Source organism: Nicotiana sylvestris, chromosome 1 (genome assembly GCF_000393655.2).
Source record: "Nicotiana sylvestris chromosome 1, ASM39365v2, whole genome shotgun sequence".
In the NCBI taxonomy this organism is placed as follows: Eukaryota; Viridiplantae; Streptophyta; class Magnoliopsida; order Solanales; family Solanaceae; genus Nicotiana; species Nicotiana sylvestris.
This window is the reverse complement of record NC_091057.1, coordinates 181360973-181433061: the sequence shown is the minus strand read 5'-3', so window position 1 is coordinate 181433061 and position 72089 is coordinate 181360973. Positions and strand designations below refer to the sequence as shown.

The window sequence follows — 72089 nt, the reverse complement described above, 5'->3', positions numbered from 1 at the left end:
GCCTTTTCTTTAGGTTTTGGATTATGGTTTTGTCGGTCGATTCGGCTTGTCCATTCCCACTAGGGTGATAAGGTGTGGACAAGATCCCTTTGATTTTATGATCTTCGAGAAAATTGGTCACTTTGCTGCCGATAAATTGTTTCCCATTATCATATACGATTTCAGATGGCATCCCGAACCGACATATGATGTGGTCCCAAATGAAGTCGATGACTTCCTTCTCGCTGGCCTTCTCGTACGCCTAGGCTTCAACCCACTTAGAAAAATAGTCAATCATAAATAAGATAAATTGAGCCTTACCTGGTGCACATGGAAGAGGTCCAACAATGTCCATTCACCACTTCACGAATGGCCATTGTGACAAGACCGAATGTAGCAGTTCTCTGAGTTGATGAATCATTAGTGAATGCTTTGGCATTTATCACATTTTTGTACAAACTCCTTTGCATCTTTTTCCATATCAACCCAGTAATAGGCGGCTCTAATTAACTTTTGAACTAATGATTCGGCGCTTGAGTGGTTCCCGTAGGTGCCTTCGTAGACTTCCCTCAGAACGTACTTAGTATCTTTCGGTCCCAGACATATTGCTAGTGAGCCGTCGAACATTCTTCTGAACAAGGTTCCGTCCTCGAACAAGCTAAATCGAGCTACCTTTGTGCGCAGGGCCTTCGACTCTTTAGGATCTGAGGGTACTTTGCCAGTCTTCAAATATTCTATGTATTTATTCCTCCAATCCCAAGTTAGGCTTGTAGAGTTTATTTTGGTGTGACCCTCCTCTACTACCAATCACATGAGATGTACAACCTCCCCTGATTTGAGCTCATCGTCCTCGACCGAAGAGACTAAGTCTGCAAGTGCATCAGCCTCACTATTCTGATCTCGAGGTATGTGCCGCAAATTCCACTCTTTGAATCGATGTAATGTTACTTATAGCTTATCCAGGTACCTTTACGTCCATTCTTATCTGATTTCGAACGTTTCGTTAACTTGATTTACCACAAGGATGGAGTCGTATTTAGCTTCGATCACCTCCGCCCTAAGCTCTTTGCCAGTTCGAGACCTACAATTATGGCCTCATATTTGCCCTCGTTGTTAGTCAATTTTATAGTTCTAATGGATTTCCTGACTATTTTGCATATGGGTGGCTTCAGCACAATACCAAGACCGGACCATTTTACGTTTGAATGCACCGTCCATAAAAAGGGTCTAGATTCCCGAAGACGACCCTGAGTTTATCAATAACTCTTTTTCGACTTCGGGTATTAGGGCCGGTGTGAAGTCGGCTACAAAATTTGCTAGAATTTGAGATTTAATGGTCGTCCGGGGCGATACTCAATATCGTACCCGCTGATTTCTATGGACCATTTGGCTAATCGTCCTAAGAGTTTGGGCTTATGCATTATATTTCGCAATGTGTAAGTTGTCACAACACATATATGGTGGCACTGAAAGTATGGTTTTAGTTTCCTAGAGGCGCTTAGCAAAGTGAGCGCCAGTTTTTCAAAGTGAAGATATCTAGTTTCGGCCTCACCAAAGGTCCGGCTAACATAATAAATCGAAAATTGCGTACCTTGCTCTTCTCTAACTAGGACTCCACTTATCGTTATATCCGATACTACCAAATACAAGTATAGTTGTTCGTCCACTTTCGGTGTATGAAGCAGAGGCGGGCTCGATAGGTATCGCTTAAGTTCTTCTAAGACCCATTGGCATTCCGGAGTCCATGTGAAGTTGTTTTTCTTCTTCAGCAACGAGAAAAATCGATGACTCTTGTTGGAAGACCTTGAGATGAACTGCCCTAGAGCAGCTATACGCCCGGTTAGCCTTTGTACAACCTTCACGTTGTCCACTACCGTGATATCCTCGATGGCTTTGATCTTGTTAGGGTTGATCTCGATTCCCCGATTGAATACAATGAACCCAAGAAATTTGCCCGATCCAACTCTGAACGCGCATTCTCCGAATTTAGTTTCATGTTATAATTCTTCATTATACTAAAGGTTTCCTGCAAATATTTTAAATGGTCCTCTACTCGCATGGGACTTAACTAACATATCATCAATGCAAACTTCCATAGATTTTCCTATTTATTCTTCGAAAATTCGATTTACTAGGCGTTGGTTGGTGGCAACAACATTTTTTAACCCAAATGGCATTACATTATAACAGTATGTGCCGTACCTAGTGATAAAAGAGGTCTTTTCTTGATCATCTGGGTTCATTCGTATTTGGTTGTACCCTAAATAGGAATCGAGAAAACTGAGGATTTCGTGGCCGGCCGTGGCATCGATCATGCGATCGATGTTAGGCAAAGGGAAAGAGTCTTTGGGGCATGCTTTGTTTAAATCCTTGTAATCCACACACATTCTCAGTTTGTTCCTTTTTTAGGGACTATTACTACGTTTTCTAGACATTCCGGGCATTTGACTTTCCGAATGGAACCTATTTTATGGAGTTTAGTTACCTCGTCCTTGATGAAAGCATGCTTGATCTCAAACTGTGGTCTGCTTTTCTGCTTCACCGGGTGGAATTTTGGATCTAGGCTCAGTTTATGAGTGGTGATCTCCAGTGAGATCCCTGTCATGTTGAGGTGGGACCACGAAAAACAATCCATGCTAGTTATAAAAAATTGAATAAGTTTTTTCCTGAGCTCGGGGGTTAACCCCGTGCCCAGGTATGCCTTTTTATCGGGCTGATGCTCGATCAATGTGACTTGCTCCAGCTCCTCGATTGTCGATTTGGTAGCATCGGAATCATCAGGGACTGTGAAGTATCGAGGAGCCCCGTAATCATCGTCTTCGTTGGTCCTTTGTATGTCCTACTGGGTCGAGGCCGGCATTGGTGATTGCTATTTGGATTCTCGTTTTGTTTTCCAATCTGGCTTTTTTATTGATGGGAGTGTCGATACAGGAATCATTTCATCGACGACAAACATTTACTTTGCGGCGGGATGCTCCCCGTAGATCGTTTTCCCTCTGGTATTGGGAATTTTAACACCTAGTGAAGGGTCGAGGCACAACTCTCATGTTGTGAATCCACGGTTTGCCGAACAAAGCATTATACCTCATGTCCCCCTCGATCACATAAAACTTGGTCTCTTGGATAGTTCCGGGCGCGTTCACCGACAATGTTATTTCTCCCTTAGTAGTTTCACAAGCCATGTTGAACCCATTTAGCACTCGAGCTGCAGGTACGATTTGGTCCTGTAGGCCGAGTTGTTATACTTTTCTCGATCAAATGATGTTGGCCGAGCTTCCTGGATCAATTAACACACATTTAACTCGAGTTTTATTCATGAGTATAGATATTACCAATGCATCATTATGGGGCTGCGTGATCCCTTCTGCATCTTCGTCGTTGAAAAATAAAGTTCCTTATGGCATGTAATCTCGAGTCTGTTTCTCCCTAGTGCTTGATACTTTGATGCACTTAAACATTGGACCTTGAGGAACATCGACCCCTCAGATGATCATATGAATAACGTGTTGAGGTTCCTCTTGCTCGTTTGTTTATTGAAATCCCTGCTTCTAAAATGATTCTTGGCTCGATCGCTCAGAAACTCCCAAAGATGCTCGTTGTCGAATAACCGGGCTACTTCTTCTCTTAATTGCCGACAATATTAGTTTTGTGGCCATGGGTGCCATGATATTCGCACATTTGGTTGGGATCTCTTCGGGCTAGATCGGTTCATAGAGGTCGAGGCCATCTGGTATCATTGATGCGTCCGATAGCTGATACGATGGCGGCTGCGTCGATATTAAAGTTGTATTATGATAACTGAGGTGCTTCTTTGGGTTTGATAGGTTTGTCGAAGCTGTTCTTGCATATGAGCCCTTGAGAGCTCTAACCTCGGTCACTTCTCATTTCATTTCGTATAGGATTTCGCTCAGGTCTACCGCTCCTTCGATCTCTACTGTATGACTGGTATCGATCTCTGTTCGACCTTGGTTCTCGGTCGATATCCCTCTTAATTCTGTCTTTGGGTCTGATAGGATAAACAGACCCGGAAGAAGCCCCGAGTTGGTCGTCTTCGACCTTGATCTTCGATTGATACCAATTATGCACATCGGCCCAAGTGACAACCGAGTATACTATCAAATTCTGCTTCAACTGCTGCGAAACCATCGAGCTTCGAATATTGAGTCCTTGGGTAAAAGCTTCAACTGCCCAATCGTCAGCGACTGGTGGCAGGTCCATCCATTCCATTTAGAATCGAGACACGAATTCTTTGAGCATTTCATTGTCCTTCTGTCTTACCTTGAAAAGGTTTAGTTTCCTGGTTTCAAACTTGATGGCTCTGGCGTGTGCCTTTACGAAATAATCTGCAAGCATAGCAAACGAGTCAATAGAATTAGGCGGTAAATTGTGGTACCATATCATAGCCCTCTTCAACAGGGTCTCTCCGAACTTCTTTAGCAAGGCCGATTCGATTTCGTCATCCTCTAGGTTGTTCCCTTTGATAGCACATGTGTAAGAGGTGACATGCTCGTTCGGATCGGTTGTTCCATTGTATTTAGGAATCTCAGGCATTCGGAACTTCCTGGGGATCGGTTTGGGAGCCGCGCTTAGGGGGAAAGGCATCTGCACGAACTTTTTGGAGTCCAGACCTTGCAATATTTTTGGTGCCCCTAGGATTTGATCGACCCTAGAGTTATAAGTTTCCACATTCTTATCGTTTGCCTCGATCATTTTTTCCCCTGAATCAAATCGTTTTGTCAGTTCTTCGAGCATCTTCATGATTGCGGGATTAGTTCCTGATTCTTTATCATTTGATTTCTTTGAAAGCGATTCGATCTTGTGGATAACTTCCTGTGACGGTTCGGGCTCGACCCTACTCGGTGGGTGATTCCGATTTTGGAGTTGGGCTATCGTTGTCTCTTGAGCCTGCAACATTTCGAAGATCACTCGTAGGTTGATCCCGCCATTTTCGCCGCCACGTGCACTATGAGCGGCTGATCGAACGTCCCCGCGGATGCTGCCCTCGGGATCGACTACCAAATTAGCATTGAGGGCTACATGTGAGCTGACGTCGATTGGATCTACAGCCGGAACTCCATCGAGGTCAACCGGGGGTACGTCGTTTCCTGGTGCTATGTTATCATTCTCGCCGTGGTGGCCGAAATCGTTGTCGATGTGAAGGGGTGCTGACTGAGAGTTCGGCATGTTGATCCTGGAATCAAAGATGCTTCAAAGAACAAGTGAAAAATAGCGTGTGTTATGAAAGTTCGCACCGAGTAACCACTATTATCCTTAGCCCCACGGTGGATGCCAAACTGTTTACCCTAAAATCGGATAACAATTGAAGTTATACGTGGTTTTAAAGATACGTGATATAACTTAGTACAAATTAAGAGAATAGATTAATATTGAGATTGACGATAAAGGAATAAATGCAAACCACACGAATCGGATTGCCTTGGCCCTCGAATTCGACCACCCTCGAACCAAAGATCTTCCAACTGAAGTATGGACAAAGTAATAGAGTAACAAGATAGTAAAAGCTAGAACAATGACAGTATATTGCTTTATGTTGCATAAAAATGATGTGTTTTATAAATGATCAAACCTCCTTTATATAGTAGGGGGTTCTACTCTTGATACAATTTTATATGAGGCAAGCAATCCCATGATTGGCTAATTAACCGGCCCGTCCTTGAATGTGCTTAGATTCCCGCCGCGATCTGCACCCGATCGCGGATATTTCGTCCTTCTGTTATTCGGCATGGTAAATTCCCTTGATCTCGTCTGATCTTGATCTTGCCCGGTCCCAGGGTTGTCGAACTTAACATATAGCCTCGCACCTTGGTTTGGTACAATTCGAGGTCGAACCTTAACCTATCATATTCGAGTCTCGATTAATCATATATGGGCGAGCCCGATTTTTACCGTATACAAATCTAAAATTCTTAAACTCATACAATTATGTGTGCCACTTGAAGTTTAGGCGGGTGTTTAGGGGGTATAGGGGCTGGGGCTAGGCGAGCCTGCTCCTTAGTCTTTCCGTTTTTCTCTAGTTTTTGGGATGTAGGAGTCCGTTGGTTTGGAAACAAGAGTCAAAATATTTACGACCAATAATACTTTACCGTTATCGTACACATGTATTTCTTTTAAACTTTAAAAATAATTGCATTTTGAAACTAATTAATGCTTTGTAATCAGTTGAATCATTATGGGAGTTGTTAGCTAGTATTCATCACCAAGGGAAATGAAAGCAGTAATGGACATAAAGAGCTTAAATGAAAGATCAAGGATATTGCTGCACTCTACGACGGAGTCATATGCGAGATAACTATTTCCTCCGTTTCAACTTCTTCAAAAAATAAGAAAATTTTGTGCCTTTCATAACTGCTAGGTGGAAGATAGTAAGTATATAATAAAATAGTTGAGGTGTATGCGAGCTGGCTCAAACACCATCGACACAAAAAAGAAGAACTTTTTGTGCCATATAAACCATTTGTGTAGAAGCCTTTCGCGTGTAGCAAATATGCTTTTCTAAAGTTGGAGAAGTATTTTTAGAAACTCGACAACATCGTCGGACAATAAAAGATGACAAATAAACATGAGTTAATAGCATTTCGGGGTTTCTACGCTTCATTTGGCAAAAATGGATTACGGTTCAACTAAACTTCTTCAATTGCTATTTAAAATGAAAGCCACGCCAATAGCCTACTTTCTGCCTTGCTATTTTATTAGGATAAAATAAAATAACACAAAATACCATTGTAATTGGCCGCAGAATACATTCTCTATATTTTAAAATCTAACATTCATTCCTCATATTTTAAAATCAAGCACTTACATAAAATATCATTTATATATGATTTAAATACAGATAGTTAAAAGATCCTTCTTTTTTACCTCGACAGCTTAATTCTATTTCCTTTCCTACCATCTTTTACTATTTTAATCCCAGCAAGCCTTCTTACCTTTCGTTGTCTGCCTTTGTTTGTATAAGTAATTGGATCCCTAGTAAAAAAGCCGGTAACCGTCTCTTTATTAGACATAATTCTCCTACCCTTTGAATTCTTATAACGCATTTTCCGGTCGAAATATCCGAATATATTCAGCATTTCACCAATAGTTTAATAATATTATTCTCAATAATTTTTATAATTTTAAAAATCCAAATTCATAAATTATGTTATCTAAAACTGACTTTTCGTTTCGATTGTGATACAGTAATATTTTCTTCCACTATAAAGCATATAAATAAAATCAATATTTTACATTATATTATGACTAAGACGCAAATGCAGCAATAACAACTATTACGCTTCAATCACAAGTAAGTTGGAGTTTATTATATGAATTTTTATTATTCATGATTCTTCGTTTTAGTCCATCTCAATTCAATATTATAAAAATTAAGTCTCTAACACTAGACATTGCCTACATTTTCTACTAACAAATAAAAGATTTGTAACAAGACTAAATGTCTCCTAACAAACGTTGAACTTAATTATAGTAAAAGTAGTAATACGATTAAAATGTGGTAGAGCGCGCCCCTGATAATTGTGTCATTGTGCTTGGGCTGTAAGGACTCTCAGCCACATGGATAGTTCAATGTGCTCATCGGCGCCTGATCCTGAGATGTGGATCATCCAAGGCACATTAGCATGGCGTCGGCAATAATGAGTCAAGCTAGTATTTGCGGTGAATCCCCCGTTAAGTAGTCATGCATTACGATCGGAACGTCCAATTCTCTAGTAAATACAGCTCTTTTGATCATTTCTTCGCATGTACTTGCAGTAGCATTCAAGTAATGCCCTTTGATTTCATCTGTTTCAGCCTGTGCTTTATAAATTGCTTCGGCACAAAATAAGAAACGATCTCTCCAAGCAACCGCAACTCGTTGTAGGTCCTCTCCAACCATTACAGTCGAGTAGCTTTCACTCCTTCACTTGAAATGTGCGGTTCCTAACGCATGGCTTCCCCAACGCCAATAGTCGCATGAGTTCTCCTAGGCCATAACCCATGCGTTGAAAGAAACCGCATGATGCGTTACGGAGTTGTCGTAGTTGCGTCTAATTCGTATTTGTATGTATATAGTTCTTCTTTTAACCCTATTTTACATTGGGTAATTTGCATGAATTTCACGAAATTATAAGTCTTTCGGAATTACTTAAAGTATATCTCTTCTTCTTTTACCATATTTAGTCACCATAATTTCACGCGTATGAATCGGGTATATGGAGGGGAAAGTAAGCGGAGACGTATTCGGGATTTAATATGAGTTCAATTTTCAAAATTTTTAATATTAAATCCATTATAATTTTAAAGTTATGAGTTTAAATCAATATTTATTTATTTTTAATAAATTTTATATATAAATTTATATTTCGCATCGAAAATTACAAATTTACTTTTAAAGTGCTAAATTCGCCTATGAAAGCAAGATATGACAAATTATCTCACGGTTTCACACCAAACGTCAAACAATGTAATATAAAAATTGACTAAGGGAGCTGTCTATAAAGTCTAGTAATCCACCTTACCAAGACCAAGACCTAAACGAAAACACACCGAAACTCTGTTCTGTACTAGTGTACTGTCCCCTGCACCCACGTTCATTCCCTCTAACCTCACTCCTTAAATCTACTTCACTTTCTCGATAAGTTTTATTTTGCGTTTCATACAACTTACACTATTTGTACGAGACTCCTTTTTATCTTATAAATTTGTGAACCCCAATTTTACATTTTCAAATCTACAAAAATCTGGATCCACATAATTGTGCGGACAAAAAAATTACCTCATACAATTAATGTAGTTGCATGAATATGAGCCACGAAATAAAATTTTCGCACTTTCGCTATACTGACAATTAATCTGACCCCCTATCGACGGACCCCACCCCACGAGGCCAAACTTTCTCATACTACTTTCAAATACCATAAATCTCACATTTTACCGTTAAAATTCCTTCTACTTCTAATAATTTCCTCTGCACTAAGCTTCAATGGCTACACAAAAGCTTTCGAGTTTCTTCCTTATTTTCCTTGTTTTATTGCAATCTCTTTCTTCCGCAGGTATGTTCTCTTTTTTTTTTAACAATTATTTCACTGATTAAGACGTGAATATCAGCTTTTAGTCTTCCAACTTTTCCTGAGAATATATACTTTTGTGCTTTCTGGAAAAAGGCTGGCTTCTTTTCAGCAACTTAGCTTCTTCTTCTTCGTTTTTCTCCTCTGTATACATCCTCAGTATAATTTTTCTTGAATTGTATATTTGATAAGAAGAAATTAATTAGTTCAATTGACTACGGTGTTATCACAGTTAGTTAACACTTGTTCACAAATTGTTCAAGTTTGACAGCACACACAGATAAAATTATAATTATATAAGTAATAAAAATTCATTGTCTTTATCTGAAAATGACGTGTATGTATGATAAAACAAGTTCCAATGCGATTTTGTTCTTTAATACTGAGTCGACTCAGTTCGAGTCAGCTAACTCAAGATTTATTCACTCATTTATAAATATTCCTTCTGAAATTCAGAGTCTCAAGCTTTTATCGGCGTTAACTACGGACAACTCGCCGATAACCTCCCGCCGGTGACGGAGACGGTGAAGCTCATTCAGTCGACGAGGATTGAGAAGGTGAGGTTGTATGGGGCGGATCCGGCGATTATAAAAGCGTTGGCGAATACCGGCATTGGAATTGTGATCGGCGCTGCTAATGGTGATATCCCAGCGCTTGCATCCGACCCGAATTACGCGGGCCAATGGGTTAATTCTAATGTGTTGGCTTATTATCCGGCGAGTAAGATTATTGTTGTTACTGTCGGTAATGAAGTCGTGACCTCAGGAGATCAGAACCTTATTCCTCAACTTTTGCCGGCCATGCAAAATGTCCAAAATGCCCTTAATGCTGGTAGGTAGTCGAATAATGTTTTTGAGATCTTGACTGCTGTTTCTTACGCGAAATTTAGAAGTCAAGTCATCTAATTTTTTATAATTCGACATAGAATGTTTAATTTTTAACAAAATGTACCAATCAAATGTTTTATGTCACACATTTATAATTCATACTCAATCTAGTCTACTTTACATGACTTCTTTCTTTTTTAGTTTGTTGAGATAGAATAACACATTTCTATATTAAATTTTTTTGTAACTTTAAACTTTTCAATGACACGCTCTTGTAATCATAAAAATGTCGTGGTACGTTCAATCACAAGTTTTACAGGTAATTTTGGTATGTCCTAAGGTCTAAGAGTCTTTTATTTCTTCAAAAAATTCAAAGAAAATTATAGTTAAAGAAAATGTCGTGGTACGTTCAATCACAAGTTTTACAGGTAATTTTGGTATGTCCTAAGGTCTAAGAGTCTTTTATTTCTTCAAAAAATTCAAAGAAAATTATAGTTAAAGAAACTATTTGATTTATTAAAAGTGGTGGGTTGATATGGATCTTTAGACAAATAGTCAGTCACATTCATTGTTTACTTTTTCTTGTCATATACATACATTATACATTAATTATACACATATAATACCTAAATTATGCATATATTATACTTTCACCGACTATTTTTAGTTTAAATGGTCGGATAGACGAATATTTGGGTTAATTCTTCAAAAGTGATCGTCATTCTCTTCGGGGCAAATGAATTAAACACATATAATACCTAAATTATGCATATATTATACTTTCACCGGCTAATTTTAGTTTAAATGGTCGGATAGACGACTATTTGGGTTAATTCTTCAAAAGTGATCCTGTCATTCTCTCTGGGGCAAAATGAATTAAACCTATATACAAATGAAAGGAGTAATTATATTGCAATGTGTGTAGTAGTAATTTTAATTGAGAAGGAGCTATTGTACTATGGTTAAATAATAGTAGTCCTGAAATATGTGCTAGTGGTAATTTTTTAACCAAAATAGTGCTGCAAACTTGAATTAACTACGTGAAACTTCAGCTTCCCTCGGTGGGAAAATCAAGGTATCAACAGTACACGCCATGTCCATTTTGTCTCAGTCCGACCCGCCTTCTTCCGGGTTATTCAGTCCAGTATTTGGAGACACGCTGAAAGCTCTGCTGCAATTTCACAAGGAAAATGGTTCACCTTTGATGATCAATCCATACCCATTCTTTGCATATCAGAGTGATCCAAGACCTGAAACCTTGGCATTCTGTCTCTTCCAACCAAATGCTGGCCGGGTCGACTCAGGATCCGGTATCAAATACATGAACATGTTTGATGCACAGGTCAGTTAATTTCTTTATAGTTGTAGTAGTAGTTTTAGTGTAGTTTCTAAATATATGAATTTTCTTATATAAAATTAGGAAGTTGTCGAAATTTTCACAATTTACAGAACTTAGATGTGTTAAGCCATGTACATTTGTTGTTAGCTATCCTTTTTACTGCAACTTGTTTGAACTGACACAATCTTTCAAGAGCATGTGCAGAGAAGGTAAGAACATTTTATATATATAATTAATAATCAGAGAAGGTAAGAACATTTTACTATGGGTTTCTTTTCTTTTTCCTGTAGTGGAAATAAATATGTGGTTGATAATAGGTAAGGCAATAATAATTGAATCAACGACCTCTATTCCCTTGGCCTTTTTGTGCAATTTGATGGGACTAAAGAGCATCTAGTGCCCTTGGATCTTGACTCTTGTGTGTTGATGACAGGCTGGATATGTTTTTAAAATAAATGGACAAGCTACTGATTCCCAAGTGTATTTAATGGGAAAGCTTGACTCTTGTTTCTACAAGGACTAGAAATAGTAAACAAAATCATTGTGCATTGTCTGAATCTGTTTGGACATATTTAGCTGTGAATTTAAAATGAAAACAGTTTTTGCGAGGGCAGGGTGTGAAGCTCCGTAAAATGCAGTTGTTTAACATTTAACATCACAATTATGTAAATTAAAGTAAACATAAAATAGCATATTATAATTTGCATATTTACTTTAGAATGTAGTGCACATGTTATGTTTTGACAAATCATAAATGGTAGTACCATATTGTTATGATATTTCCATGTTCTCCGAGTTAGAGGCAGATTAGGATTTAGACCTAATGAGTTTGGAGTGCAAACTTATTATTTGTTCATTTTTGTACACCCACATTTTTAACTTATTCTTTCTTCCACATGTATGTGTGTATTCGTATATCCATATGGTCCGAGAAGGAAACAGTTAGTTGAACCCACTGCGCCAATATCTTAGCCGCTTCTAGTACCAATATCAGGAAACAATCCAATAAATTAGCTGCTTTTGTTCCCAGTATCCGTGAATTGTGGTTTTGTTGCTCACTTTAATGTGGGGAGATTCTTGCACGCAGGTTGATGCTATACATTCTGCCCTGAATGCATGGGGATTCAAGGAAGTTCAAATTGTGGTTGCAGAGACAGGGTGGCCATACAAGGGAGACCCAAATGAAGTAGGCCCAAGTGTGGATAATGCAAAAGCTTATAACGGTAACTTGATAAACCACTTGAGGTCTATGGTTGGCACTCCATTGATGCCTGGCATATCTGTTGATACCTATATATTTGCCCTCTATGATGAGGATTTGAAGCCTGGGCCTGGCTCGGAACGCTCATTTGGACTTTTCAAACCTGATCTTTCTGTGACATATGACGTTGGCCTCTCAAAAAATGCGCAGGTGAGAACAATTATTTCCCATCCAACAAGTTTTGGGGACGTGTTTGTCCCCCCCTCCCCCCCCCCCCCCCAAAAAAAAAGTTCAAAGGACATAAAGAACGTAACTAATTTCTCTCAAATTATACCTAAATTTCAGGTTTTCAAGAGTGAAAATATGCTATTTTCTGAAAATCATAGAATTATATGACGAAAGTAGTACTCTCTCCGGTCCCAAATATAAGTTGTTTTGGCAAATTGAATCTGTTTCGAAATATATAACAATTTAAGAAAACAAAGAGCATTTATACTATTGTTTTCAATTTCATCCTTACTTGTCTATTTAACGGAATGTTAATTAAGTTAGATGTTTAAGAGAGATAAATGGTAGTTTAGACAAGCTTCTTGATTAAAGTTATTAAAGATTTTCCTTAAGGACCACGCAAAAATCTTAAAAAACTGGTAATATGGATAGAGTACATTGGGAATGAAGGACATTGACATTGTTACAAACATAAAATGATACGCATGTGCTATACGGGAAATTCAATTCATGCTGATGTTCCTTATTATTTTGTTGTTTTTGCATCTCTTATTAGACTCCTACAGCTCCAGTAACTCCAGTGAGCCCTGCACCAGCAACAACTCCCACGACACCAACAACTCCAGTAACTCCGGTTACACCAACACCAAAACCAACAGGAGCTGCTTGGTGCATGCCAAAGCCGGGAACTCCTGATGCTGAATTACAGGCGAATCTTGACTATGCCTGTAGCCAGGCTGGTATTGACTGTACCCCTATTCAAGCAGGCGGTGCCTGCTTTGAACCAAATACTGTTGCATCGCATGCTGCTTATGCTATGAATCTTCTTTACCAAACTGCTGGCAGGAATCCTTGGAACTGCGACTTCTCTCAAACCGCTGCCCTCACCTCAACAAATCCTAGTAAGTTTCTTCTCGTCTTGTACCAAAACTTCTCCACGGTACCATTTCAGTACTTGATCAAATATGTTACCTCTTGTTTGGTTACCGGGGTTATGAGCTTATGTTTGCTTGCATTTTAATTTTCTGTAAAGGTAATAATGGTATGAATTATACTTAAATCTTGGTACATTATTTGAAATCACAATTCAATGATTGACAAAATTCTTCTTCTGTCAAAGCCCTTTCCAGTATTCTCAAGGTCAAAAGTAGAAACAAAGGTGTATCCAAATTTATACAGTTTAAAACCAAACACATGTTTTGGATTAGTACAACGTTTATTGGTCCTTATTTTAATGCAATGAACCAAACAAATTATAAGTACGAAACACAATCCATGGAGTTTTAATTCCAATATTACAATCCATGTATTTTAATCCCAGCATAATTTTGTCCAACCATATCAAAATATTGAACAAATTGATAATTTCTCCAGTTTGCTTTGCAAGGGTGTACCTGCCATATTTGCTACTTTGATTAATTGGCCCTTTCTTTTTCGTCACTAACATTTTTTTCCTCTTATTCATAGGTTACGGTGGCTGTACTTATCCTGGTGGCAGCTTATGACGCAGAGAATCTACTTTAGTATTTAAATATATTTGATTATGATGGACTAGTTTATGGAACTATAAATTGGTCGATAAATAATCCCCTCCTCCCCTTTTTCCCTTTTGTTAAAATGATCTTCAACTATATAAACTTAAAGTGTATAGTTCCTTTAATACTATCATTATTCCTAAAGCGAAGCAGCAACAACAACAACAAGCCAGTATAATCCCACTTAGTGGGGTCTGGGGAGGGTAGTGTGTACGCAGACCTTACCCCTACCCTAAGGTAGAGAGACTGTTTCCAAATAGACCCCCAGCATCCTTCCTCCAAGAACTTTCCACCTTGTTCTTGGGGAGACTCGAACTTACAACCTCTTGGTTGGAAGTAGAGGTTGCTTACCAGTGCAAACAATTGCTGCTCTCGCATCTTCCATTTGGACACGAGTGCTACAATAATTTAATTACTAAGACTACGCGGCTGTTTACTGTAGGGTGTTCATCGGTTTGGTTTGCTACCGTTTTGCAAAATTTCAAGTTCCGTAAATTTATTTTCCAGTTAAAAATATTATACCAATACTATGCTAAAATAAATTTTGGCATGGTTTTTCATTTTTTGGTTTCGGTTTGTTTGATAACTCCAGTATTACTCTTTGACCAAATATAAAATCGACAACTAAAACTTGTAATGATTCATAAAAGTGATTATTTAACTTAAGTAAGAAAGAAAAAAAAATTAAAAGAGAATAAATTAAACTAAAACGTCTAAGGAATTAGACATAATATTATTAGAAGCCAAATGTAAAGAAAAGGAAACAAACACAATTATTAGAAGCAAAATGTCATGAACTACGAATTTTAAGGATTTTTTACTTAGGTATACTAAAATAGAAACCTATCTACTACCTTTATTTAGGTTTCTTATTAATTACTTTGTATATCTATATTTACAAGTTATGTACAAAAATATAAAAAATAAAAAAAAATCAAGATCTCTTAATTTTAGCATGTTAGTTACACGACACCCACCACCCATTTCCAATAACCCCTATATTTAAGATTCTATTTTTTTTTCAAAAGATATCAAAAATATTTCTCTCTTTCTTACTTTTCCCTTCTTTTTTCAAAGGTTTTCAAATCCAATTTCTCTCTTTCTTACTAATCACCCAAAATTTCTATTTCTTATTGATACAATGCAGACGAAATTTGGAATATTGATCTAGAACAATTATTTAAAGCTCAAAATTCGAATGATCTAAATTAGGAGTGTACAAAAAAAACCGATAAACCGTACCAAACCGAAAATTCGAGTCAAATCGGGAAAAAAAAATTTGATGTGGTTTGGTTTGATTTGGTTGAGTATTGAAAAAAAAAATCCGACCATAATTGGTTTGGGTTGATTTTAACTAAAAAAAGTTAAACCGAAACCAAACCAACCCGATAGTACTTTTATATAATTTTTAAAAATATTTATTGTAATGTAATTTATAAAAAAAATTTAAATTTTTTCACAATTTTATCTTTCAACATATTATTTCAAGTTCACACTTAATATTCTTGAATGATAAATAAATTTTATAGCATATAAATATAGTAACTGACGCAAAGTTCAAATCAACGCTAATGCTAACAAAAGAAATTCAATTCAACAGTAGGAATGACGATAGTGCTGAATATCTATTTTTAGTTTTACATTGGTTTATAATGAAAATGCATAATTAGTTTTATCTTTTTCTTTAGTGTTTAGTTATGTAATTAATGGAGTGGTACTTATTAGCTATACTTATTTTAGCATGACCTATATAATATTTTTAAATTATATTAATTACCATTATGGCTTATTAAATAGCAATATTTGCTTTATATAATTTTATTATCTTTGTTATTGAATATTTTAGTATAATGCTATGACTTATCTCATATTATTGTGTTATTTTCTTGAAAAATACATTATATAGTTGTACTAGGACTCAAGAAACATTTGGAGCACAAGTTACATATTTTATGCTACGAAGACTTTACCGGGGAAAAATTCGAAAACCCGAAAAATTTGAGAAAAATCGAGATTGAAAAATCCGATTTTGTTGGTTTGGTTTGGCTTATAAATTTTAAAACCCGTCATCATTGCTTTGATTTGGTAATTGAAAAATTCGAACCAATCCTAACTATGTACACCCATAATCTAAATGGATCGAGCAATTTTTTCACTTTAAAATATATTGGAATTTCTTTATGAAATTATTGTCATTCTATTTAATAGTGAAAAATTAAGATTATTACATGATGAGAATTAAGGAAAAAAATATGTGAGAAGTTATTCTTTACTTAAATATGTTTGAACTATTTAAAGTGAAATTATTTTTGACATTATACTTTGAACTAAAGATTATGTTTTTGTATGTTCAATGTATTACTAGACAAACACTGAAATACACACGACATACAAAATATATTCAAACAACATATAAAATATATACTAACATAATTGTATGTAAGTTGTATATGTTGTATGCTTTTGTCGGATTATATATATTTTATTAAAAAAAAACTCTTGCTACTTTTGAAAATTAGGTTTTATTGTTAAACCGAGTAATTAGGGGCCTAATTTGGTCTATATAGGTAAAAGTCACATAATTACCAAAGCCAACCAGCTTAAATGCCAAGCCTAGACAACACCAAACTCACTCCTTGACCAGCCCAATTCGGCCGAAATGGCCCATACGGACGTCAGGTGCAACATTCAACTATTGTGATAAGTAGCCAACGGATATTCATTTTTGAGATTTTTCCACTTCTATACGCTATTTGAAATTTTATTACTCTTAATGTCCATGTTTAGTTAATTACCCAGCATAAACAAATTTTGTTTACAAAATATATACAATCCATCTTAAAAGACTCCAAATCCATTATTTGTGTCTTCAATCAAGGGATGTAGTTACACTTTTTTCCTTGTTTCTCTCCTCTTCTCTTTTCTTATTTTTCTTCCACCTTAAAATACACTAATCAATTAAAGTTGGAGGAGTACGATTACTTGTTCAAGATGCAAATCCAACTTGCTTTCCAGATTCGTTTATATGCACATAACTGTCTTCGTTTATATTCAGTTGTTGGGTGTATGTGTAGTCTTGGGCGGTGCGGTAGCATTCTCGAGCAGTGCATTGCTCTCCTCGGATACTGAATACTCCCTATGGGGTGGGAAATTTGATGACTTGATATAAGCTGAAGGGGACAACTTTCATGGCGTGTATCCAAGGTCGACCTATGATGGCATTGTATGTCGTATCCTGGTCCATGATGTGGAAAGTAGTTTCCAAAGTGACGTCGCCGGCCAGGACGGGCAGCGTGATTTCTCCAGATGTCTGCTCAACTGCTTTGTTAAAACCCGTCAGTGTGATACAGTGTGGCACTATCCTATCCTCGAGCTTTATTTGGGTGAGAACTCGAGGGTGTGATGATGCACTTGCCACTCCCTCATAGACCATTATACATTTTGAATCAGTATCTAAGATGCACAAAGTAATGACAAGAGCGTCATAGTGAGGAAAGACCAAACCGTGTGTATCCGACTTATCGAAGATGATACTTTCTTCGAGTTCGTCATACCGTTCATGAGTGATTGATAGTTTGAGTTTGTGGGTGGTAGTGAACTTCACGTTGTTGATTGATGCGCCGTCGCCCCCTCCGATGATCATTTGAATGGTTCGAGCTGGGGAAGGTAGTTTGGGTGGTTCCTAGTGTTTTTTACGTCCTCGGGCAAAGATGGCTCTCCCCCGGTCGCTCATCAGCTCTTTCAAGTGCCCTTGGTGAAGCATGTTCACGACCTTCTTTCTTAGGGCAATACAGTCCTCGGTTTTGTGACCCCGCTCCTGGTGGAATTCGCAGAGGGCATTCGACTTTCTGGTGCTCTAATCGGATCTCATCTTCTGCGGCCATTTCACTTTAGGGCCGAGATTCTCCAGTGCGTAGACTATTTCTGAGGGGGAAATGCAGAAATTGTAAGCAAATAATAAAGGGGCATACCTTTCTCACTTCGGTGGGTTCCCGTTCGTGGCCTGGATGGGCCTTCGTCGTGGCATGAAGATGGTATGAGGGCACCTCTGACATAAGGCTGATGTCTTTCCCGGTTAGGTCGAGGTCCCACTAGATCCCTCATGTTGCAACTTCTCCGGTATTTCTTGGACTCCATTTGGACCAAGGTAGGTCTGTTAAGGTCATCCTCATCAGCTCTTACCTTGGTACAGTAGGCGTTGTGTATCTTGTTCCAAGTGGTTGTAGGGTATTTTATGAGTCGGCTTAATAATTTTCTTGTCGCCCTCGAACCACTCCTGTTTAGTCGGTTTTGGAAAGTGACTACCGCCATCCCCCCCTGAGACATTTAGAAGTGTCATTCTTTCACGGTTGAATCGGGCAAGGAAGTCCCTGAGTCCCTCGCCAGGTGATTGCTTAGTGGCGAATATGTCGTTCACACTCGCCTCTTCTTTCTTGGCCCCGACATGGGTGGTAACGAACTTGTCTGCCATCTCCTCGAATGTTTCTATGGAACGTGTAGGTAACTGCAAGGACCAAGTTAGCACTCCTCTAGTTAGGGTTTCACCAAACTTTTTAGCAATATGGATGATACTTGTTCTTTGGTGAGGTCATTGCCTTTCACTGCAGTCACATAGTGGGTCACATGATCCTCGGGGTCTGTCGTGCCGTCATATATTTCTAAGTACGGCGGCATTCTGAAGGTTTTAGGTATGGCGTGTGGTGCAGCCTCGTCACTATATGGCTGCTCGACGAACCGATTGGCGTCCCTTTTTGGCAGGAGTTTTGGGGCATTCAGTATTTTATCTAGACTTTCTTGGTGCTCCTTCATTTGGTTGCGGATCATTTTGTTCTCGTTCTCCATCTCCTTTATCTTCCTCAAAATGGATGTGAGGATGTCATTACCTACATCACTAACATTGTAAGTAATACCTGTTGCAGGGGGTGTGCTGCTCGTCAGCTGCTGATGCAATACCGACCCTTGCCTCTTCTCTGTTTGGCCTCTGAAAGGGCTTGTCGAGGAAGCCGGTTAGCGTGTTTGTCAACCATGCCTCGAGTATCTTTTTCACTACCGATGGGGCCTCTTCTGTTGCGGATGTAGAGGCCCCTTTACTGTGCGAGATCGTGATGCTACCGTGAGGTGGGGGCGAGCTGTTTCGTTTGGGAGAGGTGTCTGCATTATATCTTCGCCCTCCGTTTCATCCACTTCGTTGATGGTGTGGAGAGGTTGGTGGTGAGGTCAGCTATCGCCTTCCTCTTTTTTCTCTCTGTTGCATGCCATGTTAGATTTGTGCACACAAAGAGCTATAGGGTTTTTGCACAAAAAAAAATAGATCTAGAAGAAACTAATATTTTAACTAGAAAATTCCCACAGACGACGCTAAATTGTTTGACTAAAAAGTATGAAATCTTTTGTTAAACTAATTAAATAAGAAGATAATAGGTAAATCCTAGCTAAACATAATAAATTCTAGATCTGAAACTTATTTGCACAAATAACGTAAGATTGTGTTTGAACCGATTTAATACAATATGTATTAAATGATGTTGTTATGAACGAGTAGGGAATAATTATGAACAATAAATATGTTAAATGACAATAAATATAAATAGAGAGAATGATTCACCCAGTATTGAATGAGGTAGATGATTCTTCTTTCTGATAATGATGTAAGACAAATGAATATGAGAATATATGGGGATTTCTCGGATCTGATGCGTGAAATATGGAATAAACAATAAATCAAATCTCTTTTAAACGGTGGTGTTTGTATTACACTTGAGAGTCAACTTTTGAAGAGAGATCCTATCATATAGAATATTACATGCCCATTTTTCTTCTCTCTATCTTTCTATTTATATGGGACATACCTCTTGCCTAACCCAAAGTACAGATGCAGAGAATATTCGATAGAATATTCCCCTAAAGTATCTTAATACAAAACTAGCCATTTATTACTGGCCTGAGTTCCTGGCCTTGGCCCCGATTAATCAGCTCGCCCGTTGGTTTCTTCAATCTTGTGCACGACCCCGGCCTAATCGCCTTTTGGTAATCTAACCTCGTGCCAGATTTTCTCAATCAGATTTTGATCCATACAATGTTTTGTACATACTTTTTAAATCGTTTAAATTGTTAGTTATTATGACTTATAATAATTTTTATACCGTTTTTAAATATGTAAATTTTATTTTAAAAAAATTGAAAATCTTATGTTCGAATTCACACCAAAAATTAATCTTTTTGACCTTCATACTTAAAAAAAAAATCACATAAATTAAAACGGATGGAGTATATATAATTAACTAATCCTAAACATATTATAAGCAAGAATTGCTTTGTTTATGATTTGGTAGTTAACTAATCCTAATGGGTCAACGACTTAACGATGGGGGATTTGCATCTATACTTACTTTTTGGGTCACGTTTAATTTGTGCCCGTTTTGCAAAAAGAACTACAAGCGTACCCACTTTTTCGCGTAACTTCAGCATATGGGGCTGAAGTAGCAAAGGCAATCACACAAAACTTTAGCATTCTAGTAGACAGGCCTAAAGTAGCAAAGGTAATACGCTGAAGTTTTTTTGTCCTGGATAAGATGCTGAAGTTATTTAGTTTATTTGTAAAAACTGCAGCACTAAAATAGCTGATGTTTTTTTGTCCTGGATTCATTAGTTTTGTCATAAAGTTTTTTCAAAAACTTCAGCAGGAGATGCTGAAGTTATTTAGTTCATTTGTGAAAACATCAACCCTTAATAAGGTGAATTATTTTTTTTTGTCCTGGATAAGCTTTTTCAAAAACTTCAGCAGAAAATGCTGAAGTTATTTAATTCATTTGTAAAAACTTCACCACTGTATAAGCTGAAGTTTTTTTTACTGAATTTAGGTTCTCTCCCCTTTTACACTGACCTTCCAAGCACCAAAACCAGGAACTAAATACAGTGCAAATTGTTGCAAAACACAAAGCAGATGAACAATCTCATCCAAAAACCAGTAAACTACTACAACGTACGCTTGCTCCCAAATCTGAAACAGTTTCGTTGTTCATGAAAGATAGAGATCGAGTATTTAGATCAATGTCTTCCAAACTTTTTTCCACATTGTTAAGATTTATGTATATCCATACACGAAGAAGTCTTCACATTGTTTTTGTAAGCACGTGATTTTGCCCTATGAAAGAATTACTCCCAAAAAATTCAAAATAAAATAACTTTTCCTTGGTGTGCAATTTTTTGAATTTTTGTGGTATTTTTGTATATTTGTCTGTGCATGTTTATTTGTTAAATTAATAAAAAATACAAAAATATGTCGCATTTTGCATTAGGATTTAATTCTACAATTGTTAGTAATTAAGTTTGTTTTATAAAAATTCAAAATTACAAAAATAGGCATCTTTTGCATTTTTAGCATTTAATGTCCAATTGTACAATTTCATGCTTAATTATTACTTAATTGTGTGTTAATTGTTATTGGGAGTTAATTTGCACTTTTATAAATTAATTTAGTTCTATATGATAGTTTAAGGATTTTTAGAATTTAGTTTTAGAAAAATAAAAGAAGAAAAGAGAGCAAAAAATAAAGAAAAATCGGAATTTGGCCTCTTCTTCAAATTCAAGCGACAGGCCCAAATAATACCCAACCTTCCCCATGACCCGGTCCATCTCCACATGGGTCGACCCGGTCCATAACCCAAATACCCAACACCCCATATCTTACATTTGACAAAAAAAAAAAAAAAACAAAAAGACAACAAAAACCCTAAACCTAAAAACAAACAACATCCGCCACCCCCCTCATTTTCCTTCTTCTTCTTCTTCAAGCTCCAAATGACCTCCATCCATGGCTGCCCCGTCTTCAGCTTCTTCGTCCCAAGCTTCATCTTCATCGTCATACAACATCCGCCATTGACGAGCTCGTCAAGCTCTCATGGCTGCGCATCTTTTTCTCCTTCTTCTTCTTCTTCGTCGACCTGCTGCATTGCTGCTCCGTCTTCTACTTTACCTCCATTCGTACTGTTGTTTCTTCTTCGTTGCATCGTTGCTTCTTCTACTGCTGCTGCATCTGCCATGGTTAGCTCCCTCACGTCCATAAACGACCAGCCCTGTCGTTGTTGCTTCATCTTCTTCGTCGCACCATGAACACCCAGCTCCAAACGACCATCGTCGTCATGCTCCACCACTGCTGCTGCCGCTATTACTGTTCCGTCGCTGCTACTATTCCTTGTCGCTGCTACTGTTCCCATGGCTGCCGCTGCTACTGTTCCGTTGCTGCTACTTTTTTGTGTTGCTACTGTTTTGTGCTGCTACTGTTTCGTGTTCGTTTCTTTTGCCATGGCTGCCATCGCAGCTTGTCGCTTCGTCGTCTTCAAGTCTGTTTATATCAAAGTTTCGTTGGTTTCGTTTAAAGTTCGTTCGAGTTCGTCGTTGGTCATTTACGGTTAGTTGGTTTAAGTTTTATTTCGTCCGTAATTTGTTTGATATTTTCAGATTTGAAATTAGTATAAGTTTGTTTCATTTTTCTTATTTATTTTTAGATAAAAATTGATTAGTTTAATTATAATGTTGTTAAGATTTAAGTTGAAAATTCAATTAATTATTTTTCAGTTTGTTTTATTAATTTAAAAGGATTTAATGTTAATATAAAAGATTGTTAGTTTAAATCGCCTGAATCCGTTGTTTGTTGTAGATTAAATTCGTGTTCATTTTGTTTAAAGTTCGTTTTTTAATTCAGTGATTTAATGAGAAGTTATGTTTTGGTTTTTAATTTTTTGAATCATGTATCTTTGTTATAATTTTATTGGATTTAATTTAAAAAGATCAATTGATTATTTGAAGTTTAGTGATTTGAATATGTTTATTTGTTTTGTTTAAGCTTAATTCGAGTTTAATTCGAATTTGAATAAAACTTGCTTGTTATTGTTGTTGAATCTTTTCATTTATGTCCATACTTTGTTTGATTGTTCTTGAATCCGAAATTAGTATAAGTTTGATCTTCTTGTTTGTTGATTATCATTTTTGATTATTTCTTCAGTTTGTTTCATGATCTTGTTTAGTTTTAATATAGAAATTGTTGGTTGTAATGTTGTTAGATTTAATTTTAAGTTCAAATGATTATTGAATTTAGAAATCTGAATATACTTGTTTGTTGTTGTTGTTGTTGAATCTGAAAGTAGGTTTGTTTGTTGTTAAAAATATTGTTCAATCAAAATAATTTTAGTTGTTCTTTGTTGTTCATCATTTAGTTTGAATTTGTTGTTGAAAATTGTTTAGAAATTGGTCATATTTGCTGTATTTTGGTTGAAATTGATTAGGTGAATTGGTTATAGCTGACGGGGGTAGTTTGGTAATTTGCAGTTCGTTCAGGGGTAATATGGTTATTTCAGTAAGGTCGGATGAGTATTTTTGGAATTAAAAATCTGAACAAATGTTTATTTTGAGTGCTATGTCCATTAAAATTAAATAATTTGTTAATAATATTAAAATAATATAGGCATAGGGGACAAGACATAATGGGGGAGGGGGGATAATGTATTTGTTTAATGTAAGCATAGAGGACAAGACATAATGGTGGGGAATAATGTATTTGTTTAATCAAAAGTAGAGAACAAGACATAGTGGGATTGCGGGGCTCAAGAAAAGTTTGTTTAAATAAATAATAATTGTATTTTTTAACTAGTAGTGGGTTTGGTAAGGAGAAAGTGTTTTGTTTTATTAATTGAAAAGGGTTTGGGATGAGAAATAAATAGAGGAGACTTAAACATTTAGAAAGAGACTAAGACTTGAGAGAAAAAAAAACTTAGACTGAACTTGAAAGATTTTCGAGGATTATAGAGAGAGAGGAATACATTCTGAAAATCTCAAGAGTGTTAGAGAGTTTTTTTTTTTTTTTAAAAAGGGAGAAGCGAGTTTAGTTTCGGGTTTAATACACGCGTGGTTTGTTGCTGTTTAGTTTGCTTACAAACTTTTGGGTTTATTCTATTGAGTTGTTCGGTTTTTCCTCAAAGTTTTCTAGGCCTTGAATCTGATTCGAATTTGTTGCTGTTGGGTTGCTGTTGTTGCTGTGTATTTACACTACTGCTGCTTCTACTGATCTTCATCTTCTTTCCTTGCTTTCCCAAATACCAGGTACACAAACTGATACACTGGTTCATCTTGTAAGCCACTCGAGGCATGAATGCAAACAAATGAGAAAGATTTGAAGTTGTAATTTAATGTAGTCTTTTCCTTCTTTTACTGTCTGTATGTAGAATGTTCTATGCGTTGCCATGCAAACTCCTTAAACAACTCACTTTTGAAACTTAACCATAATAACTCGAAAGTATGTAAATAAAGTAGGACCTTATCTTCATTTATTTTAGAAAACAAAAAAATAGAAAATGTAGTCATGCTAAGATTATCCTTTTAAAAAATAATGAGACGAGCCTCGCCAAATAAAAATGCAAATTGCGGGGCCCTCAATAATTGATCATAATAAATACTTAGAATTTGGGATGGACTGTTTAGTGAATTTCACTGCCTTCCCCAAAGATAATAACGCGTTAGACTCTTTAGGCGCGACTTAATTAAATTACATTCTTAAATTCGGGTGCGCATTTATGTGACCCAAATTCAAATCTCAACGGAGTCGAAATGTGTTAACAACTACGGGTGCATTGATTGTGACGTGGTTCGAGATGCATTTTCACGACGTTGCAATTCTATAAAAATAAATGATAATAATAAAAGCGGTTTAAACTTAATAAAAGCACATAAGTCACAACATGTATTTAAATCAGATATTTAGCCATTATAACAATTTAAGCGACCGTGCTAGAACCACGAGATTCGAGGGTGCCTAACACCTTCCCTCGGGTCAACAGAATTCCTTACTTAGAATTTCTGGTTCGCAGACTTCATTTGGAAAGTTGAAAATTTTCTCGATTTGGCATTCAAGATAAATCGGTGACTTGGGACACCAAAAGTCAAACATTTCCTAAGTGACGACTCTGAATTAAATAAATAATCCCATTTCGAATATTATTACTTAAATTGGAAAAACTCCCTTGCGCATTTATCCTTTGGGGTAGGCGCGCAAAAAGGAAGTGTGACAGTTTTACGACAGAATCAAGATCTGGAAATCACTTAGAATCTGAAAAATCATAACTTGAAAAACGAAGAGAAAAAAGGAATTCGTAGACAGCAGAAAATGATTCAACCCATCTATAACTCAAGTTAAACCTTGGAGCAACGATATTTCCCCCATTTTCTTTTCAAACTTCAGCAAAAGAAAGAAAAAGAAAGAAAACGAACAAGGAAGAGCAAGGGGTTGAAGTTATTTAAAAATGATTACAAATTAAAAAAATTTAAATAAATAGGTATAAGTTAAAGGTGAGCGACCAAATAGGATACCGTCCAATTTTTAACTAACTTTTAACCAAGAGACATTTTATTGGGCCGGAAGCCCAAAGAGGACTTGGAGTCGCTGTCAACGAAGTCGTTGTGGACCCCATCAGAACAACAAACATGTCACGCCGCCACGTCATACAGCGTGGACCCGGCGGCTATCAGTCAAACAGCAATCTGTAAAAGGCTGAAACCCATCCCACCACCACGCGCCCACCACCAACTTCCCTGACTCGCCACTGACTCAGCCTGACTCGTTCTCTCCTCTCCTCTTCAGAAAAAACCCTAATTTAATCAACGATTGTTCCACAATATTGAGATTTTCAGAAGAATTATGTTTGAATTTCCTTGAAAATGTCAGTGACAGAGCTGAAAGAGCGGCATATGGCCGCTACACAGACTGTAAATGATCTCCGTGAAAAACTTAAGCAGAAGCGTCTCCAATTACTCGACACTGATGGTTATTTCTTGCTTCCAATTCCTCATTTATTGTTATTTTTTGGAGTTTTAAGTTACTGTTATTTAGAGATCTGAATTTTCTTCTTTTTGGCTGTTAAATTTTTGGCAGTTTCTGGATATGCAAGGTCGCAAGGTAAAACTCCGGTCACCTTTGGCCCAACAGATCTGGTTTGTTGTAGGATCCTGCAAGGACACACTGGAAAGGTAGATGCTTTCACCAATTTGTAAATTTTATTCCAAGTGTTGTCTGTATTTGCACTTTATTTTCCTTATTTTGTTCCAAAAGTTGTCTGTATTTGCACATTTGTTGCCTATCCCAAAAAGAATACAAATAAATTCATGCTTTAACAGCCAAAGGTTTTCTAACACTCTTTTCATCTGGTACATGCAAAGTTTTTGATCCATAAATTTGACAACTTAAATTGGAATTCATTTAACTTGACAAATTTGATTTTGATGTGATATATCTTATGAAACCAACTTTCTAACTATTACTTTAGTATTTTGTTCTCCTACCAATAATATGATAAATAAGCTAGATTGACATCTTGAGCTTCTCATTCTGTCGAACACAGTCGTATAAAAAAGGGAGAAAGGGAGTACTAGTTTGTACTATAATATTTAAGAATAGGATAAAAGATTTTAAGCTTTGGTGGATTTTACTCTTCTTGGCTAATGGTTGTTAGATTTTTTACGGTTAGTGGCGCATCAAAGCAAGTATTTTAAAAGCCTTACTGCAAGCTTACGCCCACAACATGTAGGAAGCTGGCAAATAATTTTTGAACTGTGCATGAGTTTAGTAAGTGCTGACCACAATGTTTAAACCACTTGATTCTCGGATGTTGTGTCTGCTGAATTTGGATTAATACTTGGTCAACTTGTTGGTTATCTTCCACCCGGGAACTTGGAGATTGAGCAAAGATGATTGTGAAATCAAGCTAATTAGCTGGAAGCTGTTAATGAAACCAGTTTGCTTTTCTAAGGGCGTCTATAGTAATAACTATTAGACCATGAACGTAAGATCAATTGGAGAATTCACCCATACAGAGGCCAAAGTAAATTTAAGAAACATCATACTCATCGTGAACTAACAAAACAAAATCACTTTTTGGTGCCAGTAATCATTAAATAAATTGAGAAAATTTTACATGATCATACTCGCTTCTGACTTTTGCTTCTTTAGGTGTGTATAATATCCTCTAAGAACTTTGTTGATGTATATGAATGATGTATTGGTGGAGAGGTTAAAGCAAGTAAATAAGGAAACGACATACTTAAGAGTATGTTATATGACCATAAGGAAACATCATAATCCACAACAACTTAGTTGATGTATGTTGGATATCATAATATAATTCGAGTATTGCTTACTAATTGAGAAGTTGTATGACCAAAATCTTAAAAACTATTCTGCAGGTATATTCACTGGATTGGACTCCAGAAAAGAATCGTATAGTCAGTGCATCCCAAGATGGCAGATTAATAGTGTGGAATGCTCTCACAAGCCAGAAAACCCATGCAATTAAGCTTCCGTGTGCTTGGGTTATGACCTGCGCCTTCTCTCCTAGTGGGCAGTCTGTTGCCTGCGGTGGCCTTGACAGTGTCTGCTCTATCTTCAACTTAAATTCACCAATCGATAAGGATGGGAACCATCCTGTATCAAGAATGCTTAGTGGGCATAAGGGTTATGTGTCTTCCTGTCAATATGTTCCAGATGAGGATACTCACCTAATAACTAGTTCTGGTGATCAAACATGTGTCCTTTGGGATATAACTACTGGTCTAAGAACTTCTGTCTTTGGAGGTGAGTTTCAATCCGGGCACACTGCAGATGTACAAAGGTGAGTTGGTGATCAATTGACTATGCAAATATTCTATCTCTGTCCTTTAACTATGTTAAACATATTTTCTGCATATAGTTTTGGAAGCAATCTTATTTCTTTTCCATTTATCCAGTGTCTCAATTAGTTCATCAAACCCCAGACTGTTTGTATCTGGGTCCTGTGACACAACTGCTCGACTGTGGGACACCCGAGTTGCTAGTCGAGCTCAACGAACATTTTATGGTCACGAGGGAGATGTTAATACTGTAAAGTTCTTCCCTGATGGTAATAGATTTGGAACTGGTTCAGAGGATGGAACCTGCAGATTATTTGACATTAGGACTGGACACCAGCTGCAAGTGTACTACCAGCCGCATGGTGATGGTGATATCCCTCATGTGACTTCCATGGCATTTTCTATCTCAGGCCGTCTTCTCTTTGTCGGATACTCAAATGGTGATTGTTATGTGTGGGACACCCTATTAGCAAAGGTACAAGAAAGTTGCATCTTGCTTTTAACTCATTTCTCCGAAGAAAAAAAAACCTCTATCATTCTGGAAATTATTTTCTGCAAACATTTTGAGATAATTCTTGGTCCAAGTATACTCATAGACATCTCTTCTTTTCAATAGAATTTCGTGCAACCTTCTCATAAGTAACATTCAAATTTGTTATCATTTTCCTTTTGGGATAGCATTTTCACTTCTTATTGTTTGATTGTTTGTGCATGTTTATGTTTATGATGTCTTTGTTCTTCTTATTTGGCATCAGCCTTATTCTTGCATTTACTCTTTGAATCAATAGGTGGTCCTAAACTTGGGAGGAGTTCAAAACTCTCATGAAGGGCGAATAAGTTGCCTGGGACTGTCAGCTGATGGAAGCGCCTTATGTACAGGAAGTTGGGATACAAACCTGAAGGTAAGCTTTAGAGTGATTTTCTTTTTCTAATGAACGAGAAACTACATTATATTTTTCAAGCATCAAGCAAAATTATAATGAACTGAAGAAATCTAATACTATATTAGAACCATTTAATTATAGAGTTATGTGCATGCGGGAAGAACTTATTAAATAATAACCCTGTTCTCACTTCTCAGTGAGAAACCAGTACCTTGAAATTTGGGGCCTCAGCTTTGCTCTTTGAACTAGACTTTATGATGGTTAGCCTTGAATATCAAGTAATTACCCAAAAGAAATGATTTACAATCAAATGATGCTCATCTCCTTTGTTTTCCCCGCAATAGATTCCTATGACTACATCACAGTTCAGTTTCCCAAGTATTCTACCGTTCTGATTGTTGTTAGATCTGTATGCGTTTGTAACAAGATCTTAAATTCCTTCTTCCTTTTGGCAGATTTGGGCTTTTGGAGGGCACAGAAGTGTGATCTGATTGATGAAACACCTCATTCTGTTATTTAATTCCTGTCCCTTTTCATTCTCATTTTCTTTCATAGCTAGCCTATTATTCGCGTTTCCTTTGGCATTGTCATAACCTGTAGATCTCTTGTATTCCAGTTAATATATCAGGCAGAGAAACCAAACTGTTCCATTTGCGATCATATGAATCTGACAAATATTACTGGATCAGCACCAGTTGTAAAGATAGCCTGTTTGTTTTCAAAATTGTCTGATGGTTTCAGCTGCTTCTGTAATTAAAATTCTATAATAGACGCTTGAAGAATGCAAACAAGCTTTTCTTTTTCCACTATTACAAAGCTGTTGAGATACTGAAATAGTCAGTTGATAGAACAGCCTAGGCATGAACATTTGCTCTCGGGTTAACAAGTCTTTAGTGAAAGTATTCATAGTTTTCTGGCTTTCTATCATATTTGAGAATATTCCCACTCAATTTATGTATGTGTGTGCATGTGCAAGTGTATATGTATATTATTAATTATTATATGCATGTGTATAGTTGGTAATATTGTTAGCTTGCTTCTAATTGCATAAGGGCAAAATTGTTGCAATGCCCCAGAATGCGATTAGAACCCACGATTTTTACTTTTTGGTGATTAGATGGTACAAGGTCGAGGAGAATTCCGTGGAAGAATAATAAAACATAGATTAATTAGTTGAAAGAAACTTTATTAAAACTCTTCTTTCCTTTTAGTACTAGATATTACAGGTGAAATTTATCTTTACTCTCTATTTTAGCGAATAAATAAAAAAAAGAAACATATTTGTTACTCCCTATGTCATTTTCTCCAAAATAGTTGTTCCTTTCCTTTTCAGAAGTTAAAATAAGTGGATATTTTAGCAATATGTTAAAATGCATAATTTCACCATTTTAATAATTAAAAAACTGGTAAGTACTACTCGTAGTGAAAACAATTTGGGAGGGAATACGCATAACCACATGACAAATAGACAATGTAGATAAATGTGGCTAAAGAACCAAAGACAAGGAAAAGAAGCTATGTTTCTTTGCTCTTCTATCCCAACTAAAAAAATCTGCTCCTTCATTTCTGCCACAAATATCCCTTTTTCTTCATCTCCAAACCCTCCTTTCCTCCTAAGATTTCGCACTTCTCATCGTGAAAATCTCCGTTATCTAAAATCCCTCGGCATTATCAAGCCAGGAAACAAAACCTACAAAAGCCCATCAGCTGAATCCCTTTCACATATCTTATCCATTGTGAACCTCCTAAATTCCCAAGGATTTTCCGAAGCTGATATATCAAGAATAGCTCTTGTTTGCGACCAAGTATTTTCACCTGAATTTAGTCCTGCCCATGTTGAATCTGTATTTGAATTCTTCAAATTTGATTTGGCTGCAACCCCAGAAGAAACTCGAGGTTTAATTCTTAGATGTCCTCAAATTCTTGAATCCAATGTCCCCTTCTGTCTGAGACCGACACTGATTTATCTTAAAGAACTAGACATTGGAAATTTGAACTTGTCAACAACCTTAAATGCTCATCTTCTGAATACCCGAGTGGATAAATTGGAAGAAAAGATTAGATTTTTGCAAGGTATTGGGTTTTCCTATGAAGAATCAGCTAAGTTTTGTGCTAGATTTCCTGCTATATTTGGTTATAGCATTGAACACAACTTGTGGCCAAAATATGTGTATTTGGTTGAGGAGATGAGGAGGGATATCCAGGAACTGAAAATGTTCCCTCAGTACTTTGCTTTCAGCCTTAGAAACAGGATTGTGCCTAGACATTTGCATCTCAAAGAAAGAAATGTTACCATGCCTTTGAAAAGAATGTTGCTGTGGAGTGATCAAAGATTTTATGCTAAATGGAAATGAAATTTTCTACTTTGTTAATTCATGATTTTCTGTACAGCACCCTATTTGCATTTCTTTTCAGTAAAGCGAATGTTAAGTGCCTAAGTGGTGAAAGATTAGTTTCATGTATATATATAATATATTTCGAGTGACATTGCCCCTAATATAATGGCCGTCTTTACAGCAATAGGTGATCTCATTTAGTAATTTATTCGCTTGCGATCATTAAGCACCGAATTAGTGCAAGTCTTATAGCATGTTTGCCCATCTAACTTATTTTGAGAAGTATTTTTTTTTTTTTGAAAAGTACTTTTAAAAAGAAATAATTTGTGTTTGGTTAATTAATTTGAAAAACACTTCTAAGCAATGTCGAAGCCATTTTGAACACCCTTTGTTAGTGGGTTATGCAAGGGTGTTCAAAATCTATTTTTAATGAGCAAAATTCATTTATAGCCGTTCGGGCTAAATTTATAACACCCACTAGCCCAAAGTTACATTATACACTGTATAGCCAAAAAGTTATTCTAGTGGCTAGCCACCGAACTCACAAGCACCTGATTGCCGAAGGCAACACTAACAGTTTTTTTTTGCACTTTCCCCATTTAGTTTTGCTTGGATTCTTTCTATATATCTTCTGTTTCCCAATCTTGTAGTATTACTTCAGTAATTTTTTCTTCCTCGCGTGACCTCTTTTCGGCGAATTTCTAAAGATGCTCTTTGTCGGCCAAAACTAGTAGCCCAAAGAATTACATTATTTTCCATTTGCAAGAATTTTGGCTTTTATAATACTCCCATCGAAAACATTGGAAGTATGAATTAAGGAGAATTACATCAATCATCAATGTTGCCAATTGGCAAATTTTGAGAGGGACATACAACTGTTTAAATTATTTTCTTGACAAGCTATAATCTTTTTTGGCTTACATGATATCATCAAATTAGAAAGAAAAGGAAACTTATGAAAAGAAAATACAATTCTGGTTATAACTTTTTAAATCAGATATGCAATTGGTCATTTGATTTTCCAGTTATGTCTTGGTAAGTGGTAGGGTACAACCGTACAAGGGAGAAAGGTAGTGGAAGGTACATAGAAAATAGGTTGTCACTATTAGTAAAATATACAAAATACTCGTATTGTACAATTTATATACAATAGACTGTCACTATACAAAAAATATACAAAATAGACTCTCACTATACAAAAAATATACAAATAAACTGTCACTATACAAAAAATATACAAAATAGATGTAACTATACAAAATATATACAAAAAAAACTGTCACTATATAAAAATACATGATACACTTGTACTTAGGATACAATATTTATACATTGCAAAATAAATATTTATATATTGCACTAGGGAGGGGTAGAACCTACAACCTTCAACTTAGGTAACAAGTGCTCTATCCACTAAGCTACATGCGCTTATGTTGTCATACTCATTCCTTTCGGCTACTATATGCAATACTTTTGGGCCGAAGGACCATTTTTTGTAAGTAGGACAAAACATGAGCTATTAAAATTTTGAGGGGCTATAGAGGGTAGTTTTCCCATTTTTAATCACTAACAAGTAATATTTTACCATAGCATAAATTTTCTGTGAAGGGTGGTCCAACATAGCTTCACCCCTGCTTCTGAGCAGCAATTAGTGTTTGGCCAAACTTTTAAAAACTGCTTCTAAATGTATTTTTCTCAAAAGTGCTTTTCAAAAAAGTGCTTTTACAGAAGCTATTTTTTGTGGTTCTCTAAAACTGTTTCTGCTCAAAAGCACTTTTCTTCTTCCAAAAGCTTGGCCAAATACTTCAACTTTTGAAAAAAAAATGCTTCTAAAATTGGAAAAACTTCCAAAGAGGCTGTTAGTATTACTTCTACAATCACACTGAGAATGAACTGTCTTGATCGCAAAATTTAGAATGAATACAACAATCATGAAGTACCGGGATCTCACTTTGACAATATGCAAAATATACGGAGCAGGTTTGGGTAACTACTAGACTATCGACCCTTTGCTTTGAACAAAAGAAAAAGGTATTTAAAAAAAAAAGGAAGGGAAAGACAATTTTAGTGGTCGAATTCCCTAAGCGGACTGACTCCTTGAAGAATGTCTCGCAGTCTGACAGATCAAATTTACTAAGTACAAAAAAGAAAAAGAAAATATATCTTTCTGCTTTGCCATGACGAGGACGACTAGTCTTCAGCCCATCTAACAAAGCTTAGCCACTTGCAACTATTTCATGAATTGCATCACTGACAGATATATCTTCAGACCTAACAGCCAGTTTCATTGCAACATCCTTTGGCCCATCGACTCCAAATGACAACCGAACAAGAACCTTTACACCACCAATGTAAACACCAGATAATAAACATGTGTGCGATCTTGAATTGCTTGGGACCACCTCAGTGCCCTGGAAAAAAAACCATAGAACAGTTAGCTTCCACAGACAGAAATACGCATAGTAGTTGGGAAAATGTTTGACCAAATATGAATGAGGTAAGCTATAAAGTATGCCCTGTTTTATAGAGTTCTAACAGAAATGTTGAGACTGAGTTGAGTAAAACCATAAGACAAACCTCGCAAGGTTGCATGCCAAGTAGGTCAATGACTGTATTTACAGCTTCAGCCAGGCTTTCCCTTGGTCCAAGACCATATTCATCTACCTTTTCACAATCTGGTCCCAAACTCTCCCAGGCATTCCTAAAGTTGGATACTCCTACTTTTAGCACATAATCTGCTGAAACAACCTCAAGGTCTTCTAGCTGGTATTCGTCTTCGACGCCATCGTCTTCAGCCTCACCAGTAGTTGGATCAACCTAGTGAATCACCAGAGAATCATCACAGTGCATTGACAGAAAGATGGATTGTACAAACACATTAGGCAAGTTAAAAGGCACTACATTTCAGAATCAAACCATTTACAGATGGAAAGAACAGAATCGGGTTTTTTTTTCCTTTGGGAGGTAAGGCTGCAAAGGATTTGTTAACAAGCCAATCCCTCTGCCTGTTGTTTAGTTTGGTTGGGTCTGGAATTTAACACTGCAGCTGAATTATATAGCTTAGAAGAAAAGTGTCCAAAATTAGAGGTTAAATTAGTTCTTAAAGTTCAGCATTTGGAGGATAATTACACAACTTCTTGGGATGCAGCTATTATCATGGAAATGAGATGGCTTAGTCCAGATGCTTCACACAAGTGACATGGCTGGTATACCTCAAAGTCAGAGACATTCCATCCAGATTTGTTTCCAAAATAATTCAGGAGAAATATACCTCTTTAACAATGAATCTCAACGTGTTTGAGAATTTGCCAACAGCAGGTTCTCCTTCTGGTTTCTCGAAAGCCACAAATGTTTGCCCTGGGGTATCATATGGCAGGGACTTGAGAGGTTTGGATGCTACTTCAGAAAATTCCTCTGCTTCAGAAGCATCTACTATAACAGTGACCTGGCAGCAGGCAAACAACACTTCACAATGATGATCAGGTGAAATTAGAACGAAAGAAATGCCTCCAAATAAAAGTTTAATACATTCTCCAGCAATTGCTCAGGAATAGTGTTGGTGCAGTTGTACTGGAACACGATATGATTGTCAAAAATGTGCTTGACAACGTTAACAGCATATTCTGTTTCAGCTTCTGTAAGCTCCACTGGTGCAGATGACTGATCATAGATGGAAAAATGACTAGCTTAAATAAGTGCAAAAGAAATCACCATAGAAAATAAATGATCATGAATCTCAAAATACGAACCTTGAAAAGCTTTCCATAACTGGCAAATTCTGGAATAGAGGACAGTAACCTTTCATACGCATCAACAGTGGAAGTGGGAGCCACAGGAGGAGCAGCCAAACCGGTTGGCTTTTTACCAGGTGCTTTCTTCTCTGACAAGGGTTGAGATTTGACTTCCTTAGGTACAGAATGAATGTCAAATGGCTCCTCCGAGGGCTCCTGCCACCATTAAAGCAAAACATCAGATAACAAATGCAAAAAGAAACATCAGATAACATATGCAAAAAGAACTAGAGATTGCAAGATAGAGAAGCTACATACATAGTTCTTCAAACTTGTTTCCAGATTGGTTAGAGGGACACCGAGTGAGCCAAAAAGGAACTCTTTCACCTCTTCATCAGTTTCAACAACTGCACCATCACCTCCAAGGGTATTCAAGTAAAGTGTTGCACGGTCACGAACCTGCCAAAAGATTGCAACAATTGTAAGATAACCGAAAGAGATTATAACACAAAAACACATGTCGTAATCATTGAAGACTATAGAGAACTATTTGATTCATTTACCAGAGTTATAAAGACAGAAAACGAAGAAGAATCTGATGGAAGTTTTAAAACTTCATTCGTGAAAAAAACAGTGTTTCTGATGAGCAAGGAGATGCAGATCATTTCAGATGATTTCTCACATATGTAGGTTGCAAAAAACTAGTCCATGCAATTAAAGTGTCCAGTTGCTTGCCATAAAGGAATAGACAGCTTAGTTACACAGTAAAAACTAGGAATTGTTTCTTTTTAGTTTACATAGGAAAAACAAAAAGATGGGGGGGGGGGGGGGTTCAGAAGGCTGGCTGAAGGCTCAACCATTTCTATTGCGAAAAGAAATTCTTATGAGTAAATGCCAAACGAGTTCTGCAATCCCAACACCATGAATGAAACAAAATGAAATATGGAATCTTTGGTTCGTTCTTTTACTACCTTTGTTTTAATTGGAAACAACTATACTTTTGGAAAGCACGTGATTTCTCATATATTCAGGGGCCTAAATTTCACAAACGAATGGTTGACCTGACTAACAAGAATGGAAAAGGATAAAGTAATCATTAACACGGTAACGCATAGCAATAACTAGAAGACATGAAATCTCAGGACTAACCTCATCATCACTGTCAAACAGACAACGTTTCAACAGCACAAATATACGAGGCTGCAGCATTTTAAAGAAACAGTTTTAAAGTCAAAATATAGCATTCAGTCATGATACATACTGAAACCAGAACAATTCTACCTTTAATGAATCAACCAAGGCACCAAACTTTGCTAAGGTGCTCACTGCACTGGCCCGAACTGTTGCATTTTCAAGTATCACCCGATTATATATGTATCGTATGTACTTACTGGGGTCAGAGGTCTTAGGTCCTTCATTTCCAAGAAAATGTAGTATCTACGGAAAAAATTGAGGTGAGAAATAAATAAATACAGCATCTCATAAACCAAATGAAAACCAAAATTACAATGAAATAATGTAGATAGACAAGAAAACCATGATATTAGCAAGAAAAGAGGAGAGGAAACTAACCTGCGTAGAAAGATACGTGAATTCACAGTCCTCAATGAATTCACACAAGTGAAGCAGCCCACCTTCTTTGGCATCTGGGATATCTCTAATCAGGATCACAATTGAATCAACAATAGCCTTCTTGTACTCAAAGCCACCTTCTTCCCTCAAAATATTGCTCAAGAAATTCATCCTGTTATTATTTAAAAAACATAAATATCCATATTAAGTGATTGTAAAAAAGAAAGAAAAAAAAGTTGTATCCCCAGCCACAACCCCCTAGTTTTGTTTTGCATACATGTGCATATTGATATCCAGGTTTCTAAGAGAAGTTCATGATTACTCACAAAGATCTATACTTAAGGGGGAATTTCAAACACAATGATCTAATTGCTTCCACCACCACTATCTTAAACTCATCAGCAATGTCCGACATGAAGTTAGTAATCTGCTTCATTAGACGATCAACGCTTGATTCATTCCCGGTCTTGAGTAGAGTTGTGATGGCCAAAGTTGCGATGCTCCTATTTTGATCAGAAATCAAGCTCTCCATATCAATGTTGCAATTTGTCACAGCCATAGGATGTGTCATTGCCACCTGCACATGGTTCAACAATTAATACTTGTGCTGCATCAGCAGAAACCAGAAGCAGTTGGTACTATAACAGACTAAGGTTTTCTCTTTTTTTCTGAACAAATTAAGCTTTTCAGTTACAAATGTTAAGAAGGTCAATACTGTAACCAGGCAGTGGAAAAATTGTAATGTGTGCCATTCGACTAAGCAACTCAATAATTATTCATGAACCACAATTACCAAATTAATCATTCGTAATAAAACTAGTAGACCAATGAAATTATACGAAGATGAATCACCTTATTCAAAGTGCGGACAGCAGCGAACCTAAGAACTGGCTTAGAAGAGCTCAAAAAGAGCTGTAGAACAGTAATAGCAGGAGTTAATTCTCGACTAGTCACACCACTAAGCTCTGTGATCGCCCTGGCTGCTTCAAAAATAACCATTTCAGCTTTGTGACGAAGGCAACTCTCTAAATAGTCATAGAATGGACGATCTCCTGTTTGGCTAATGCCAGATTCTCTTATAACCTGAAGAGATGTGAATCCAAATTGGCAATAAATAATCCAGAATTAGGATATCTTTCCGGCTGGCAAAAGCCCAATCACATAACTAAATTAATGCCAAAACTGGAAGAAAAAGGGAAAAAAGAGGGCACCTGACTAGTATAACGAATCAAAAGGCATTGAGCTAGAGGTGAGCGGACACTCCCTTTTGTCAAACTGGTAACTAGCTTGCTAACAGCTAAGCGGTCATTTTGTCGAATCTGCAAATGCAGGAAGAAAATCATATCAGCTGAACAAACCTTGATGTTAAGACCTAGGGAAACATAACCTGTCATGTGATCTATCACCTTTACCTTCACAACATTGAAAGAACCAAAAAACTAAAAGGAAGAAACAATACAGCCGAGATTTTAATGAACAAGAGAATATGAAAAAACTCGACTTTAGCAGGTGGTAGGAAACCAGAGATCAAAACATGTTAATACCTGAGTAGGAGTGGCAAACTGGCAGGTCGGGCCAGTTATGGCACAGGTCGAAAACGGGTAATACAAAATGGATAAATTATCCGATCCGACCCATATTTAATACGGATAAAGAATGGGTTAACCGGCGGATAATATGGATAACCATATTATCCATGACTTCTTGAATATGATCACTTTTGGGAGAATTACTAGTCTCCCAAATTTGAGGAACCCCCAATTTGAGGCTTTACAAATATAAAACTTAAACCTATTAGTTATCCATTTTTTAAGTGGATAATATGGTTCTTATCCATATTTGACTCATTTTTAAATAGTTCATTATCCACCCATATTTTAATGGACAATATGGGTAGATAACTATTTTCTTTTATCCATTTTGCCACCACTATACCTGAGCATTGAAAGAAAGGGCACCCACCAAATATTTTAAGATTTAAGAACATAAAATCAAATCAGTATATATGAGAACTAGTACTATTTCAATTCTTTAATTATGAGACTTAATAGTTATGATTGTGTAAACAAAGAAAAATTTATGACATAGATAATAATTCAAAGCAAAATTGGTTAGTTAAATAGCAGATATCACACATACCTGGTGCAGCAGGGCCAGTGCATGGAACTGAACAAGAGCTGCCCTTGATTGAACAGCTTCCTGTACCTCATTGCTCCATCTCTTCACAATTTCTGGATTTGTCTGTTGAAAAGAAACATAGGCCAAGGAGAGTTAGGAAGATACCACCAAACAAGCAAAACATGAAAAAGGGTTATTGAAACCTTACCTGAAGCAAATGGATTCCACTCACAAGGGCAGCACTTGCAACAACAGGGTTTTTGTCAACAATGGCTTGTTTCAAGTATCTCTCTATTTGGGTGAGAAGTGTCCCATCCGTGATTCGACAAAGGACACGAATAGCATTTGCCCGATACATATCAGTTCTGCTATTCATGTCCTTCATAAGAGAGCTCGTAACAATGATGACCTTTTAGAGGCAAAGAAACCACATGTTATTTTCATTCAGAGAATCAGTGGAACCTTACAAGAACAAACGAAAAAACCACTTTGCATCTAACCTCGTCTGCAGAGGGAGAAAGCTCTTTAATTATCAGGTACACCATTCTCCTGAGACCAATATCCTTTGACTGAAAGAGTTTTGTGACAGCAAAGAAGACTCCTGTAGCCTCAGCCTACAAATTAAAACAACTTAAGTGGAAGTCTCACCGGAAGAGAGACAGAGAGAGAGTCATCAAAGTGACGTAAAAAGATATCTGTACTGTAGAAAAGACAAGAATGTTTAGCTTGCTTCAGTTTGTAAATTTAAGAGGGGATAAAGAGAACTATTCAAGAGCCATAGCATGGACGTGACAGAAATATCCACATGCGTTAAAACAGGAATTTACACAACTAGCAAATGGCTCCAGTAATAATGAAAAAGAAACATTGCACAACAAAGAAATGATATGGTTCTAAAATATGGGCACTAAAACAAAGTAAAGAAAGGGAAAGACTACAAGGGAGGGAACCTTTCTTTGATCTGTTGCACATATTGGTCAGTTTTTTTGAGTAGGTTTTCAATTCAATTTGGCTAATTAACTTTATTATGTATAAAAATTCTCCGTTTGACTAGCCAAATGTATGAATTCCAAAAAAAATTAACTGCTGGACAGTGTCTAGAGAAACTCATTGCACACTGTGAAAATAGTTCAAGACAATAACAGACTAGATGTCTAAGGAAAAGTACAGAAACAATCATTTAATTGGAAAAAAACTATCATACTAACACAGGTAGGTCTATATGTATTGCATTGTTGAGAACTATTTTTTCACTCTCAAGTCGAAAGGCATTAGCAAGTGATATTATCCATTTTATTTTTGATAAGGTAAATAACAGATGATATGATCTACAGACAAGAGACATAATCAGTTAATACCAATTCTATGTATGGCCACATAAATCCAGAGAAAACAAAAATTGTTCCCTGAAGTACAAAGTTGAGTAGAATTCATGAAAGATAATGCCCTTCATAGTGCAAAAACAGTAAACTTTGCTTGTCACGGAGTCACTTATCATATATTATCCTTATCTTTGAATTTTAATTTTTCTCATTAAATATAATGTTATACTCTGATAGCTGACGTCACACATCTCTCTATTTCTTCCTTGTTTTCTTTCACTATTTAAATGGCGGTTTGGGCATTTAATATGTGATGTTTCATTGTACAATTTGCCAAAAAATGGAACAATGATTTACTGCTAAAATTAATAGCTTCAGAGCTAACCTTTGTAAACGACTCTCCCTGATTCAGAAGATACAGAAGCTTCGTAATGACCTGAAACACCCAAAAAGCACCCAAAAATAAAACTCAAGTCCAACCAATTTAAAATGCCACATAACAGAAATGAAGTTAATTTACTTTTGCACGTCAGAATTAAAAAAAATGACCAAAACAACATACTTGTGAGCATCTCCGTGCATCCAATTGAGGATCATTGAAAACCCTAGCTTCCTGAAGAACAGCCCCCTTCTCAATCCCCAGAAATGGGGAGTAGTCCACTGTTTTGTCACAGAAATCCACCATGAAAATGCCATTTCACCACTAAATACACATTCAATCCTAATGTACCTAGATCTAGGCAGAAACTGATCATTCCCACAGTGTAAAACTAAACAATAATAATCTGAGCAAATTAACTTTCCCGACATCATTCCACTACGCAGTTACACACACTACACTAAATATTCCTAATAGCGATATATGACTGAAATACACATTGCACAACTGAGAAGTAGTTATGAAAAGAAAGTTAGGAAAAAAACAGCTAGTAGCAAAAGCTGATTCATAAGAAATCGACCGTAATTCTTTTCAGATTCACTTAGCCAAATAAACGCTAATTTAGAATATAAACCAAAATGCAGATCTATACACAGGCAAAAGCACAATCGAATCAATTAAATTCAAAACAACCGAGAAAATTAAGCTCGTTCTCTAATCAAAGTAAACACAGCGGAAACGGGAATTAAAAAAAAACGTACTTTCGTCATCGCGATCATCGTCCTTCTTCACCAGAGGCTGAGCCATTCTGAAACTACAGCAGAGATCTGTAAGGATTCAGGTAAAAAAAAGTGAAACCTAGTCGATCAGAATGTAACCGGAAAAAAAGTGAGATCGTTGTGTGAAAAACAGAATGAATCTGAATATATTTATATGGGGATAGCAGCGAAGTCGAATTACGGATCTCTCGATCTCCCTCGGCGTACGAGTTTACTGAAGAGGGTGAAATGGGGGATCCGGGTTTTTAACCGTAGACTATCTTACAGTTGAACAAAACAGAGGCCACTAACCAATGGCTCGTTTACACGTCAGACGGAATTAAAAAAAAACATAAAATGGCTGCAAATAAAACTCTCCGTTTCAGAAAAATAAAATATTAAACATTATATATTTATAAATTAATAGCCTTACGATATTCCATCTCAATAAATACATATTTTTAAAAAATTGTATAAAATACTATATTAACTAATTATATTAGAGTTATAAAATAAGTTTAAGAAAAAAAATATGAATTTCAAAAAATGATGATTATTGATTCTATGTAGCAACCCAATAAATAAAAAAACAATGGCAATATAGAAGTCATCAATCATCTTAATCACTATTTTCAACTTAGGATTTATTCTATCGCTAAAATTTCATTAGTTATCATGCTTATTTTTACGTAGGTTATAGAATAAAAATTAAATTTTTTATATAATTAGGAAAACTGATCCCATTTAGCTATTTCATTAAGAAAAAATCATGCCCATAGAAGTCCTCATATGCCTTATTATGATTTTTGAGGACTTCTTTGGGAATATCTTACAAAATTTATTGTTGTCATGGGCGACTTTCCAGTCATGCCACATGACCTCTTGGACGCGCCCCAAGATGTTCTAGTAAGCCTCCTAACGCCTAACACCATGGACGGCCCTGTGGTCTTGGCTGCGCCAAGTGACAGGCGCGCATGTGCCTCTGTCGCCCCACCGGTAACCCTCGCCAGCGTCCAGCCGTAAGTAGATGCCAATAGCACAGTGCGCAGACAACGCCACAAGCACAAACTATGATGCCAAAGACAAGGTTGCTGACAACGGACATGTTTCTACCTTGTAGAAAACTAAGTCCTTTTTCATTGTAAATATAGAGTAGTTTTATTTCATGTACTTGCATTATGATTCTCTAGCTTAGTTAGGTTAGGTCTTGTAACTTTGGTTTTTTTTTAAGCAATATTAGGGGGATCAAGCAATCAAACTTTCTAACAAGCAAACAATTCTCTGTACTGGTGTCTCTCCCCCTCGACACCATGTTGCTTTTCTGTAATAGCTTTCATTAATGTAATTAAGTTTTCTTTCATTCCCAATTATCATTTTTGTTCTATCAATTGCTCTTGACATTGGTTTTCCCGTACGACACTAACAATCTCATCTAGCGTACGGAGGGGACCTCAGCTGGCAGATAGTAACTGCATTGACATCAGTTGTTTAACCTTGCGTCGCCCTTCCAAGGAATCTTAGGAAGGCGCCACGTAACAATTGGTATCAGTGCCTAGGCTCAACATCGGACGAGGGAACATATTGCCATTACCACTATTTCTGACCATGGTGAATCATAGGGACCGCATTGCGGCCCTTGAAGATACGATTGACATATTACGATCCATCATGGATATGGTGTCTGAACTAAGAACCAGCCTAGTGCAAAGGTTGGACGACCTGGACCGCAAAATGCTCCAGGCAGATGTTGACATAGAAAACATCAGTCGCGACTCTAAAGGACACCGACAAACTACAGCCACGGAAGCAGCCAGAATTTTTGGTAAATTCGAGGGCCTCCAACATGAGCGTGCCGAGGATTTAGCTTACAGGACTCAAGAGGCAGATAGGGTGACTGCCATGCAACAAACTATAGACAACTTGATAGTCCAGCTCAATGTTGTCAATGCTGCTTTACAAGGCCTGCTTTGAGGAGGCTCAAACCAAATCGGGGGTGCTGTGAACCTCGCCCCTGATGGCACAAAAATTGAAAATTCCTGAGTCGAAGCCATACAATGAAGCTCGGAATGCCAAAGAAGTGGAAAACTTCATCTTTGACATCGAACAGTACGTCGATGCCGTGGGGGCCTAGAAGAAGCTAAGAAGGTAGCAATTGCTTCCATGTATCTTCAGAGTGATGCTAAACTCTGTTGGCGGGTGAAGTACGAAGCAATCAGGGCCGGTGAAGTTGTTCTCGAGACATGGGCAGAACTGAAGGCAGCCATACGCCTACAGTTCTTCCCCGAAAATGTTGAGTACAATGCAAGGAGAAAGCTATGAGAGCTCCACCAGACCAAATCAGTGCGGGATTACGTGCAAGAATTCTCCGTTCTCATGCTGAACATATGTGACATGGGGGACAAAAACAAACCCTTCACGTTCTTGGAAGGGTTGAAACCTTATGCCCGTATGGAGTTACAAAGACAAATGGTAGATACCCTACTCAAGGCAATCCAAGCAGTGAAATGCCTTAGGGACTATTAAGTGGAAGCTCGGAAGGATAGGCCTCAACAGCCTATTCGAGTGTGATACAAAGAGGTCCAACCTAGCGATGGTGGCCCTATCAGGAGTGGAGGAGATCGGGATGCAACCAAATCTAAGACACCTTCCTCATGCAGCAATAGTGTTGCGTCAAACAACATGATCGAGGGAGAAAACCCCCTTCAGGATATCGTCATTGCGGCGGACCACATTGGAATAATGAATTCCCACATGCACATATGAACGCCCATCAAGCTTTTGATAATTAAACGGATGACGACACAGATGATGCGGACTAGACCGAACCAGTAAGAGCCTTAAATGCAATTGTTGGCTCTATTTCTGAGGCCTTAGCGGGAAACAATGCTCGTATCCGTAAGAAGAAGGACCCCTACGCAATCACCAAGAAAGGAAAAAAGAAGGCGGATGAGAGGACTCCTCTTAAACAAGATAGGACATTAATGTTTGTCGAGATGAAGGTAAATGGAAAGCCCATCTAGGCAATAATAGACACGGGTGCTACCCACAACTACTTAGCCTCGACTCAAGTAGAGCGCCTTGGTCTAGTTGTAGGAAAGGGCAGAGGTTGTGTTAAGGCTATCAACTCACCTCCTCAGCTAGTGGGTGGAATAGCCAAAGAAGTACCAGTAAAGCTTGGCCCTTATGAAAGAAAATTCAACCTGCGCGTAGTGATCATAGATGACTTCAAGTTTGTAGTTGGGTTGGAATTCCTGAGGCAAACCAACACAGTGCTCGTACCGTATGCAGACATGCTACTGATGATGGGAACAAACGGGGCCAAGCCCTGCATTATCCCGTGCATGGGCTGCCTTGTAGTTGAAAAGGGGAGTCAAAAGACATGAACCTATGTTCCTGGCTACCCTCTGCATTGAAGATATAGAATGCTCATCGAGTCCCATTCCTACACCCGTGAAAGAGCTTTTATTGGAGTTTGAAGACGTTATGCCACAGGACATGCCAAAGTGACTCCCGCCTAGGGGCACCGTGGACCATGATATTGAGTTGGTGCCGGTAAGAAGCCACCTGCCCGGGTGCCTTACAGAATGTCACAACCCGAACTCACCGAGCTTCGGAGACATTTGACGGAAATGCTAGACACAAGGATTATCGTGCCCTCTAAGTCCCCATACGGGTCCCCTGTGCTATTCCAAAAGAAACATGATGGCAGCCTGCGACTCTATGTCGATTATCGGGCTCTAAACAAAATCACCGTGAAGAACAAGTACCCTATTCCGTTAATGGCAGACTTGTTCGATAGATTAGGTGGTGCGACGGTGTTCTCCAAAATAGACCTGAAGACAGATTATTGGTAAGTTTGGATTGTAGGGGTGATGAACACAAGACGACCTGTGTGACAAGATATGGGTCTTACGACTTCCTGGTTATGCCATTCGGCTTGACTAATGCTCCAGCCACATTTTGCACCCTGATTTTCACGACCCAAAATCCATTAAGTATCGTGATGGCGTCGGACACCACTGTCAGGCAAGCCAATACTAGAGAGTTAATTAATTCCTTGTTTTAATATTTTTGAAATCATTTCTTTTCCTTACATTAAACAATAAATAATGAACTTAACCGAGAAAATAATGATGTCTTTAACAAATTTAAATACTGAATAATCCCATAGTCATCCCAGAACCCGGTGTCACAAGTGCATGAGTAATTTCTAGGAAATAAAATGTAATATAATAACTGTCCGGAATACAAATTGGATCAAAAAGAAAGTATAATACTCTAAAGGAGACTCTGCTGGTTGTGAGTCATCTCGAGAGATGCGGCTTACCTAAGTCTCTGTATCAACTCTGTTGTTGCGCCCAACGAGGCCACTAGACATACATGTGGTTGTGCAATAAAAATGCACAACAAGTGTAGCATGACTACAAAAATAACATATATCCAGTAAGTATCCAGTCTAACCTCGAAGAAGTAGTAACGAGAAGTTGACTTCGACATTTACTAGTGGTCCACTAATATAATCTATCGTGGATTTATTAAAAACAACAGTAAACTCAAGGAAATCGTGTAGCAAGTAAATAATCCTTTTGATAGTAAGAGATTTCCAAGTTCATATTTCTTCAATTATCAATTTATCTCAGTCCAGAGAGGCAATATCATTATTTATAATTCCAAGGCAAGCAATACAAGCATGTGCAAATCATGCCGAGGTCGTACGACCCGATCCAATATAATATTTAAACCGTGCACTGCTAGAGGGTCGAATGGCACGAACCATAGATGCATCTATTACTCCGCTCGCAAATCATACATGTGACGCGGTCAAATATAAATAAAAGAATTACCCCGCTCGCGAATCATACGTATGACACGAGTTCACTTAGATACACATATTCAAATAGTCAATCAAGACTTCATCAGGGAAACAATTACCCAATGAAATGACAACTTCTCTTTTAATAGCCAAGAAAGTGATGTTTAGCCCTTTAGAAATTTATTTACCAAGTTCGGTATGATTTAAGCCTTTTAAATTGTCAATAAAATTACAAGTACGGTAAGCAAAGCATGATTTTGGGTCCTAGACTACCCAGACTTAAGGATAATAGTAGCTACACACGGACTCTCGTCACCTCGTGCGTACGTAGCTCCTACAAATAGGAGCACATATTTACTTATTTCACCTATAGGGTTAATTCCCTCTTACAAGGTTAGAAAGGAGACTTACTTCGCTCCGAAGTTCCATAACCGACATTTCACGCCCTTCCGATGACTCAATTCGATGCACAACGCTCCAAAACTAGCCAATAATTATGAAAACACATTAATATATGCTGAATTACTCATTATAATCCAATTTATAACAATTTCTAACCCCGATCGAAAAGTCGATAAAAATCACCATCGAGCCCACGTGCCCCGATTCCGAAATTTTTCGAAGATAAACTTTACCCATAACCTCACGAACTCAAATATATAATTTACTCTCAATTTCATGCCCAATTTCATGGTCAAAATCCAAAAATACCAATTTTCTAGGTTTTTCCAACAAAATCCCAAATTTCTACTAATTTTCATGTTAAAACCTATACATAATCAATGTATAGGTGGGGATAGCTTACCTTGCCATTGATGATGAAAACCCCCTCTTAAAACCCTCAAAGAATTGCCCAAGCCAAGAGAAAATGAAAACAAACGGGCCAAATCACGTCTTTAAAACAACTCACTGCCCAAGACTGCCCTTCTTTGCGAACGCGGCAATACCCTCGCATTCGCGAAACACAACCTTCTTCTGCCCCAGAATTCCTTCTTCGCGCTCGCGTCCTACTGATCACGTTCGCGAAGGCTAGCTGCCCAAACCCTTCACGTTCGTGTTACAGCAACAGCGTTTGCGAAGGGCCAACGACCTCAAGTCCAGTCCTCACCTCCTTCTACGCGTTCACGACCGATCCTCCGCGTTCGCATAGTTTCCGCAAGCGACCCCTCCGTGTTTGTGACCTGAACCTTGCGTTCGCAAAGGCCAAAAACCAACAGCCTCAAAATTCCTCTTCGCGACCACGGTACTCTCTTCGCGTTCGCGAAGAAGGAAACCAGATACCAGATATTAGCAGTTCCAAAGCAGCCCGAAATGATCCGAAACTACCCCGAAACACATTCGAGGCCCCCGGGACCCCGTCCAATCATGAAAACTAGTCCCATGACATAACACAGACCTGCTCGAGGTCTCAAATCACATCAAACAACATCAAAATCCTAAATTATACCTCAATTCAAACTTAATGAACTTTAGAACTTCAAACTTCTATATTCGATGTCGAAACATATCAAATCACGTACGATTGACCTCAAATTTTGCACACAAGTCATATTCGATATTAAGGACCTACTCCAGCTTCCGAAATAGAAATCCGACCCCGATATCAAAAAGTTCACCTTTGGTCAAACTTCTCAAAAACTTTCAAATTTCCAACTTTAGCCAAATGACTCCAAAATGTCCTACGGACCTCCGAATCCACTTCCGGTTGTGCCCCCAATACCAGAATCACCATACGGAGCTATTCCCAGGCTCGGAATCCCAAACGGACATCGATAACACTGAAATGCACTTCAACCCAAATTTATGAAATTTCTCCAAAAATGCTTACTTTCACAATAGATGCTGATATGCTCCCGAGTCATCCAAAACCCGTTCTGGACATACGACCAAGTCCAAAATTATCATACGAACCTGTTAGAATCTTAAAATCCCAATTCCGAAGTCGTCTACTCAAAAACCCAATCTTAGTCAATTCTACCAACTTAAAGCTTTCGAAATGAGTATTTTCTTTCCAAATCAACTCCAAAACTCCCGGAATTCAATTCCGAACATGCGTACAAGTCATAATACATGAGGTGAAGTTGCTCATGACCTTAAACTACTGAACGATACATTAGAGCTCAAAACGATCGGTCGGGTCGTTACACTGATGAACCAAGTCTTCCAAGAGTACATTGACGAATTGGTGGTAGTCTACTTGGATGACATTATGGTATATAGCCCAACACTGGAAGAACACCTGGATCACTTGTGGAAGGTCCTAGCCCGATTGCGGGAGCACGAATTATATGCTAAGCTATCCAAGTGCTCCTTTGCTCAAAAACAAATTGACTTCCTCGGACATGTCATCAAGGAAGGACGGATCAAGATGGACCAACAGAAGATTCAGGCTATCACATATTGGCCGTCACCTAGAATATCCACGCCTTGAGGGCGTTCATTGGCCTATGCAACTTCTACCGGCGATTTCTGAAAAATTACTCCCTCATCGCAGTGCCATTGACAGAACTCCTCAAGAAGGTCACGCCTTGGGATTGAGGACCCAGGCGAGTGGAGGCCTTCAACGCATTGAAAGAGGCTATGTCTAGTAGCGCCGTCTTGGCCCTCCTTGATTTGGCCAAGCCATTCAAGGTACAAACAGATGCCTCCAACTATGCCTTTAGCAGAGTCTTGCTACAAGATGGGCATCCTGTAGCGTATGAGAGTCGGAAGCTGAAGGATGCAGAGCGGCGCTATGCCACCCACGAGAAAGAATTATTCATTGGCATTCATTGCTTACACCTTTGGAGGCACTATCTGTTAGGAACTTCGTTCGTGGTCAAGATAGACAACATAGGTTTTAGCCATTTCATGACCCAACCGAAGCTAAATGGTTGACAAGCCAGGTGGTAGGAACTCCTAGTAGAATTTCACTTCAACCTAGAGTATCGAAGTGGGAATACTATTGATGTTGTTGATGCGCTCGATCGGAGAGCTGGTCTAACATCGGTGTGCCTACTCGCCACACTAAGGGGGAGCGAAGTAGCCATCACTATAAAAGACCAGATATAGGATCATGCTGCACAATATTTGGTTGATTTGGTGGGACAGGGCAAGATTCCCTAGTTCTACATGGAGGATGGTTTCCTGAAAGTGAAAGGGAACCGACTTTATGTTCCTAAAGAAAGAGATCTGCAAAGGACTCTTCTGGTGGAATGTCACGATACTTTGTGGGCCGGCCATTCTGGTGAAGAACGCACCATGGCATTACTTCGTCGTGCATATTATTAGACTCAAATGGTCGATGATGTCGCTTAGTATGTGAAGACTTATTTAGTATGCCAGAAGGACAAGTTGGACTGCTTGACATAAGCGGGAATTGTAGAACCACTAGTTGTCCTAAAGAGACCTTGGGAAAGCGTTTCCCAGGATTTTATCACCGGATTGCCCAAGGTCGAAGATCTCACAACTATCTTGGTTGTGGTGGATCGGTTTCCAAGTATGTTACCTTTATAACAGCTCTACAATACATATCAACAGAGGATAAAGCTCGACTCTTCTTCTTTCATGTCGTCAAATATTGGGGCCTGCTTGAAAACATCGTTAGAGATCGCGACTCATGCTTCATTAGCAACTTTTGGACCCAACTCTTTAAGTGCCTCGAGTCAAAACTAAGTCACAACTCAAGTTTTCATCCGTAATCTGATGGCCAGACGGAGTGGTTCAATGCTCATGCTAGAAGAATATCTCCGCCACTTTGTAACCGTACGCAAAAGAACTGGGTGAAACTTCTTGATGCTGCTCAACTATGTTTCAATTCATAAAAGAGCTCTAGTACAAACAAAAACGCTTTTGAAATTATTATTGGACAACAACCGCTACTCCCACACATCGTGAATGCACCAAACATGTCAAAATCTCCTCGAGCTGCTAGCTTCTCAAAAGAATGGAAGAAAAATTTGGAGATAGTGCAGAGCTATCTTATCAAAACCCAAAAGCGGATGAAGAGGCATGCTGATCAAAATCGTCGCTTTGTTGAATACCAAGTAGGAGACAAAGTGATGATCAAAATTCCAAAGTGGTACTTATTTGCAGGGCTCCATAACCCTCGCCTATTGAAAAAATACATTGGACCCTTGTCCATTGAAAGATGCATTGGGAAAGTTGCAAACGGGGTGGATACCCAGCTTGGTGGAAAATCCATCCCATCTTCCATGTCAGTCTTCTGAAACCTTTTTGGGAAGACATGGAGGATCCCTCACGGAGCCAACTCACAATACCCAGTATTCGAGGCCCCAATTCAACTAGAAAAAGGCGTGCTGAAGCTATTCTTGATAATTGAGTGATTCACGCCTCAAGTAAAGATCACCAAGATTTCTTGGTGAAATGGCAGGGCTGTGATGCAGAGGAGAATACTTGGGAGAGGGGAACAAACCTCAAAGCCTACAAGAGCCTAATTGATGATTATCTTGCAAGTAAGGCTCCAAAGACGTCGCCAACTCAGGTGGGGGAGAATATCATGGGCGACTTTCCAGCCATGCCACATGACCCCTTGGACGTGCCCATGACGTCCTAGAAAGCCTCCTAGTGCCTAGCGCTATGGACGGCCCCGTGGTCTTGGCTGCGCCAAGTGACAAGCGCGCATGCGCCTATGTCACCCCATCGATAACCCTCGCCAGTGCCCAGCCGCAGGCAGATGCTAACAGCGCCACGCACGCAGATCGTGATGCCAAAGACAAGGTTGTTGACAATGGACCTATTTCTACCTTGTAGAAAATTAAGTCCTTTCCATTGTAAATATAGAGTAATTTTATGTCATGTACTTCTATTATGATTCTCTAACGTAGTTAGGTCGAGTCTTGTAACTTTGATTTATTTTTTTTAAGCACTATTAGGGGGATCAAACAATCAAACTTTCTAGCAAGCAAACAATTCTCTGTACTGGTGTCCCTCCCCCTCGACACCGCGTTGCGTTTCTGTAATAGCTTTCATGAATTCAATCAAGCTTTCTTTCATTCTCAATTCTCATTTTTGTTCTCTCAATTGCTCTTGATATTGGTTTTCTCGTACCGCACTGAAAATCTCGTCTAGCGTACGGAGCGGACCTTAGCTAGCGGATGGTAACTGCACTGACATCAATTACTTAGCCTTACGTCGCCCCTCCAAGGAATCTCAGGAAGGCGCTACATAACACTTATTGTGATTTTTGAGTATTTCTATGGGAATATCTTACAAAAATTATTGTTGTTGTGTAACCTAATACTCGAAACAAATAAGTAGCACAAAAATAGATCATTGCAACTCTCCAAAGATTTATCAAATAACGCAAATTAAAAAATTAAATCTTTTGATCTTTTAGACATTTCGAAATGAAGATCTTGGCTCTATAACTCCTAAGAAAGAAAAAAGAAGTGACAACGTAAAATTAAAAATGACCAATTTTGAGTTAATATTCTATAATACATAACCTAATAAATAAAAAAGATAGAAATGTATCAATTTTGGACAAATGCAAAGGAAAAATAAATTAATAATAACTTATTTAAAAAATATTTTGTCTTCTACTGTTTCATTCTTATTACTTAAAGTTTGTATTTTTATCAATTTGACTCTCAAAATTATATTGTAACTAATTTTGCTTTATTTTTTTATTCTTGTACCATCAATATTATTATGTACACTACAAGTTTTGTAATTACTTATATGATGAATTTGTAAAATAATTGAATTGGATTTTCTAACAAATTAGTTGATTCAAAAACTTGTTTTGTTAAATTAGTTCCAAAATTTTATTATTCATTCTCAACATTAGAGGAAATAGTTTTTCTTCATTCAAATTCTTAATATTAGATCATCCCAAGTTTAATATCTAACTATAACTATATTATTATACAATAAAATTTTTATGTTCAGAGGATAAAAATACCGATGTGACATTTCACGTAGAGAATTACTATAAAGTTTTTTCAATGTAAAATCTTTCTGTAACGGATAAAAATATTGACTAACATATGATTATAATAAATTATAAAATTTAAACCACCTTATTAGAGTGTTAAAATGCAAACCCCTCAATATGTTTAAGTAAAATGCTAAAATAAAAAGGTGACTACTGCCTTGAGTCATAATGTTACCTACACATTTTACGATATAAAGTTGGGGTAGGATTAAGCTACATAATTAATATAAGAATTTTTTACTAATAAGTAAAGTTTTAGTTGATTTAAAGTCCTAGATATTATGAAAATAATTAAATAACTATTTGTAAATAGTAGAGAATTAATTAAATGAATATTACTAAATATTAGAAAAAATAATTAAATGACTATTTTATCTAGTGTAAACTTTAATTTTGAAGGATTAAAAAGACGAACGGTATTTTGTTAAGGGTATTCGTGTTTTTATTATAGTATAGATAAATACATTAATTAATATAAGTCACATAGATTCCAATTGATTAAAAATGAAATTTATAGTTAAATCTTTTTTTGACTCTCCAAATATGTACCTCATTTGGTTGTGTAATTTATTTTGTATTTGAAACGCCTGTCTTCTTCAAATATCTTCTCTAAACTCCCATTTGGCCATAGATTTTGGCTTCATTTTTTTAAAAAGAAAGTTGAAAAAATTATTTGTTTATAAAACATGATCATGTTTTTTTTTTTTTTGGGGGGGGGGGGGGGAGGGGGAGAGGGGATCAAAAGATCTCAAGTTCCCAAAAACTGGTTTAAGGTAGTTTTTGGATGAATTTTTTTTTTTCCATTCACAAAACTTCAACTTCTCTTCAAATATAATGCATGTTCAAACACAACTTTATTTTAAAAAAATTATTTGTCAGCACAACATCAAAAACTCTTTTTTCAAGTTTCAATCAAATCTATGTCCAAATGCTAGCTAAAATTTTTATTTTAAATTACAAAAAATTTAACTCTTTTGATTCCATTGATATGTCTCATTTTTTTTTAGTTTGTTTTAAAGGATAATGATATTCTTTTGGTATTTTAGATCTTGTAACTTTAATCATTTTATTAACGTTTAAATATATCTATGTAACATCTAATTATATAGAAACCAAGCCACAATACATCAGAATCAAATTTAAAAAACTATAAAGATAAGTAATTTGACCCAAAGTTAAAAGAATTGTGAGATTTGAAGTATCAAAATCAAATGTAACAAGATAAAATAAATCAAAATTTAAAAGAAAATTGGGAAGCTGAAAAAATATTTAAAGAAAAAATTCGAAATCTTAACAACTAACTCAAGTTTCTCAAGAAAATTAGTTTCTTCACTCGGGAAAAAAAAGGGATATTCAAAAAACTGAAAAAGGCAACATTTTAACCCTAAAATTTAAATTAAAAAGAGTTGGCTAGAACAATTAAATGAAATGAACCAACAGAAGAAATAGTGAGAATTATAGGCGTTTGGACATAAAAATTGTAATTTTTAAAAGAGTTAATACCCTAAAACTCGCCTAAACTATACAAGTTTTATCACGTGCTTACCTAAACTATCGCTTATTCCTGAAAATCCCCTGAACTATATTTCCCTTCATAGTAAAAGCTCCTCATTGCTTATGTGACATTATGTATGTAATAAATTGTCCAAAAGCACGTGAAGATTAAAATAAGCCATTAAAATGGCGTGTCTAACAGCTAATTAGCCATTCTTTTTTAAAATTTATATATATATTTTTATTTTCTCCTCTTTTTCTTTATATTTCACCTTCCTTCCTTCCACCTTTTTTACTTGTGTTTTCCATTTTTCATATTTCTTCTCCAGTTCTTCATTTGAATCCATCTGAAATTCTCTCTCTTGTATTATTTTTGATTTTATTTTTAATATTTTTTATTTTATTCATCATTCATTTCTTACCTAAATTTATTTGAAAGAAGGAATACCCCTTCAAGTATTTGTAGAGCATGAGGTTTAATGCCTTTCAAAAATTAGGGAATAAAAAAATAGGACTTGTGTGTAACTATCTTCTTTAATAATTTAGGTATCTCCTTTCAACAATCTTCAGAATTTAGATATATCAAAATCCTAATTTTCTATACCGATTTAGGAGCAAAACCCCTAGTTTTTATCCTGATTTTCGAATGGAAGAAAGAATAGACAATGCAATCGAGGCTATAACCAAGATTAATGGAGAAAATCGCTATTGAGATATTAGTGTAGACATTCTCCGATGAGAGCAAGTCTCCGATGTGTTAGAGATAGAGGATCAGGTTTGGACCTAACTACAATATAAAGTGAAGGCCCAACACAATGTAGTTCGTTATAGCCCAATGTAGTTAGCTGTAAATCAGATATGTAATTGTATTTTTGTTTTTCCATTTTATTGTTTATTTCTAGAAAATATAAAAGGGGAGACTATGTACATTTCTGTCATGACTCTAAACCCGAACCCGATCGTGATGGTGCCTCTCGTGGAGACAAGGTCAGCCAATTAAACCCAATTTACTTTTTAAATAGTTAAATAACATAAAAGCAGTCTAAAACATGATATAGCAATACTAAGTAGCGGATAATGTCAATAAAGTGCGGAAGTACAACCCAACACAGCCCTCACCGGGGTGTCACTAGTCAAGAGCGTCTATCAAACCTAATACAAGTATGAAAGATCTACAACTAGCACAAAAATCTGATATGAGATAGAATGACAAAGAGGGAGAAACACGGGTCTGCGGACGTCAAACAGCTACCTCGTGAACTCCGAATATCCGCCGGGAGCTCTCAACTTGCACTGGCAGGATCAGCAACGGCTGAATCTGCACACAGAGGTGCAAGGAGTAAAGTGAGTACTCCAACTCAGTAAGTAACAAATGAATAACAAGTGAAAGTAAGAAAACACGTAAGGCACAAGGCATTCTATAATGAAGCAGTAAAACCATTTAAAAGCAGTAAGACAGAGAAAAGTCAAGTAAAATCCTCTTTCAACAAGTAAACAAGTAATTGACAGGTAATTAAAGTAAAGTAAACAAATATAAGTTTGCCCATCTGGCACAATATCAACAAATCCGCCCCTCGGGCAATATCTCAGAACAATACCAGCCCCTCAGGCTCAATCTCACATCACAATGGGTACCCGCACTCACTGGGGGTGTGCAGACTCCTGGAGGGGCCCCTTACGGCCCAAGCGCAATAACAAGCCATCTCGTGGCATCAAACTAGGCCCTCGACCTCATATCAATCAAGCCACCTCGTGACATACATATCCCAGGCCCTAGTCCTCATATCAGTATCAGTGTTTCCTCACAACGTAGGCCCTCTGCCTTACTCAGTCAAAAATCATCACAAGCCTTTCGGGCAATAGTAAAACATTGTTTCTCAGCCCAAACATCATTTAAAATATCATTTAAGTATTAAAACTGAGTAGACATGGCTGAGTGGTAAAACACTGGAAAATAGCATGACTGAGTTCAAGTATACAGTAACAGTGAGGAAATATCAATAAAAAAAATCTCCGAAGGGTTCAAATAGTTGACACTAGGCCCAAATATGGCATTTAGCCCAAGTAATGATGGTAACAAATAGTTTCCAATCAAATACGTGGTAAAATCATCAATCGGGACGGACCAAGTCACAATCCCCAATAATGCATGACCCCACGCTCGTCATCAATCGTGTGCCTCACCTCAATATAGCACTACGATGTGCAAATCCGGGGTTTCAAACCTTCAGAGCATCATTTATAATCATTACTCACCTCGAACCGGCTAAATCTCTAGCTCGCGATGCCTTTGCCCCTCGAATCGGCCTCTATGCACGTCGAATCTATCAAAAATCAGAATGAGTACGTCAACATATGCTAAGGAAACAAAGCCCAAGCGAAAACAATCAACAAATGGCACAAATCTCGAAATTACCAAAAACTGACCCCCGGGCCCACGTCTTGAAAATCAGAAATTTTCACATCAATAGATTCCTTATCTCCCCACGAGTTCATACATATCAAAAGTTCTCAAATCCGACCCTAAATGGTCCTTCAATCCACAATTAAAGGCCTAAGTTCTCAAGCCCTAGTTTCCCCAATTTTCACCTTTAATTTCCATGATTTCTAGCTCTAATCCATGAAATAATAGCATAGGAACGGGTTTTTGGTCCAAAATCCTTACCTCAATGAAGTCTCCTTGAATTCCCTCTCTCAAATCGCCCAAAAAGCTCCCAAACCGAAGTCAAGAATGGTGAAATATCCCAAAATTCGCGAAGATCCCTTTTTATACTTTCTGCCCAGTTGTTCCACATCTACGGCACCATTGCCGCTTCTGCGGCACCATTGCCGCTTCTGCGGTACCGCATAAGCGGTCTCTCTTCTGCTTCTGCAGAAATCACTTAATGGGCCCTTCCGCATCTGCGATCCAATCTCCGCACCTGCGACTACGCAGGTGCGGTTCAACTACCACATCTGCGGCTCCTGGCTTTTCCTCTCAAATACGCTTCTGTGGCTCCCCTTTCGCACGTGCGGCGCCACACGTGCGGCCCCCAAACTGCAGGTGCGAAAATACCAGAAGCAGAAAAATCTCAGCAACTGCAATGACATCTCAACTTCTCCGATGACCACCCGAAATCATCCGAGGCCCCCGGGACCTCAACCAAAAGCACAAACATAACCCAATACCTTATTCAAACTTGTTCCAATCATCAAAACGTCTCAAACAACATCAAATCTACCAAATCACATCAGATTCAAGCCTAAGTTTCTAAAATTCTTCCGAAATATGCTTTCGATCAAAAACCAACCAAACCACGTCCGAATGACCTGAAATTTTATACACACATCCCAAATGACACAACGGAGCTATTGCAACTCTAGGAATCCCATTCCGACCCCTATATCAAAATCTCGCCTACCAATCGGAAATTGCCAAAATATCAACTTCGCCAATTCAAGCCTAAAACTACTCCAACCCTCCAAAACCCATTCCGATCACACTCCTAAGCCATAAATCACCTAACGAAGCTAACCAAACCATTGGAACTCACATACGAGCCCTCTAACACATAAGTCAACATCCAGTTGACTTTTCCAACTCAAACTCCCTTAAAAGAGACTAAGTGTCTCAAACCTTACCAAAATTATTCCGAATTCGATCCGACCAACCCGATACCATAAAATATGGATAACGAAGCATAACAAAGCAGAAATGGGGAAAACAGAGCGGTAACTCATGAGACGACTAGCCGGGTCGTCACAATTTCAAAAAAGGATCAGATAATAAAATATCTCTTTCTAGAATTTTCTCTCTCATGCTCTCTCTTCTCTCTTTCGGATCACGATTTCCATTCTAGAAATCATTCATTTTGCTTGAGGATCATTCAATTTGACATGGTATCATAGCAAATCCTAGATATTTGCATCGTCCTCTGCACAATCAGAGTGATTTTTTTCGATAGTCATTTCATTTTATCTTTCGGCGGTCTTTTCATCTCCGGTGATTGGCGTTTCTATTCATTCTACATTCAAAGCTGAATTTTGAGCTTGTTTATGATTTCGTGCACTCAAAATCGTGATTTTATGGTGGAAAATTTTTGAATTCACCACTGGTTCATCGGAATTGGAGCTAGGGTTTTGCTTCATATCTCGTCTTCGCATCAAGGTGTTACTTCTCTTTCTCACAAATTTTCCTATTTTTAGTACTATATCAGTGTAGTATTGCATCCTTGTTAATTGTTGTTGATGGATTTACATTCACATTTCCACTCGTAGTATTAGTGTGTGATTGTGTGAAGTAACTATGACTGGTTCATTATATTCCTCCTCGACTACTGCTATAGATCCTTCTCATCCGCTTTACCTACATCCCTCTGACACCCTAGGGGTTATGCTAGTCTCCACTCCTTTTTCTGGGATGGGATATGGGGAGTGGAAGGAGGGAATGCTCATTTCTTTTTTAGCGAAGAACTAAATTCAACTCATTGATGGAATCCTAACTAAACTGGTAGGTTACGAGTATCTTGCTTTATGTTTTGATGATCTAACAAACTTACTATCAAGAACCAGATAAAGAACCTGTTACACATCCTCAAGATCTTAAGATCTAAAGGTTCCAGTTTGGGATATGTTTCAAATCTCCAGAGTTGAAGGAACAGCTGAGGGAATAGGTCCCTACCAATTCCCAAGGTGACTGTACGAAGTCAGCTCTCCAGTTGAAAAAGTTGCTGCCTGCAGACGCTACAGTACGGGAACAATGCAACAGTCAACTTTCTGTGGAAGGCTTTTTACCTACCTTGCTTACATCATTGTAAGTGATGTCACACATGTATTATTAACATCAAGGGAGGTAAAACACATTCACTTGAACACTCAGAGAATTTACTCAAGCTCTCTCATGTGACTGATCATTCAACAAACAATTCTCAAGTGCTTCATGAACAAAGAACAAAACAACTACAGACCTGTTCCCGTATCAAGTTAATATTTGTTCTTAGTTGAGTTGTAACTTTGTAATAGTTCTTCAAGTGTTATTCCTACTTAGCTTACTTGAGAAGTATTCTGTAGGAAACCCTTTTGTAAATCTTAAACCTTTGTGTTTGAGTTTTGGCTAGAGTTAATCGAGTTGTAAAGTCTTTGTAATAGAGTTATTACAAAGTGGCTTGTAATGGAGTATTACAAGTTAGTGGGGGATTAAGAGGTTAATTCCTAGATTGTATATGTTGTAATCTAAAAGTTGCTCAGTAGTGAAGTTGAAATCCTACAAGGGTAGGTCGTGGTTTTTAATCCCAAAAATTCCCCTTGTCACCTATTTACTGCAGTGTGCGTGTGTTCTGTTGAATCTGATAGAGAATCCGATTCTCTATTGAGTTTGGTGGACCCTAATATTCTATCAATTGGTATCAGAACAAGTTCTTTCTATCAGGTTAATACCTATAAAGGATCCTCATGATTGCTCCTCCAAACTTCGAAGAAGCTAAGGCTAGTATAAATATAGACCACCTAGGTTCAATGGACAGTATTATGGTTGGTGGAAGACTAGGATGCAGACTTCATCATGGCTGAAGATTCTGTGTTATGGGATGTCATATGTGACAGACCTTTTGTCCCTACCAAGAACCTTAGCGACCCAGCTGTAGACATCCCCAAGACAAGGAAGGAATTCAATGACGTTGACCGAAAATCCATAGAAAAGAATTTTCGTGCAAAGAAAATTCTTGTTTGTTGCATTGGTCCTGATGAATATAACAGGATATCAGCATGTCAGCCAGCTAAGGAAATTTAGGAAGCTCTTCAAATATCTCACGAAGGAACAACGCAGGTTAAGAAATCCAAGATAGACATGCTTACAACTGAATACGAGCTCTTTAGGATGAAAGATGATGAATCTATTTAAGATATGCATACCCAGTTCACCTTTTTCATTAATGAGCTTCACTCTCTTGGTTAAATTATTCTAAGAAATAAGCTTGTTAGAAAAATCCTCAATGTGCTGCCTAGTTCTTGGGAAAACAAAGTGAATGCCATTACAGAGGCTAAAGACTTGCAGTAACTAACCATTGATGAGCTTGTCGTCAATCTGAAAACATATGAAATGAAGAAGAAGAAGGACAGTGAAAGAAGAGAGCCCAAAAGAGAAAAGAACCTGGTCCTCATGACAGACAGTAATGGTACAAGTGATGAGGATAATGATATGGCTTACTTGACAAGAAGATTCCAGAAGATGGTTCGCAGGAATGGAGGTATTCCAAAAAGAGGAAGTTCCAGCAAGCCAAAAAATTATGACCTCTATCATAAATGTGGCAAGCTAGGACACTTCATCAAGGATTGCCCACTCCTAAAGCAAGATCAGTATAAAAACAACTTTGACAAAGCAGCCAAGAGGAACCTGATTCCTGATAAACGCTTAAATAGGAAAAATACCACTAACAACGTTGTAAAGCAAGCTCTTGCTGCATGGGGAGACTCCTCACGTGAATTTGAAGAAGAAGATGATCATGGTGATAGTTTAATGATGGTAGTGGAAAGTGAAGCAACTGAGTATGATTCAATCTTTGCCTTGATGGATCAGTCTGATGATGATGACGACGACGATGATGAGGTAAATTTTCTGGATATTAAGAGAAATCTGAAATCTTATTCTCCAAAAAACTCATATCATTGGCAAATGCGTTAATTGATGCTTATAATAGTCTTATAAATGATAAAAATACCTTGACTATAGAGTTAGGAGAAGTAGAACAGATCAGAGATGACCTAGTAGTTGTTATAGTTGATCTGAATGAAACAATTGAGAACCTGAAGAAAGATAAGGATGCCTTAGATGAAAAAATTGCAAATATAGAACAATAAAGAGATGACCTAATGATTACTGTGGTAAACCTAAAAGAGACCATTGAGAGTGTAAGTAGGGAAAAAGATGTCTTGATTGAGAGAGTTGCTAACATTGAGTATGAGAGAGATGACCTACTAGTGGTGGTAATGGATTTGAAGGAAATAATTTGGGAACTTAAAATGGAGAATAGGCCTGAAAATTCTCAAAAAGGAAAGGAAGTTGCAAGCGAGGCACACATTAAGCTTGAAAGTGAGTTAAATTCAGTGAAGTCTAGTCTGTGTGCTGAGCTTGAGAAAAATAAATAATTTCAGGAAGAATTAGGTAGAGTGAAGAGTTATCTTGAAAAATCACTCAAGTGAACCTGGTCCTCTGATACTATCACTGCCATGTGCACCAACAATGGGGGAAACAGACATGGGATTGGGTTTCAAAGGGAAAAGATTCCCTACAACCCTCATAGTAAGTACATTACTGTACCTGACAATTGGCTTTGCACTCACTGCGGTAACAATAGGCACCTTAACAAAAATTTAAGGCCAGATTTCAATCTCAGTAGAAAAACAAATCCTTCGCTGAAAAAGTAACTACTGGTAGAGAACCTAGTTCTTCATATAAAAAATGCATAATGCCTGCATGGACTAAAAAATCCCTTATTCACCCTTTTCTCATTACAAGGGACCCAAATTAGTTTGGGTTCCTAAAGCTAATTCCTAATTTTCTTGTGCAGGGAAAAAGTGAAAGGAAGAAACCTACAATGGTACATAGATAGTGGCTGCTCAAAGCATATGACTGGAAGTACAAATGATTTCCTTCTACTTAAGACCCTGCAAAGAGGGAGTATCTTTTGGAAATAGCAAGAAATGATACATTCTGGCAGTCGGAAGGATTGTGAAGTCTCTCTCTCACTCAATCGGAAATGTATACTACGTGAACGAGTTGAAGTACAACTTGCTAAATGTTTCCTAAATTTGTGACAAGGGAAATAAGGTGGAATTTGTGTCAAAAATCTGTATAGTCAGAAACCTGGTGACTTGTGAGGTGGTGCTAGTGGCAAAAAGATACAAGAATATCTATGTAGCTGATTTTGAGTCTTTGAAGAATGGTGATCTAAGTTGTCTAATTTTTGTTGTTGATGATGCTGAATTATGGCACAAGAGGCTAGGTCATGCAAGTTTCACGTTGCTAAACAAGTTAGTCAAGAAGGACCTGGTTCGTGGTCTGCCCAAGTCAAGCTTCAAGGATCACAAAGTATGTGATGCATGTGTAAAAGGGAAGCAAGTCAGATCCTCATTCAAGCCCAAAAAGGAAGTCAGTACCTCCAAGCCACTTGATCTTCTTCACATGGATCTATATGGACCTATGAGGGTGGCAAACAAGGGAGGTAAGAAATACATCTTCATTATAGTAGACGACTACCCCAGATTCACCTGGACTCTATTTCTCACAACCAAGGATGAAACCTTTGAAGTGTTTGTTGCCTTTGTCAAAAAGATTCAAGTGAAGATAGGTAATAAAGTAGCCTGCATTAGGTCTGATCATGGGACAGAGTTTAACAATGTCAAATTTGATGAGTTCTGCACTGAAAATGGCATCACTCATAATTTCTTAGCTCCAAGAACACCTCAATAAAATGGTGTTGTGGTGAGGAAGAATAGAATTCTTGAAGACATGGCAAGAACAGTGCTAATTTACAGTGGGTTCGCAAAGTACTTCTGGGTAGAAGCTGTCAATACTGCTTGTTACTTGGTGAATAGGTGCATGATTAGGTCCCTTCTGAATAAAACTCCATATGAACTGCTGAATGGAAGGAAGCCCAAGCTAACACATCTAAGGACTTTTGGGCATAAATGCTTTGTTCACAATAACAGAACAGAAGCTCTTGGAAAATTCGATGCCAAAAGTGATGAAGGAATTTTTCTGGGATACTCATCTCAAAGCAAGGCTTACAAAGTATACAACAAAAGGACTCAATGTGTTGAGAAAAGTATACACGTGATCTTTGATGAAGCTCATATCTCCTGTGAGAAGGACAGACGTGTTGACCAAGATGGAGAGCCCGTATCTATTCCAGGTAAAGTGATTAATATGGGAAATGGAAAGGAAGACATGATGAGCCATGTCAAGTAATCTAGTGAAGATGATGCAAATACATCTCCATTCATTGGAGAGGAACCTGGTCGCCCGATTACAACAACTGAAGCTGAAAATAGAGTTGTTAATGTAGTCCAATGTACTCCACTTGCTGAAGTAAGAAGCGCCCAAGAACCTCAGTCAGACACACTTGGATCCTCTACAAATGAGGTTCAGGTACTAAACTGGAAGCACAAAAGCTCACATCCTCTTGACAACATAATCACCCCTCTTGACTCAGGAGTTCAAACCAGATCAAAAGTAAGAAACTCACTTGTCTTTTCATCCTTTCTTTCCCAAATAGAGCCCAAAAATATTAAAGAAGCATTGAAAGATGCAGACTGGATCACAACCATGCAAGAGGAGCTGCATCAATTTGAAAGAAACAAGGTATGTCACCTGGTTCCTCGACCTGGAAATCGAACTATCATAGGAACCAGGTGGATATTCAGGAACAAACTTGATGAGTTTGGAAATACAACAAGAAAAAAGGCAAGGTTTGTAGTTCAAGGCTACAATCAGGAGGAAGGTATCGATTATAATGAAACATTTGCTCCAATAGCTCGAATGGAAGCCATTATAATTCTTATTGCCTTTGCATCTCATATAGAGTTCACACTATTCCAAATGGATGTCAAAAGTGTATTTCTAAATGGCTATCTGAAAGAAGAAGTCTACGTCAAGCAACCTCTTGGTTTTGAGTGTCACGAGCATCCTGAGCATGTGTTCAAACTGGACAAAGTGTTGTATGGGTTAAAGCAGGCCCTAGAGCTTGGTATGAAAGGTTGTCAAAAATTCTTCTAGAAAATGGGTTTGCAAAAGGGAAAATTGACGACACTCTTTTTCTGAAGAAGCGAGGGAGGAACCTGCTCATTGTTTAAGTGTATGTTGATGATATCATCTTTGAAGCCACAACTGACTCACTTTGTGAAGAATTTGCAGAACTCATAGGGAGTGAATTCGAGATGAGTATGATGGGAGAATTAAATTTATTCTTAGTACTTCAAGTGAAACAATCTCAGAAGGGAACATTGATAAGTCAGCAGAAGTACATCAAGGAGCTACTGAAAAGGTTTGACATGGAAACATCAAAGGTTATCAACACCTTTATTGCCACAGCTACCCGTCTAGACATGGATGAACCTCGTTCCCATGTAAATCAGACCATGTATAGAGGGATTATATGGTCACATCTGTATCTCACTACAAGTAGACCAAACATTATTTTCAACGTGGGTCTCTGTGCAAAGTTTCAATCCAATCCAAAGGAATCTCATCTGAAGGCTGCCAAAAGAATATTGATATATCTAAAAGGAACGCTGATTATACAGCTGATTATACAGCCAAAAGAACGCTGATTCTCTACTATCCCTCAGGTGACAACTTTAATCTTATTGGGTATTCTGACACTGATTATACAGGATATCTGGTGGACAGAAAAAGCACGTCTGGAATGACACATTTCCTGGGTTCTTGCCTTATCTCATGGGGTACAAGGAAGAAGAGCTTAGTGGAACTCTCAACTGCAGAAGCAGAATATGTAGTAGTTGCCTCTTGCTGTGCTCAACTACTGTGGATCAAGAAACAGTTGGAAGACTTTAGAGTGCTCTCAGATTGTGTGCCTTTCTTGTGTGATAACACAAGTACACTCAACATGGCAAAAAATCCAGTTCAACATAAGAGGACCAAGCATATTAATGTACGTCATCACTTCCTCAAAGACAATGTTGAAAAAGGGCTTATATGCATGAAATTCTGCAGCACTGAAGATCAAATTGCAGATATATTTACCAAAGCCCTGAGCAGAGAACACTTTGAGAAAAATTGTCTTGCACTGGGTTGATATAACCCAACTAAGAACTCGGTCCCTTAATGATTGGCTATGAAAGAAATGTTTAGGTAAAATTAGCTAAAAAGTGTTTTCTGGCAAAGTCTAACTCGTCTTTATACCGTTAAAGGTAGACACACTTGATGATTAGCGAGAAAATAAGCAGTTGAGGCAGTATACGCTGGTAAAAAGGGCAAAACTTGCAGATACAAGATTAGTCAGGGAACCTGGTTCCCCTAACACAGGTTATAGTTTCTCTGTTCTCTCATGCACAATTTTTGAATGGTTAAAACAAGTTCCATATCAGCAGCATGTCAGTTTTTAGTCATGTGTCTTTTGAATCCAAATGTCTCACCCGTTAATAATCGACCCAACTCCCTAAAAATTGGCGCCCTTTCTAACTGGTATTTCATTCATTATAAATACATCTATCACTGTCATTACACTCTTCACATCAACACTTCAAAACCTGTTTCTTCTTCCTTCTCTCTTTAGTTTACCAAATCCTCTCTCTTCTTTTCACCATGGCTGAAGAACAAGTAACCTCTAGTGTTCTAAGCAATACCCCCACTAAGTCCTCACCAGTTGAAACACCAATACTAGACTCCCCCATCCACACTACTGCTAGCCAAAACCCTAAAAAAAAGTCACCCTCACATTTTGTCTCCTATACCTAATCGAGTTCCGATTCTCAAAGGAGTCACAAAATATAGTCTCCCAAAAGATTTGTATCCTAGAGATGTTCCCCTATTTTGTCGAAAAGGGGGGATGAAAAGAGTACCGCTGAGAATGAAGAAAATCAGGAAATCTCAAGTTTTCCTATGGAAGAAAGATCAAAGGTAGATTAAATTGAGGGGTTCAATAATGTTGATTCCACAAAGACCGCTCCTGATCCTGTGTCCACAGGTAACACTCCTACTTCTCCCGAGATTCCCATAGACTTACAAGAAAAGGAAGCTACAGAGAATATGTTGTCCATAGCTAATGAAGGGCGTTTTGTCGAAGGAAGTAAGGATGGTTTTAAGACTCAAGGGGAAGAGTCTGAGACTATTGGAGCGGGTAATGATCTTGTACATGTTAAAAAATCATCATAGGAAGGTGCTATAGGGGAACCTGCTTGAGGACCTGATCCCTCGTTAGAGGATCCAACTTAGGGGTCCTCTCAGGAACCCCAGGTCAGTACTGACCCTGGTCTCTTTCCTCATTTAGATGTTGAGCCTCTAAGTGTGGTTGCGCCCAAGATAAGACTTGTGTCTGAAGAACAAAAAAAGGATAGTGAAGAGGATTCTAATAATTTGCCAATTACCAGTTTGCCTAGGCGTAAATCAGTGGTTGATAAAGAGCCAAATCCTAAGCGACCCACTACAAGGTTGTAAAAGAAAGAGGCTCTTGAGTCTGCGATTAAGAACAATCAAGCTAAGTCAAGGAGAAGAAAATTAGTAAAAGATGACAAAGTTGTGAATAAGAAGACAATGTCTGTTGTGAATGTGGAAGAGGAAGAAGCTGAGGAACCTAGTTCCTTGGCTAGAAAGCTCTCACAGAAGCCTGGTCTCCCCAAGCCTAAAATAGGATCTTCTGTGTCTGCTAAAAGTCTCATGATGCGGTCTCTAGTGAAAATGTAGTGGAAGAGTTGGGGTGAAAAATATGTGAAGTCTGATGAAAAAGGGAAGAGTGTCCACAAATCTGCTAAGAAGAAAGCTGATACTGATGAGGAACCTGGCTCCTCAAAGAAGGCTAGAGTTGATGAATCAATGAGTGCAGGGATATAAAGAATGAGGAGCCAAAAGGTGTTATGGGGTCGTACATTTGCCCCCGATATTTTGGAGGAGGTTGGTATGAGACATTTGGTTGAGATCTGTGAGTTCCAACAGTGGACACATCTGTTCACAAGTGATGCTATAAGGGTGTATGAGGAGGAAGTTAAAAGTTTCTCTACCAACTTGTTCAATATTGAGGATGGTCATATCTGCTTCTTGGTGAATGGAGTTGATATGGTAATGGACTCTGCCATGTTAGGGTCTATTCTTGGAGTGTCTGCTGAAGGGTTGTCTAGTGTTCAAGGAACCTATTCTCAAAACTTCAGAATGCAATCTTGAAGGATAGAGCAATTCAGCAGGGGGAATGGGTTCAGAACAAGGCCCTCCTTCCTGTATATCAACTGCTATTCAAGATGGTGAATAAGGTATTGCTTCCTAGAGCTGAGAGAAGATCTATCAATTCTCATGCAAACCTGTTCCTCATGGAAGCACTTGACAACTTCACCTCTATCAATCTGCTTGGGAGGATGATAGAGCACATGAATAAAGTGGCAAACTTTAAAGATGGTAATCATGGGCTGTCGTATGGGTTTCTTCTCACCAAGTTATTTGAGCACTTCGAGGTTCCTCTGGGACAAGTTAAAGGGTCACCAAGAAGCAAACATTCTCAAAAGGCACTCTTGAAGAATGCGAGTGTATTGAGAAAGTTGGAGCAGTTGGAAGCACTTCTACCATATCTTAGTTGATAAATGCTCAAAACAGTGCTACTACTGAGATAAGACACCTGAAACAAGGAATGCTATCCTTGAGACTCAGTTAAGTCAGCTGCAATAAGCACCTAATTCCAGTAGCTCCCAAAGTAAAGATGTTGCTCGTCTGTCAAAAGAGAATGTTGATCTCAAGAAACAAGTGGATGACTTAAAAGAAAGACTGCTTAATGAGCAAATATCAGCAAATGCTCGGATGGATTTAGTCCTCCAAACCCTTGCCTCTGCCTCTAAGCCATCTCCTTCCAGTGCTCCCTAAATAGTATCTCCTCAGTGTAAGTTCTTGTAGTGATGATTTGTGGTACTTTTTTGTTAATTGTTCTACATTGTGGATGTAGTAGTAACATTAACTCTGCTCCTATTGAAAAATCCAAAATTCTGTTAACACAAGCTTTTCCCTTTTTACTGTTTATACCTTGTTTTTTAATGTTATGTTTTTAGTCATGATTGTTGCACATAAGTGGCATGAGTTAACTTAAAGCTAGACTTCTTTATTGCTTAACGGCCTATTACTTCTCTTTTAATGATGCCAAAAGGGGGAAGATTTTTGCATAATGATGTGCACTGATTAAGGGAAAAATACAGATTCAGGGGGAACTCACTTAGGTTCCTGGTGCACTATCTGGTTCTTTGTACGATTCTCAATTATGAGTTTGTCATCATCAAAAAGGGAGAAATTGATAGGTTATGAGTACCTTACTTTATGTTTTGATGATCTAACAAACTTACTATCAAGAACCAGATAAGGAACCTGTTACACATTCTCAAGATGTTAAGATCGAAAGGTTCCAGTTTGGGATATGTTTCAAATCTCCAGAGTTGAAGGAACAGCTGAGGGAACATGTCCCTACCAGTTCCCAAGGTTACTGTACGAAGTCAACTCTCCAGCTAAAAAAGTTGCTACCTGCATACGCTGCAGTACAGGAACAATGCAGTAGTCAACTTTCTGTTGAAAGATTTTTACCTACCTTGCTTACATCATTGTAAATAATGTCACACATGTATTATTAACATCAAGGGAGGTAAAACACATTCACTTGAACACTCAGAGAATTTACTCAAGCTCTCTCATGTGACTAATCATCCAACAAGTAATTCTCAAGTGCTTCAAGAATAAAGAACAAAACAACTACGGACCTGTTCCCATATCAAGTTAATGTTTGTCCTTAGTTGAGTTGTAACTTTGTAATAGTTCTTCAAGTGTTATTCCTACTTAGCTTACTTGAGAAGTATTATGTAGGAAACCCTTTTGTAAATCTTAAACCTTTGTATTTGAGTCTTGGCTAGAGTTAGTCGAGTTGTAAAGTCTTTGTAATAGAGTTATTACAAAGTGGCTTGTAGTAGAGTATTACAAGTTAATGAGGGATTAAGAGGTTAATTCCTAGATTGCATAGGTTGTAATCTAAAAGTAGCTCAGTAGTGAAGTTGAAATCTTACAAGGGTAGGTCATGGTTTTTAATCCCATTGAGCTAGGAATTTTCTACGTAAAATTCCTCTTGTCACCTATTTACTGCAGTGTGCGTGTGTTCTATTGAATCTAATAGATAACTTGGTTCTCTATAGAGTTTGGTGGACCCTTATATTCTATCATAAACCTACTGCAAATTTAGAAACTTTCCACCACTGGGAGAGATGTAACAATATGATTAGGGCTTGGATAATAAATGCACTTTCAAACGATATTACTAAAACTGTACTCTACTATAAAAGTGATAAGGATGCCTGGACCAATCTAGAAGAAAGATTTGGTGAGTCGAATATTTCTCTTTATTACAGCATTCAGAGAGCCATTGTTTCCACCACACAGGGTTCATCTGATGTAGAAAGTTATTTCACTAGACTCAAAGGTCTGTGGGATGAACCCAGTACTTTGCCCCTTGGTAAATCATGCACTTGTGGTGCTGTGCATGAACTCATTGAGGATCAACAACTCATTCAGTTTTTGTCTAGTCTGAATGACACTAATGAAAATGTGCGAAGCAACATCCTTGTGATGACCCAAAAGGTCATCACGTGTTTTAGAACCCAATCCAGGGTTCCGAGGCCTTCAATACCTTATTTTTCTTCTCCTCGATTTGTGTGCATAGTCTGGGCGCTCTTCAGAAAAGCCTATATGTGAAAAATTGAGAAAATGCTAAATTTTTGCTTTTAAAATTGAATTAAGTTGATTTCAGTCAATATTTTGGGTAAACGGACCCAGACCCATGATTTGACGGTCTCAGAGGGTCCATAGAAAAATATGGGACTTGGGCGTATGCCCAGAATTGAATTCCGAGGTCCCTAGCCTGAGAAATGAATTTTTGAAGAAAATTGTTTAACTGAAAAATATAAGAAGTTTGGAAATTGAATAATGTCTGAATATAATGGTATCGGGCCCGTATGTTAGTTCCGGAGCCTGGTACAGGTTTAAAATAATGTTTAAGTCTAATTTGTGAAATTTGGTAGGAATCAGACTTGATTTGATATAAATTGGACCCTCGGTTATGAAAATAGTAACTTTAGGTGTTCTTGATGATTTCATTGATTTTGAGGTTAAATTCATAGTTGTTGATATTATTTTGATGATTTGATCGCACGAGCAAGTCCGTATGATATTTTTGGACTTGCGTGCATGTTTGGTTTGGAGCTCCGGGCTCGGGTGAGTTTTGGATAGGCCGCAGAGTGTTTTGAACTTAGAAAAAAAAATTGCCGGTGTGTTGCAGGTCTGCAGGCTTCGCAATTGCGATGACTGGGCTGGGCTGGGCTGGGCAGGGGACCTTCGTATTTGTGAAGTTCAGAGTCACAAATGTGACAAGAGCAGAGGCTGCAATTGCGAACACTAGTTCGCATTTGCGAAGGAAGCATGGTAGGCCTACCTTCCCATTTGCAAAGCCTGGGCCGCATTTGCGAATCTGTCATCGAAAATGCGATAACTGTGCCTGGGTAAATTCTAACTTAGACGGGATTTTCTTCATTTTTCAAACTATTTTAAACCTTAAGCTCTCTTGGACTATTTTCCAAAGAAAGGTTAGGTAAACAACTTTTAACTCATTTTTTTCAATCTACTTCATCTTTTTACAAGATTTCATCAAAAAATCTAGGGATTTTCATGGGAATTTGGGTGTTTTTAGGTGAAAATTGGGAATTTCAAAATTTTGGGATTTTGACCTCAACTGAGGTCGGATTCCAAAACCAATTGCATATCCGGGCTCAGGGGTGAATGGGTAGTCGGGTTTTGGTCCGAACTTCGGGTTTTGACCAAGCGGGTCCGGGGTCAATTTTTGGGTTTTTGGGGAAGATGTTGGGAAAACTATAATTAAGCATCGGGTGTGAGTTCTTTAGCATTTATTGATGTTATTAAACTAATTATGACTAGATACAAGTGAATTGGAGGGGAAATCTAGAGGGAAAGCTATAGTTGAGGCTTGATTTGTGGCCGTGGAATCAAGGTAAGTGTTTGGTCTAACCTTAGCTTGAGGGAGTAAGAGTTGTGTCTTATTTGCTATGTGTTAGTATTGTGTACGACGTATAGGTGTGGTGACGAGTATCTATACGTTGGTGTCAAGCATGCATGCGAGTCTTAAAATTGTGATCGTTGTGATTCTCAATAAGTATTACAATGCCTAAATTGTTGATTATCCATGTTAAGTAAGACTTGTGATAATTTTATTGGTATTTTTCTATTGTTGAGCATTGGCTCCAATTGAGGTTCATTTTTGAAGTTAATTGTTGGAAAAATATTGGTTATAGCTGATTCCCTTGCCGGGACGTATTTAATTCTTATTGTTGATTCCTTTGCCGGGTTATATTTATTCTTATTGTTGATTCCCTTGCCGGGATGTAGTTGTTGCCATTGTTTGGGTACGGAAAGAGTGATAAAGCACGAAGGGTGATGCCGTGCACATTTACATTGATATTGATGCATATGGTGAGGAAGAGAGATAAAGCACGAAGGGTGATGCCGTGCACATTTCTAATATTCATATGGTGAGGAAGAGTGATAAAGCACGAAGGTTGATGCCGTGCACATTTTTCATTATTGATTGCATGGTGAGGATTGAGAGTAAAAGCACGAAGGGTGATGCCGTGCATTTAGTGCCAGTTTGTTGTGATTTCTTGTTGCTATCGGTTCAAGTGCCTTAATTGTTTCATTCCGTTATTTCTGTGTTTCCTTATGTTGGTATCCCCCATAGCATGTTACCCCTCCCCGTTACTTTCTGATTATCTTCTATTACTATTATTCTATTAGATATTGTTTAACTGCATGTTATGTTGTTTGTTGTGTCCTATCCTCGTCACCACTTCGCCAAGGTTAGGCTCGACACTTACTCAATACATGGGGTCGATTGTAATGATACTACACTCTGCACTCTTTTGTGCAGATCCCGGTATTGGAGCATACAGACCATAGTTAGAGGTTGCTGCCTTCAGTCCAGCGGAGACCCGAGGTAGTCCTGCAGGCGTCCGCATGCCTTGGCTTCCCCTTCTATCCTGTTTCTTTTTGTTCTTATCTATTTCAAAGACAGACATGTATTTTCTTTATTCAGACCCTATTTGTAGTATTCATAGATAGTCCGTGAGATTGTGACACCAGTTCTGGGTGAATTATTTGATGGATTTCGTATTGGTATCAGTTAAACTGTTAAATTATGTTCTTCCGTATTTCTAATCCCGTTATATACTTGCATTAATTTAGTAAATTGTTAAAGATAAAAGGTAAAAAGGTAGAAAAATCAATAACGTTGGCTTGTCTAGCAGGTTCAATGTTAGGCGCCATTACGACCCGAAAATGGGTAATTCGGGTTGTGACAAGTTGGTATCAGAGCCTAGGTTGCTTAGGTCTCACAGTTCATGGACAAGATTAGTAGATACTGAGGGATCGGTACAGAGACGTCCGTGCTTATCCCCTAGAGGCTACAAAGTTAGGAACAGTTTCACTTCTATTCATCTCTGTTGTGCGGTTTGGTTTCTCAATGCTAATTGAACTTCTACTCTGTTCTTTCGTAGATGGCGAGAACACGTACCGCTTCAGCAGCCGATCAATAGTCTGAGCCCCCAACAGCAACTCCTACGAGGGGCAGAGGACGAGGTCGAGGCTGTGCTAAAGGCCGAGGAAGGGACAAAGCTCAGCCCAGAGTAGCAGCACTAGCGATAGAGCCTCAGGTAGAGTTTGATGATGAGGATCCAACCCAGACAGTTCCAACGGGCCCAATTCATGTCCTAGAGGGGCTCATTGCTACCCTGATATTTCAGGATGCTATGTTCCGTCTAGTGGGCCTTATGGAGAGTGTCACTCAAGCATACTTACTTCTGTAGCACCGGACGTCTCTCAGGCTGGTAGAGGAGCACAGACTGCCGCTACCCACACTCCGGAGCAGATGGCTCCCCAGTTTTAGACTCTAGCAGCTCAGCCAGTTAGAGTAGTTTAGCCGGGTGTAGTAGCTCAGACCGGTGATAGAGCAGCTATGTTTGCCTATGCTTTGTGGAGGTTGGACATGTTCACCAAGCTCCTCACTACTACCTATGGTGGTACATCTTCAGAGGATCCCCAGGATTATTTAGACAGATGTCATGAGGTTCTTCGGAACATGGGGATAGTAGAGACCAATGGGGTCGACTATGCTGTTTTTCGTCTATCA

General features: G+C 37.9%; 4 protein-coding genes across 5 annotated transcripts; 3 read left to right on the top strand and 1 right to left on the bottom strand.

Annotated features, from left to right (window-relative positions):
* The first annotated feature begins 8898 nt into the window (after positions 1 to 8898).
* On the top strand, positions 8899 to 14318 carry LOC104250074 (glucan endo-1,3-beta-D-glucosidase). Of its 2 annotated transcripts, XM_009806615.2 has the most exons (7): positions 8904 to 9029; positions 9501 to 9875; positions 10924 to 11213; positions 12298 to 12621; positions 13196 to 13379; positions 13486 to 13541; positions 14107 to 14318. In XM_009806615.2, the coding sequence occupies exons 1-7, from the start codon at positions 8960 to 8962 to the stop codon at positions 14161 to 14163; spliced, it is 1356 nt and encodes a 451-aa protein (XP_009804917.1). In that variant the 5' UTR covers positions 8904 to 8959; the 3' UTR covers positions 14164 to 14318. The 2 variants fall into 2 exon arrangements, with proteins under 2 accessions (XP_009804916.1, XP_009804917.1); XM_009806614.2 differs by having other exon boundaries at positions 8899 to 9029; positions 13196 to 13541.
* Positions 14319 to 25725: 11407 nt separating this feature from the next.
* Positions 25726 to 29527, top strand: LOC104246719 (guanine nucleotide-binding protein subunit beta-1). Its single transcript, XM_009802599.2, has 6 exons — positions 25726 to 25989; positions 26098 to 26192; positions 27405 to 27829; positions 27945 to 28302; positions 28616 to 28729; positions 29167 to 29527. The coding sequence occupies exons 1-6, from the start codon at positions 25884 to 25886 to the stop codon at positions 29200 to 29202; spliced, it is 1134 nt and encodes a 377-aa protein (XP_009800901.1). The 5' UTR covers positions 25726 to 25883; the 3' UTR covers positions 29203 to 29527.
* Positions 29528 to 30164: 637 nt separating this feature from the next.
* Positions 30165 to 31193, top strand: LOC104246712 (transcription termination factor MTEF1, chloroplastic). The gene has a single exon (XM_009802591.2). It carries the CDS (start codon positions 30193 to 30195, stop codon positions 31063 to 31065), a length of 873 nt encoding a protein of 290 aa, XP_009800893.1. The 5' UTR covers positions 30165 to 30192; the 3' UTR covers positions 31066 to 31193.
* Positions 31194 to 32930: 1737 nt separating this feature from the next.
* Positions 32931 to 41178, bottom strand: LOC104246704 (coatomer subunit gamma-like). The gene is made up of 18 exons (XM_070171774.1): positions 40931 to 41178; positions 40353 to 40450; positions 40176 to 40226; positions 38969 to 39082; positions 38677 to 38877; positions 38490 to 38591; positions 37562 to 37669; positions 37203 to 37433; positions 36677 to 36927; positions 36351 to 36522; positions 36060 to 36215; positions 35928 to 35978; positions 35097 to 35237; positions 34797 to 34994; positions 34576 to 34707; positions 34319 to 34492; positions 33625 to 33864; positions 32931 to 33458 (listed from the first exon to the last, which is right to left on the bottom strand). Exons 1-18 carry the CDS (start codon positions 40974 to 40976, stop codon positions 33264 to 33266), a joined length of 2661 nt encoding a protein of 886 aa, XP_070027875.1. The 5' UTR covers positions 40977 to 41178; the 3' UTR covers positions 32931 to 33263.
* Between the last annotated feature and the right edge of the window lie 30911 nt (positions 41179 to 72089).

What these genes read in the sequence shown, in the direction of transcription:
- LOC104250074 (XM_009806614.2), top strand. Translation starts at nt 8,960, where the DNA reads ATGGCTACACAAAAGCTTTCGAGTTTCTTCCTTATTTTCCTTGTTTTA. An exon ending in GCCTCTCAAAAAATGCGCAG is followed by an intron (nt 12,622 to 13,195) that starts GTGAGAACAATT and finishes ATCTCTTATTAG; the next exon opens with ACTCCTACAGCTCCAGTAAC. An exon ending in CCTCACCTCAACAAATCCTA is followed by an intron (nt 13,542 to 14,106) that starts GTAAGTTTCTTC and finishes TCTTATTCATAG; the next exon opens with GTTACGGTGGCTGTACTTAT.
- LOC104246719 (XM_009802599.2), top strand. Translation starts at nt 25,884, where the DNA reads ATGTCAGTGACAGAGCTGAAAGAGCGGCATATGGCCGCTACACAGACT. An exon ending in CACACTGCAGATGTACAAAG is followed by an intron (nt 27,830 to 27,944) that starts GTGAGTTGGTGA and finishes CCATTTATCCAG; the next exon opens with TGTCTCAATTAGTTCATCAA. An exon ending in GGGACACCCTATTAGCAAAG is followed by an intron (nt 28,303 to 28,615) that starts GTACAAGAAAGT and finishes TTGAATCAATAG; the next exon opens with GTGGTCCTAAACTTGGGAGG.
- LOC104246712 (XM_009802591.2), top strand. Translation starts at nt 30,193, where the DNA reads ATGTGGCTAAAGAACCAAAGACAAGGAAAAGAAGCTATGTTTCTTTGC.
- LOC104246704 (XM_070171774.1), bottom strand. Translation starts at nt 40,976, where the DNA reads ATGGCTCAGCCTCTGGTGAAGAAGGACGATGATCGCGATGACGAAA. An exon ending in CACTGGCCCTGCTGCACCAG is followed by an intron (nt 37,670 to 38,489) that starts GTATGTGTGATA and finishes CTGCATTTGCAG; the next exon opens with ATTCGACAAAATGACCGCTT. An exon ending in TGAGATTCATTGTTAAAGAG is followed by an intron (nt 33,865 to 34,318) that starts GTATATTTCTCC and finishes GTGATTCACTAG; the next exon opens with GTTGATCCAACTACTGGTGA.